A 72,089-nucleotide genomic window follows, 5' to 3' on the forward strand; every position below is an offset into this window, starting at 1 on the left:
TCTAAGACCAAATTTGATCTCAAGTTCTAAGACTGCTCCTGAGTAGACTTAAGACAAAATTTGTAGCACGAAAGATGGCGTAGGTTGTTCGCCTCATGCGTCGCCTAGGGGCTAAAAGGAAAAAATAGCAATTCATCGGACATTTCGAGACCGATTCAACCCTCTTGATCTGTACAACGAAGAAGAGTTCTTTGAGAGATATAGATTTCGTCGTCCTACCATTTTTTTCATCGTTGGTCTATCCGGTGATGAACTGGCATAGATTCTCCCCCCCCACCCCCTCCTCAGCGTTCCCAGAGTCTCCCACCTATCATTCAAGTTTTGATATTCCTTCAGTTTGTTGCCACTGGGGCAATGAAAGCAAAATAAATGATATTCCATCCTGTCTGGTGTCACATTATCTCCGGACCAATCATAACTATCACAGTCAGGGCACTTTATTCAGCGTTCGTTTTCACGACTCATTTATTTTGCTTCATTACATCTAGACAATTTGTATTGGTGACAAAGACCATTTGGCATTTGATTCTAAAATGTATGAGGAATTCAAGGATATAGGTATCGCAGCTGATTTTGAAAAAGATCTATACGTGATGGTATTTGCGTCTCATTACCGGTGTACGTATAACGTGAATTTGTAAACACTATCCAATATGGCTGACACAAAGCGACTGAGCAACTGAAGGTGAAAAGCCCCAGTGGCAACAAACTGAAGGAATATCAAAACTTGAATGATAGGTGGGAGACTGTGGGAACGCTGAGTGCGGTAGAATCTATGCCAGTTCATCACCGGATAGACCAACGATGAAAAAAAATGGTAGGACGACGAAATCTATATCTCTCAAAGAACTCTTCTTCGTTGTACAGATCAAGAGGGTTGAATCGGTCTCGAAATGTCCGATGAATTGCTATTTTGTCCTTTTTAGCCCCTAGGCAACGCATGAGGCGAACAACCTACGCCATCTTTCGTGCTACAAATTTTGTCTTAAGTCTACTCAGGGGCAGTCTTAGGACTCGAGATCAAATTTTGTCATAGATTGTTCTTCGTGATCCCCGATTTAGACAAAATTTGGTCTTAAGTCTAAATCTTAAGAGTTAAGACAAAATATGATCTAAGTTAGTTTCATGATCACGGCCCCAGAATTCACCAATTCAGTGAACACATTACAGTTTTCGTGAACATATTTCAGTTTTCGTGTACATATTTCAGTTTTTGACACTAACCAAGGAGTTAATCCCCTCCTAAAACAACACAACACACATCAAAGGCGTACCGGCGGTCGTCGTCCTGCGAATGGAAAAATTCGAGGGGTCGTCGTCATGCGAATCCCCCCCCCCCCCCTCATCTACCTCCCCAGCGTGTACTCCTCTGTGCTGTAATCACATCCTTTACTACAATGGGCATCTTGACCACCGTATTGCTTGTGTGACAATAGCCAGATCCGGGTCACCATACTACACCTACAATGTACGTAATTAATCCTCTCCTGCTAATCTAATTGTCTTCGGCATAATAATGTTATCTTTAAACATTAATCATTTCCCCTCGGCTTTGTCATTATGTTGTTATCTTTGTAAAATATATTTAATACTCTATGCACTTACTGAGCTTCAAGGCCTTAGGCGTATTCTTAATCAAAACGGAACTAATAAAACGCATCTAAAAACATAATAACCTACCAAATCAAAATCACATAAACAAACAAACATCCACCATACCCAGCTCCCTTAGTTCTCCTCCCCAACCCCATCGGCATCTATTCCAAATCTCAAAATTCCCAAATTATATATAAGCAACCCCTAAAGCCCCCTCTTAGGGTTGCACAGGCCACCTTCGCCCCTTTCGGAAACACATTAAATGGCCTGGCCTACGCATCAGTCGGAAAGCGCACGTTAAATCTCCAAAGTAAGTAAGTAAGTAAGTACTTACTGAGCATTCACCTGATGAAGGAGCAAGAAGTTGTTCTGAAACGTCGTACAAAGAATAACAGAAATTGCTATTATAAAAAGTGTCATGTATTCATGTTCTCCCTACTTCTAACTGCCAATCAAAGACTTTATTTGCTGACTGATCTTTATGATCCTCTGCTGACAACCAGTGTCGTTGAGGCAGACTGAAAGAAATTCCCACACGAAGTATTATTTCGCTCGCGGGAAGTATCGATTTTTTATAAATATATATATAATATTTCATCTCTAACTACATAATTAAAGGTCACATCCGATTTATGAATAATTATATAATATATTTAGTTGACAATACGAATGTGCTTCTTGTGGCAATGTTTAACTCGTTTCTTAATTGCACAACCACGAATATCTTCTGTGCCTTTAGCCCAAGAGACATTAGTTAAATAAACACGAATCTGTGGATTTGGACGAATGTGGCCTCCGTTGATTAGATATTTGTCAGCGACATTAGACTAGGACGACTTCTCTGTTCATTCAAATCCAACCTCAGCTCAATAACAACTAACAAACTATAAATAAAATTAATTACCCCCAGCAAAGACATATATGCATGTATATACGGCTTTGACCCCAGGAGATATGAAATATTGCTTTCGGTTGTGGTATGCAACATAGGCGATAGCTTTATTACGTCCCTTGATACGTTTCCATTTCCGTACCGTTTCGCCAATCTCCGTACGGTAGAAATGGCGTCGAACAAGAGAAAGCAAGATGAGAAACATCTCAAAATGTTACGGGAGATGGTGGCCCTACCCCACAATAAACAATGTTTCGACTGCCACCAGAGGGGCCCGACATATGTGGACATGACGATAGGATCGTTCGTTTGCACATCGTGCAGCGGAATCCTGTAAGTACCCTAGTTGCCGGGAATGACACCGACAGTCTCCGGTAATCGATGGCTTGTGTGGCACGATTCTTACCGAAATGTCGCATTATAATTTACGGTTTCAATTTTTAATTTGAAAGGAATAGTATATATCAGGTTTTGTATCCGGCATACACTTTTATTATCGCCCAGTTGTTTTACTTTACCTCTTTCTGAGCAGAAACCGGCTTCTTCGTGTAGACAGTTAAGTGGTTTGTGTCCGCAGGCGTGTACCGGATAACTGTCAAACAAGGAAATAGACTTAACTCGTTGTTCCATCTTACAAGCGTAAACAGTCACGAAATGATGTCTTGAAAATGCATTGACATTGAACAGATACAATGTGACTGCACTCTCACATGCCCATTTGATATAAGATTGATTCTGATGTTATTCAATGAATTCATTTCTTTTTTAGAGGTCTGCAAACAGTTTCTAAGTTCTGGGTTATTCATGCATTGAAAATACTTTGGGTTATGAAACATGAAACTTCATGTGAAGTAGTCAATATATAGGCCAATACACAAAACACTGCAGTTTACCAGGCGCAGCTTAGAACGCTAATTGGCTCCGGCTGTCAACTGTGGCTCTCACTTCAATGATCTCGCTGCCTTTTCAATTCCTAGTGTTAGTTGTGTAAGGGTAGTTTTCCCCTTACTCTATCCTCAGCCTTGGATCCCCATTACGATCATTAGGGCTAGATACTCCTTGCCGATAAAATACCCTTCACGATATTTAGGGTTGGACCCTCTTTGCCAATCAAACACCACTTTTAGACCATTTCGATCACTTACCTCTTTACCTTCCTTGGGAAAGTTGTGAGTTAGGGTTAGTTATCACACCTCTTTTGATGAATTAATCCTGTCTAATTTGCAGTAAACCCATACAATTATTTTTCAAGAACTGAATTTTGGCCTGTTTTGATGATTGAACAAGTAGAATTTTGCAGTTTTAGTCCTCATAATAATGTGTTGGTTGTCCAGGGACCATTAATAATAACCTAAATAACTGAACTCCATACATTCCTAACATTGCTGATGAGCTTGTACATGTTCACTTATCCATTCACAGATAGTGTCAGCCATGGCCACATGGCATGGGATGGGTTATCCTCTCTACCACAATGTTACAGACCCAGAGCACATCGTTACCATAGTTACTGAGGCAATCATCCCCATCCCACTCTCATCCCCTTCTCAGCTCTGGGTGAAAAAACTTGAGGATTCTTTTATTAAATTCTATTTGTATGACCGTATACATGGCTTTATTATATGTTAGTCTAGGTCTGCGTCTACTGGTAGGAATAGCCATTCTTGCCAACAGTTGATAAGTTTTCCAGACACGGGTTAAAATTGATCTTCAGCAAACCAAACTTGACAGGCTCATTGACTTGGTTGATGCATGTTGTCGTATCCCAATTGTGTAGATCAATGCTTATGATGTCAATCATTGGATTGTCGTGGTCCAGATTAGATTATTTACACGCTGCCGTCATAAAGCTGGAATATTGCTGAGTGCATGTAAAGTATTTCAGTTGAGTCCCATGCTCACATCTTGGCATGTTGATGTCATGTTGTTTGTATTGTTGAATTTCAGAATTGGGGGGTAAATACTTGCTGTATGCAACTTTATCACCTGACATTTGACTTCATCTTACCTTACACATGAATGTCAGGCTCTGATTGCCTGAGACGTACACATTCTATTATTTTCAATGTACCCCACTTACATGTAAAAGTACTGTTTATATTTGTTTATCATGTTTATCATGTTTATAGTAGTGTTGGCATTACATTTGCAACATACCAGCTGCAACTTTGTATCTCAAGTGACTGCCTCCGCGGTCTAGTGGTAGAGCGTCCGCTCGGATAGCGGTAGGTCTGGGGTTCGATCCCCGGCCGCGTCATACCAAAAGATGTTAAAAGATGGTACTTGTTGTTATCCTGTCTGGCGCTCGGGATTAAGGGGCTAAAACAAGGACTGGTCGGCTCGGAGTCAGTATACTGTGTTAAACTGCGGCATGGTATCTCAGTGAGCTAGCTATCAGTCCGGACTACAAGCAGACACACAAAAACACACACGTGCATGCACGTCGCTATATAAGTGGAATAATCTTGGGCGCGAAGTTAAACCCCATTTCACCTCACCTTGTATCTCAAGTTAAGGATGTAAGACCATATGACGGCAGTCTGTAAATAATCGAGTCTGGACCAGACAATCCAGTCATTGATATCATGAGCATCGATCCACGCAGTTGGGATCGATGACATGCTTCAACGGCTGAGTTTAGTTACGTGTGGGATAAGATAAATTTGTTGTCCACTGGTCCCATGGGTGAGATCCTTCTATGTCTGTTTATGTTGTCCTTCCAAACTCGAGGAACTTTAACTAGCATAGAGGTGATGTCAACCCATGTCGCCCAGGGACCAGTGGACAACTTATAATTTTATGATACGTTTGATAGTGTTAGGGATATTTTTATAAATCTATACTTAGATGGGAAGCCAGCTTGCTCTAACAGCTTGACATAACATACCACACAAGGTAGTTCAAGGTGCCCATGTGTGAGTATGTAATGCGATTTGGTTATGTGAACCAACATGTCTGCTAGTCATTTGGAACTATGTTATAAGTGGGGCATTTCTCTCCTGTATTGTATTCCTACGTGTTTCTGAAAGTACTTTAGTAAATGAAAATGTGCCTCGGACTTTGATTATTTTAAGTATGACATTATTACCCTCATGTGTTTCTGTATCGTAAGTATCATATATTTGGAATAAGAAGTATGTATTATGCTGGTCATAGCAGGATTCACTCTAGAAATCTTCTGACTTGGGCTCTTTATGTGAAAATTTCAAATATTCCAGAGGTACACCCACACTTGCCCCTACAGCACAATGTTAAAATGGTATTGAAAATGTGGGCCTTTTTTATATTTTGGGGCTAAAAGCACAAGGCCCTACCATAGAATTATCCCTGCCATAGGCTCCCACAATACACATGATACAATTTCATTGACACTCGGCTACTAATGACTGTTTGTTGGACACGGAAGCATGCATAAACTTGATAATTTACTCCAGGATAAATTATAGTCATGATGTTGGTGATGATGATACTTGTGGACAAGCTATATTCATGATGTTTTGAGATATAATACATTGAGAACCTGACACAGACTGGATTGAAACCAGATAAGGAAAAGAAATCACGTCCTACCACCCAGGGATAGAAATGTATTTGTTCCACTTCCAGGCATGTTACAAGACATTCTCATGGATATTTAGGTGTGCTAAACATGCTGAAGTGAAGGATACTTTTCTATGAAAAATAAGAAATATGATATTTGAAATTCTTATCATTAGTCATATTCATATGTTCGTCATCTTTAGGATATGTACCCCTGACTTCATGCTTGATTGAGAGCTACATGATAAGCCGCCCAAAATATTCAAAACCCAATTACTATAAATTAACTTGCGTACAGAAAAACATGCATTAAATGAAAAACTCAAATGTTTAAAAACAGCATGCGTAAATACCCAATGAAGCTTTTTCAGCATGCGTACAATGGAGCTGATTTCCGAAACAAAATTACGACCTAATTTACTTTCCAAGTCAAGTCTTTTGGTAGAGCCCTCTTATAATCTCAAAATGTTAGCTCATTTTGGGAAAAACCCAATAGAGTGATGAATAGATGGGTGAAAACATATTGGTTACCTAATGAAAAATGTAATAACCCAATTAAAATAGAAACCTTCGAGTGAAAACTCAATTGCTCAAAAAGCTATCCTGAGCTCTGCTTGATCATGTTGATTAAATACCAATTTATGACCATATGATCGGAGCATTTTATCTCCAATTTATTGATCTATTTGAGAAGACATACTTGTTGTATTTTATCATTCATGTGTATATATTATTATATTTATAATAAGCTAATCATGGTGAAAACACCCCACACCTTTAATCCACAGACGAATCAGTGTCATGGCAGCAACTACCTTAGGCTCTGAATATGCATCTTCCCGAGGCAAGTGAGTTAACTGACTATAAAAGTCCAGTTTCCACCCTTGCCGAACTAGGCTGGTATTATGGAGTTACATTTTGGCTGGACTAACAAGTCTATGCATAGTCCAATCAAAATCGCCCACCGAAATCGAATTCCGGTTCGTAAAGTGTCATGCAGATTTCGGTGGACTGTAGGATTTGCAAAGCATGTGCACCGCTAACTCGTCGTCAACAGATATTTTCTAAATCTTTTCATGCTTTTAATCAAGGTGCTCACGTGATTTGATGCGCTTTGCGATGTAAGACCCGTTTTATCACAATGTAGATCTTGATTATCAATCAGATCGTCTTGACTGGGCGCCACCGTTTTGTTTGAAGCAAATGCAAGTGATACGAGAGGTTGAATCTGATTGGTTAATAGGAGAGGCATAGAAAGGACATAACTCGTAATAGCCACTAGTGGCGCTACGATCGAGCCCAGGAATTCCAGCCTATTTCGGCAAGGGTGGAAACTAGACTTTTAAAGTCAGTTAACTCTCTTGTCTCGGGAAGATGCTGAATATGATACAGAATCTGAGTTACATATTCATTAGAAAGTTCTAGATGGCATTACCTTGTTAACAAGCTGGCTGTTAATTAGATGCATAAAATCACATATATGTATATCAATGTACATGTATCATTGTATGTGTAATAATCTAACATTTTATGTCAGTGTATATACATACTGGAGGATTCATTAACTGTGCTTCATATAAGGTGATGTGTGTTACGTTATTGGAAATAACATAATAGTTGGTCTTTTATCAATGTTTTGTCATAACAAATTCCTAACAAACCCAAACTGGGTAACAGCAGACAGAGCGACGCGCCATAAAAAAGAGATGGTGTAACAACTCAATTAACAATGGCAATATCGAGTGTGACCATCATTTGCGTTTATACAAGCGAGGCAGCTGCGATGCATTGAAGACACCAGATGACTGAAAACAGCCTAGGGTGGTTGTTCCAGATGTCAACAAAAAATTGGCTCAACTGAACTGAGTTAATGCTGGTTCTGGTCCTGTTGTAGGCATCGTTCCATCTCATCCCTGTCATGTTCTATGGGGAAGAGGTCTGAAGAAACAGCCGGCCATGGCAGTACGGCAATGGTATGCTGCCTTAAAATGTCTGTTACAACACATGCAACATGTGGGCGAGCTTTATCTTGATGCACATAATGCACTAACCGAATATTGTTGTCTTGTTGACATTACGTCAACGTGGACAACCGGCCCGTGGCAAGTCATGAGTGTTGCCCTGTTGTAGATAACGTCTCCACAGAGATGATATTGTGTATGATGAACATGGAAGTGTCTGGCAACTTTGTTTGTGCCATTCCTGTCTACATACCCCGCCATGTAGATGTTGATTTTCACCAAGCCGTTGCATTGCGTGAGGGTTATTTACAGATCAACAAAGGTGTTTTATGAGCACCTGATACCTAAACAATCTGGGGACACGGGTGTCCCAGTCGTCTAAGGTACTGTGATTCGCTGTGCAGAGTTGTGTCCCTTGGGCACGCCAGAAACCTATGATTGTGGGTTCAAATCCCGGTTCACTCCGATTATGTTTCTAGGTTTGTCAGCACCATACCCGTGCTCGTGGGTTTCACCGAAGTGGTAAACATCTGAGACCTGTATCACCTCGGGATTTCCTCCCACATTAAGCTGGCACGCCGCGATATAACTGGAATACTGTTAAAATCGGCATTAAACCCAACTCACTCGCTCATCTAAACAATCAGAGTGAGCTGTTCACATTCAAAAGGCATGTGAATGTGTATTATTCTCCCAACAAACACGCAAACATCCAAATTGTAGGCCGAGCATGAACATGCTCTTGAAAAGTCGAGAAGACATCTTGATGAATTTGTTTTGAAAGATGCATTATTTAATTTCAGAATAAATATATTTTTTATTGAACTTTATATGAAGCACAGTTGCTTTTTTCTGTTAATATATTACTAATTGATGATTCTAATAGGACTTGGCTGAAACCGTATATTTGGCTTCAGATAATTTAGTTATTAACAAGTACAGTCACTAAGTGGTGCTGTGATTGGACTAGAGACATACTCTTTCTAGTAGCTTTCAACTTAGACTTTGGGAGGCTATGATGGAATCAAGAGTATTTAGAGTATGTGTTTTGCTCTGAGCATGATCAGGGCATATAACGACATGTTTATTAATCTTGTATGACTTTCTCATGTTTATGGATTACATTTCTAGTTGCAGACTCCAGACATGCAAAAATGAATAATCTGGTCTTTGAAAGGCATTTGGAAGTGATACACATAAGGAAGAGAATATATGGACGTCAACTTCTTTATTATTAGATGTTTTACCTGTTTATGACAATATGTCAAGTATCCATGGCAACAGTTACATAGATTAATTATGTAGAAATGCCAACCATTATTATTTTGAAGGATTCATAGCAGGTTCTTGCACCAATTTATATACAGGTATTAAATTTTGTCAAAAAATATCTTCGGTAATTTTTACAGGATATTGATTTTTTTAATAATTATGTACTGATGTAATGTATATCTCACTCAGACAGAGTTGACCATGTTATTTACTTGTTTCAAGTTTATGGTGCCACGATTTGTTGGGCAGAGTTGTGGCCCTTAGGTGTGCCAGGATGCCATGGGTTTGTGTATCAAATTCACCCTGATTATGACCTTGGTTTGTCAGCTCCATACCCTGGTTTGTGAAAGTCTACAACACCCTTCACTTTGGGTTTCTTGTGTAAGTGAGAGTTTTCATATGCACAAGTAGAGGTATTCTGCTTTCTGAATCGATAAGGGGCGGTTGGGTAGCCTAGTGGTTTAAGCGTTCGCTCGGACACCTGGGTTCAATTCCCAACATGGGGACAATGTGTGAAGCCCATTTCTGGTGTCCTCCGCCGTGATATTGCTGGAATATTGCTAAAGCGGCATAAAACCAAACTCACTCACTCACACTCTGAAACAAAATGAGATAAATATGCTATGCATTGTCAGGTTGACCCTTATCATCATGTGACCCTTTGAATAAACTTCCAGTTGATTGTAATCTGACCTCAACAACTGCCTGTGTTAAAAGTAAATGGTTTGGCATGAATTATTATGTATGTAAGGCTATATGACACCTGTGGACAACATTGAGAAATGTGTAAATAACTAAATCGTTACCATAGTTACTATAAGTACATATTCAATGTGGCTGTAAGTTTATTTCTAGGAGTGAAATAAATAGAAGGTGAGATATTCGTCCCTACCAACTCATCCTTCAGAACACCATAGATATTGGCTGGCCTTCTTGTTGTGCAGAGTTGTGTCCCTTTAACACACCAGGATCATATGATAATGGGTTGGAGACCAAACTTGGCATTATTTTCAGTAGATTTTAGTGTTAGTACATAAACTATAATTACCTGAGCTTCCTGCATGCACAAGACACGAGAAAATATTGCTAGACTCGGGCTGCGGGGTAGTGGGTTGAGTCACAGCAGGTGCGGCTGGAGAGATGGCTTGGTCTGAATCAGAGCAAAGTACATAAACAATATGCCTCTCATCTTATAGAGTTCATAGATATTATTTGATGGATTGTGTTAATTTTGCCGAAGGCCAGTGGGACTGACCATTATATATTTGAAGGAGGAGTGGTCAGGGAGAGGGAATATTTAAAAAACAATATCGGTTCCGAAAATGTTTCCAAATTTGTTTGAAAATAATATTTTGTTTCAAACAAAATCACCCTATGATTTAATACTGTCGGATCTGTAAGTGTAGTTATTATTGGAGCTGATACACTTGACAGTCTGTGTCAGTAATATGATGGGGGTGCTGTCGGTAAGTCGACGCGTTGGATAGACAGCTGTGTATTACAGCAGACACTGCAAGGGGAGATAACTCCACACCATACTGTGTGTCAGCAGAGACACGTAGTGTTGAGTAATATATCACGCAATATGGTCCACTAGTGCCAATGTCAAATATACAGTATATATTAAATCTCGTACAATCTGATAAACTAGTTTCACAAATTGAACCACAAAGTTGATGACACTGATAGCGTTCAACAGTTTGCTGTTCTTGTAGACAGACGCACTTATCACGGTGTCACTCCTTTGATGGCAGATAAGGCCACTCCAATTAACAATCCTGTTTTGCGGGAGTAGGGATAAAAAGTTCAATTCTGTTTGATGAGGACATCCTTTTGTTGAATAACTTTTGTGAGTGTTTTTCTTGCGTCTATCTTTTTGAAAATGTACATCACCGACACCATTCATTTGTTTGGTTATTTAATTTTGCTAGTTGTAATGGTATTATACTTGTAGTAGATGGTTTTATACTTGTAGTAGATGGTTTTATACTTGTAGTAGATGGTTTTATACTTGTAGTAGATGGTATTATACTTGTAGTAGATGGTATTATGTAAGTAGTAGATGGTATTATCTGATTATGTAAGAAGTAGATGGTATTATTATTGTAGTAGATGGTGTTATTTTTGTAGCAGATGGTATTATTATTGTAGTAGATGGTATTATTATTGTAGTAGATGGTATTATTATTGTATTAGATGGTGTTATTATTGTAGTAGATGGTATTATTATTGTAGTAGATGGTATTATTATTGTAGTAGATGGATAATATGTAAGTAGTAGATGGTATTATTATTGTAGTAGATGGTGTTATTATTGTAGTAGATGGTATTATGTAAGTAGTAGATGGTATTATTGTAGTAGATGGTGTTATTATTGTATTAGATGGTATTATTATTGTAGTAGATGGTAGTATTATTGTAGTAGATGGTGTTATTATTGTATTAGATGGTGTTATTATTGTAGTAGATGGTATTATTATTGTAGTAGATGGTATTATGTAAGTAGTAGATGGTATTTTATCGTCCAAAACTGGCTCCCACAGGAGATATCACTTGGGTGAGATCAAGCGATGTCTACATTGTAGATATCACTGCAATAAAATTGCATCACAATGCTTTGCAGACCATTGTGACGTCTCAATCAAATGACATCACTGATGGCTCTGCTACTGAAGCTGTTAGCAGTACTTTTTACACTTAAGACACTGTTTATTACTATCTACAAACTGAAAAAGTTGGAAGAATGATGTTGGTTGATAAATAAAATCTCGCCCTCCTGTCGTTTGATCATGTTGATATAAACTACCGGGTATAAAAACATTTGTTGTTATATTTGATATCAAAAGACACTAGAGTGAGATTCTCGATATACTGGTAGTGATTGGTGTTATTACACTAGTAAAGGACACAGGGTTAGAAATTAACACTAGCCCGCTAGCCCGGGGCTAGTACAAATTCCTGTGGGCTAATACAAATTTCCCCATTGTTGTAACATTACAAGGGTATTTTATCCTTACTGGGGCTAGTAAAGCCTTTCAGTTTAGTTCTAACCCTGAGGGTAATATAGCATGGAGAGCTTGTCCCGAGTTTACACATGACTATGCACTTTTGATACGAGTATCATCCTGATCAGGTTACTGTATGTTCCCTGTATAAGTTGCTGTATAATGGATGAGGGATGAAGTGGTGTGATGCATGAATTATGCAGCTGATGGTGGGACCAGCAATAGCAGCAGCAGCAGCCCAGCTGTGGTTTGTGGACATCAATACGGCACACCCAACACCGAGCACGGTGAAACATGACAGGGCTGCAAGGGGACTGGGATAGTTATAAATGCAGCAGGGTTAGGAACTGGCACCAGCCCTGTAGTCCTTGCCAAGCTGCCCAATAGTTGAGGTGTCATAAGGACTAGTAGAAATTTTCCCTTTTTAGGGGTGTTGCTTTATGTTATCATTATAAGGACTAGAGGGTAGAATAAGTCTTCAGAAACCCATGCTTGCCGTAAAAGGCGACTATGCTTGTCTTAAGAGGCCACTAACGGGATCGGTAGGTCAGACTCACTGACTTGCCAAATGCATGGATCGATGCTCAAGATGTCAATCACTGGATTGTCTGGTCCAGACTCGATTATTAACAGACCGCTGCCATATTGCTGGAATATTGTTGAGTGTGGCGTTGAATAACAAACCAACTAGTGGGCTAAACTGTTAGTTTCTACTGATGTGCAGCCATGGTTGTCATGGCTACTGATCGTATTTTGATTCATTTTGGAATTAAGAATTGAGGTAGGCAAAGAATATTATGCAGGGGATAATATTTTGTATTTTGTAGTTTGTACATGGGAAATTTATTTTGTTACACATGGATGCAAGTTTTAGAGTGATTGTGCTGATTACTGGTTGTCAGGGGCAACTGAACTCATGGGGGAAATCTGGAAGGAGTGATGGGATTAATACATGACTATAGAGGGAGGGATTCATCTCATCCTGATATTTGGCCCTGAGTCAAATAATTGTCATAAAAGATTGCCAAATGGAATTGAAAAGTTGAATGTAAGTTGCAATTTAGATATTGTTAAAAGTGTGATTAAACCATTGCGGTTTTGTTGAGGTGACTTGTTTTCCACTGATAACAGAACCCAAATTATTGTATTGTATTATTTTTTTAAATATAACAAGAAATTTTAATATACCCAATTTTGTAAAGAACAAACCAAACAATTTTTGTCCCATACTTGCCTGCCTGACCACTTCTTTCGGAATCGGGGATAAATGTTGCGGTGTTCAAATGCTAAATTTGTAAACTTACAAGTTCTACGTGCTCAGCCTGATTTTCAACTTGCCCTGCTATATTTAGAGAAAAGAAGAAAGTTTAATTTTAGCAACAGTAGTTTATCAACCTGAAGAAACAGTTAATGGAAGATGTGCAGAATAGAAAAATGACTAGTCAGGTATGTCATCTGCAGTTGACAACCACACAATGAATCTTCTCAGTTTTGAAGTTAATACAGCCAGTTTTCATAGTTTCATACAACTAAGTTATATTTTCCCACTTGCCCGGCACTATATTTTCACGAGTCAGACAAGTCAGGCATATTTGAACACTCCTGAACTTATAAGATGATCTTGTGACCTAGTGTTTTCTAGTAAGTCATTGGGCGGTTGGGTAGTCTAGTGGTTAAAGCATTCGCTCGCCACGCCGAAGACCCAAGTTCGATTCCTGACATGGGTACAATGTGTGAAGCCCATTTCTGGTGTCCCCTGCCAAGATATTGCTGGAATATTGCTAAAAGCGGTATACCACCATACTCACTCACTCACTCACTCACTCACTCACTCACTCACTCACTCACTCACTCACTCACTCACTCACTCACTCACTCAATTGAGTGGTTGTGAGGTGGGTGGGCGGGGATGTAAATCTAAAAATTTATTTATTATGGCCTACGTGAGATAGGCATTGTCATCTGGCATTCAGATAGTGATGGTATCAGTAACCGATATGAGTGGACTGTATGGTATGCAGGCAATGTGTAGTCAATGACTTGCTACCATCCCTTGCTTGTCAACACAGTCAGTCCACATTCAAAAGAACTCAAGTCAACACCTATATTGTCTATTGTTTTTCCGGCTTAGATAGCATACAAACTAATTTCTACCGTTTTTTGTAGTAAATATAACATGTTGTGCTAAATAAATATTTCCTTTTCTTTTAACCTGTTTAAAAGTTGTTTACTTACTGAAATGAGCTGACAGACAGGTTTGCAGGATCGCGAAACTTCAAAAGCCAAGAAAGATTTTTATAATATACCTTTGCTTGTAAACATGGCTAAGATTCAGAACATATGAGCCAATGCATGAGTGGGTAAATATCGCTTTGACTCGCTTTGGAAATGAAGCATTTGTTGCCATGGCCCAATGAATGAAAAAACTTCAATGAAGTCAAAAATCTAAGTTAATTTTGATCTAACTTATGTTATGAGACTGAAGGTTATGGTTGAGGCATCCACCCAGTCAATGTAAACTAACAAAATATGGGATACAAGTGGTCCAAGGTGCTGCATAGTTTCCCTTAGCCTTCCCAGGATCTGTTTTCTGAATCCTAAATACAACTCACAACAGTAGGCGAAAATTGAGCATGAAAGTCAAAGAGGTCCTTGTCATAGGCCTAATGGTAAAATTTGAAGATTTTTGGGGTCCCTGGATTAAGACGATAGCAGCAAATTCCAGGATGCAGGACACCCTTTAATTTTGAACATTGCACGATATGATCCTTGTGTGAAGTGACCATACTCTTGCACATGGATTTCACAAAAGTCGTTAGCGACCTCTTTTAGCAATATCACTCACTCACACACTCACTCACTCACTCACTCACTCACTCACCTAGTTCACAACTCTGTCACCCACATGTCAGCTCCATGCTGCTTGTGATTGACAGCTTGACCCACATCTATGACACGTGTACATTGTCAGTGACCTAGAGCCTCACTATGTAACCTGGCCGCCTGATAACAGCTCATCAGTAAACAAGTCTATTGTGTTCGTTGTGTAACCGCGTTGGTGCACATTCCCTTCATCACTTGATCATGCCAGCTGCAGCATCTTTCGTCGGAGCTAACTTTAGCAATAAACAACCACCTACCAACCATTGCCATCATGCTTGGACATCTGTAGCGTAGGTGGGGAGGGGGGGCAGGCCCAAGTTGCCACACCTCGCTGTTCAGTCAGTCCCCTGGGGAGTGTGGGCGGGGAGTGGGGGTGGGCCCAAGTTGCCACACATCACTGTTCAGTCAGTCCCCTGGTGAGGGGGGGCGGGGAGGAGGGTGGGCCCAAGTTGCCACACATCACTGTTCAGTCAGTCCCCTGGGGAGGGGGGGCAGGGCGGGCCCAAGTTGCCACACCTCGCTGTTCAGTCAGTCCCCTAGGAGTGCCAGAAGCACGAGATCGTGTGTTGTCATCCCCTGATTATGTTCCTAGGTTTGTCAGCACCCTACTAAGGTGGTGTTGCGTCCCTTGGGCACGCCAGAAACCTATGATTGTGGGTTCGAATATCACTCACTCACTCACTCACTCACTAAGGTGGTAAACTTGCACGACCTGGATCACATCGGCTGACATGTCGTGATACAACTAAAATAATATTCAAAGCCTTGTTAAACCAAAGTTGGAAGAATGATGTTGGATGATAAATAATATCTCACCCGAGTGTCTTTTGATATAAAATATATCAAAATGAGTTGATAAAAGTGGAAAAACTCAGAGATATCATCTCACACAAGCGATATTTCCTGTGGGAGCCAGTTTTAGATGATAAATGACCCTAACAAATATCATTTTCATCCATTGGCTTATCCTGCTGAAAAACCTACCCATTATATGACAAAGATGTATATTTGTAAGACGTGAGACATGAATATTTATTTTTGTAATATATGAGACAGGTGCTTAATCATTGCTTCTTTGCTATGTGAGAGACAGGAGCATATATATTATATGAGAGACAGGTGCATATTTATTATAAGAGGCAGGTACTTTTTTAATATATGAGAAGCAGGTGCTTATGAGAGACTGTGCTTGTTTGTTATATAAGAGGCAGGTGCTTATGAGCATGATGAGAGACTCGGTGCTTGTTTGTTATATAAGAGGCAGGATCTGATGAGGCTCAGTGCTTTGAGGAAATACATTATACTGCCCTCTGCAACCATGATGACATTTGTCTGTGTTTCCAGACGAGGCCTGAACCCTCCTCACCGGGTCAAGTCCATCTCCATGGCCAGCTTCTCTGTGGACGAAATGGATTTCCTCAAGTGTCATGGGAATGAGGTGAGACAGCCATCTTGTGTGTCAGTGTGTGTCGGGGATTCCACGTAATAAGTGCCCCACTCTAATAAGTGCCCACTCTAATAAGTGCCCACTCTAATAAGTGCCCACTCTAATAAGCGCCCACTCTAATAAGTGCCCACTCTAATAAGCGCCCACTCTAATAAGCGCCCACTCTTATAAGCGCCCACTCTAATAAGGGCCCACAACGATATTTGCTAATTTATTGGCTACTGAACAATCCCGATTGTTCAATGTACACAAGACGTATTTATTCGCATATCATACACACTCGTGTGTTATATGCACCCTTAATTATGGGCAATTAAATTCTGGAAAAATATATCTGCCGTACGTAAACATATCAGGCTTTCAGCATATACCACGAAATTTATCTTTCAACTCTGTTTTTTTTCACCAAAATAATATTCTAATAAGAGCCCCCTATTTCTAATTTTGAGAGTACCCTGGGTGCTTATTACGTCGAATACGGTATATCATACAACACCAACACAACAACTATAGTGTGCTTGGGGTTGGTGTTCTGGTGTCCTACAGAATTTGAATCTGCAGTAGGTTTCAGATTGTTTCATTTTCTAGGACATTGACTGATTGTCATTCAAAATAGGATAGGTCCCCAGCAACCTATGCTGGTCATGAGAGGTCCCCCTGGGGATTCCGGGTGAGAATAGGTCCCCAGCAACCTATGCTGGTCATGAGAGGTCCCCCTGGGGATTCCGGGTGAGAATAGGTCCCCAGCAACCTATGCTGGTCATGAGAGGTCCCCCTGGTGATTCCGGGTGAGAATAGGTCCCCAGCAACCTATGCTGGTCATGAGAGGTCCCCCTGGTGATTCTGGGTGAGAATAGGTCCCCAGCAACCTATGCTGGTCATGAGAGGTCCCCCTGGTGATTCTGGGTGAGAATAGGTCCCCAGCAACCTATGCTGGTCATGAGATGTCCCCCTGGGGATTCTGGGTGAGAATAGGTCCCCAGCAACCTATGCTGGTCATGAGAGGTCCCCCTGGGGATTCCGGGTGAGAATAGGTCCCCAGCAACCTATGCTGGTCATGAGAGGTCCCCCTGGTGATTCCGGGTGAGAATAGGTCCCCAGCAACCTATGCTGGTCATGAGAGGTCCCCCTGGGGATTCCGGGTGAGAATAGGTCCCCAGCAACCTATGCTGGTCATGAGAGGTCCCCCTGGTGATTCCGGGTTAGAATAGGTCCCCAGCAACCTATGCTGGTCATGAGAGGTCCCCCTGGGGATTCTGGGTTAGAATAGGTCCCCAGCAACCTATGCCGCTCATGATAGGTGTCCGAATGAATTGGGGTATCAGGCTTGGTGACTTTGTTGATGTGTCAATACTGATGTACTCCTGTGTGTTGCGTGGGTGTCCATGGACTCTTCCAGAAGCTCTGCACACATGTGCTCTAGACCTGCACAGATGCATCAGCTCATGGGCTGGTATTGTTACCAGGCCGACTGTGCCGCACTCGTCCCAGTAGTGCGTGCAGTCAACAGGGTCATGGCCCATGTAAGTCTACTTGTTGTTTTCAAAACACGTGTGCTGGTGATAGCCTAGTTTGGATGACTGCGTAGAAGCTAGTCGGAAAACAGTGGATCTTGTTTACAAATACTTTGGTCCTAACAGGTTACACTGTTGTTTCTTGGTACACGTATACACATAACAATAACAATAAAAATGTATCAGGCTGCAACAAATTGATTATTTGTTATACTAGCTTCTCAACATTTTAATATCATTTTCCCACAACATGGTCTACCTCTCCCTAGCTACAACGGAGTAAACTTTAATTTTAAAAACCTTTGAGTGAAAAATACAGCCTTTTGTCTCAATATGGTTTTGTTAAAGAGAATTTACTCATATCATTGTTAAGAAAACAATGTATTTTATGATTTGTATTTTGATAACCTTGAAATGGCCACTGCAGCAGCTCATTTAAAGCTCATATTTGTTATAGTTTGACGATTCTATGTCAACACGTAGTTCGCTTGATCACGCGATCATACGATCATGTGCGTGGGTGCCTTGACTGGTCAGACTGGTTCCATGTGAAAAATAATAACCGGCTATAGCGATCAGCTGCTTCGCTTAGGGTTATTATTATTTTAAATATATTTGTAAGAGCTGCAACTAAATTAACAAGATATTGGAATATATTATTCCTGATAAAAAAATAGTTTCAGATACAATTTTTGCCGATTCTTGCATTAAAATCCTGCAAAGTTATATCATTGGGTGTGTCTTGACCGAATCACCGGTAGATTCCAAGAAAACATGTGTACAGCTGATTGCTGTTTCCGGCTTAGTTGACGAGTAAATACACAAGGTAATCTTAATCCCTGGATGGAAAACAATGCCTAGCAGAACAAAAAATACAATTTAAACGGTAAATCAACATGTCTTGTGATTTTTTTAATCTTAAATTTCGAATTTGTACTGACCAAGTTTCTCATCACCCATTCGTTTACCGGACTTCGCTGAAGGGGTAGATCTATGGTGTAATTTGTTTCTGTGCTTGATAAGCGAAAAAAAATTCTCTCCAAAATACTGAATCCGCTAGAGGGGGTTGCGCATTATACATGGGTGCGCACTATACTCAAGAAAATACGGTAGTGAAAAACATAGCCTTCAGACCAATCTATATTTTTATACATGTGAAAATATTAGAATCCATACTTATTTGTTAGTGTAAGATACACATTGTTTTCAAAGGTGTTCTCTACCATACCCAAACAGTTTTCTGAGCTTTTCCCAAAACCAATAATTTAATTAGACACAAACTATTCTTAATCTATTGACAGAGATTTTTTAAACATGGTTTGAAGGGAAGTGTGAGTACACAAGTACATTGATATTACAGAAAATCGGAACTGGATGTTGCGTCTACTTTGTAGTGCAATTGACAATGTAGAGGACACTGGAAGATGGCAATACAATATTGGACATGACGTCAATCACATTGAGTAAATGTTCACATTTATTTTAATTAATACATATATTGCATCCTTTTTGTTTGTTGCCACGGCAACAGGTGAAATTGCTTGCCTACACTATTTGTGATTATTATGTGTTGTGAAGTTTGGACTACTTTTGTGAATTCATGCCATTCAATTCATCCAACCTCGTAAAGATATTTTTGGTCTTCTGAGGCCAGATTGTTTTGGGGGTGGGGAGGGGTACTGATTTTTGGCCAATAAATTCATGTCGATAGGTGGGAGGAAAAAAAAAATTCAATTTCAAATATATTTTTGGATTTCCTCAATATCTTAAAAGTCCTTATGATACAAAAATTTGGGTCGGGAAATCTTTAGATATATTTTCAACAGGTTTCTATTAACATGATTAATTATAGTATTTTGAATAATTTATTTATATTCATAGAGACAGTAAATGAGTTTAACATTTTACGTGTTTCTGTTCAAAGGAATAAAAAAAAAAAAATGCTTTTCTTCTGTGTTTGTCACATTTCATTTTCGGTGGAAAGTCGGCAGATTTGGCCTAAGCACATAAGTGAAGACTCCGATCTAGGGACAGACACTGATAAACAATTTCTCACTCATGAACGCAAATGTTTCTGTCACAGGTTATATTTGGTATTCTACTTTGAATATTAAGAATATTATGATATTGGTTAAACAGACATTTCAAATTAAGATTTAAGAATTCTTTTTTAAGACCCCAAACTTGTCTGTTTCTAGCAATAACATCACTGATGCTCATCATGTCATCAGCTGGTCATAGCAGCAGGGGGTCTCTATAGTTGTCAGTAGGCTGTTGTAGGTACTGATTACTTCAACATGGTGAACATACGGTATTGTCAGTGTAGAGTTAGGCTATCAGGACATTTTATGGCTTTGTACTTGCATCTGACGTTGTCATGTGTTTGAGGGTATTGTCTTTTGGAAACATTGATGCAGTATTAAGACAAAGCTGCTTTATTTTTTGCATAAAGTTAACAAGTAAATCATCATAGCCCAATTAATTTTGAGTTGTTTGTGTAGAAATACGCCTGAAAAATTTAAAAATAAAAAATAGTACAAGACGTAATTACTCTTTTCGGCTTGTATACCTAGATATCTTTACAAATCGTTTTTTATGATTGTTTCCGGGCATCACCGGTACCATGAATGCTGCAGTGAATAATGCAAAAAAGAGCTGAATCGTGATTCTTATAACGGAGACATATATCACTGAGCAGCACGTAAACAGAAGGAAATGAGAAGTTAACTGAGACAGCATTGTAAGCCGAAATTATGTTTAAAAAAAAAAAAAAAATATTTTAAACTATATGCAACAGACTGGACCTAAGGGAATAAAGTATATTGACTACCCAGAGAAATCCATGAAATATGTAATGTGAATGATAACATGTGAAGTAATGTTGTGGTTGGCCTGAAAGAAGGACGTCAACACAATTAGTTATCACAGGGACCCTGACACCAATACTGAGTTGTGATCTGACTGGATGCTGATCACAGCGTGTGCACCGAGGAAGTGGGCTTCACGGATCTCAGTCAATGGGTCAGTGGATCGGAGCTTGTTGTGATGTGATGCTGCGATGATGATGATGATGATGATGATGATGACAGCGATGATGATGATAGTAACAACGGCGACAATGATGATGATGATGATGATGAGGAGGAGGATGATCTCAAAGACCTGAAAAGGCATTGAAAATGGATAATGGGTCTTGAAACATTTTGAAATTTGCCTAGCCAAACACAGTCTCAAATGAACTGGCCTAAAATAAATATATCTTTTCTAGTTTGAAAACAACAATCTGTTGAAATGTTTCAAACTGTTAGAAGAATACAACTTGTATGCGACCTTCGTGATCCCAGTTGTTATCATTTGGTTATGCCCCGCCCCTTTTTTTGAGTGGGGCATTCAAAAGGACTCTGTCAGTCCTTGTGTTCATGCGCCCATACATCTGTGTGACCCCTCGTTTCCAGAGCCGACCTTGGAAACCATACAGTATTTCTTCACCAGACTTGGCACATAGATTGGTCTAGTGGTGAAATGGTACTTTTTGATAGTTTGTGATTTTAAAAAAATTGTTTTTTCCATGTCAACAACTTTGACTCAGACTGAAAATGGCAGTAGTGCTCGTTCCTAGTGCAGATCTTGAAAACCATACAGTATGTTTTCACCAAACTTGGCACATAGATAGGTCTAGTGGTAAACTGGAGCCTTTTGATCGTTTGGTTGTTTTTTTTAAAATTAAATTTTCGAGTTTCCATTGCAACAACTTTGACTTGGGCTGAAAATGGGGGTAGTTGAAAACATGGCATTTTTTCTACACTGACTATTTCTCATTGACTTAGTCCTCTTGTTTATATGTTTATGTGTATAGAACCCATGTAAGACTATTCCAGCATGATTTTTTTGGTCATGTTTTGACATTAAATGAACAGACTATTTAAGTTTAGTAGTTTCACATGTGTAATTAAACTCCCATGTCAGACATGTGTTTCTGTGGTCAGCTTTCTACTGTGAAACACTGTGTTAAAATCATTTGAATGAGGTTTTGGTTTGGCATTCAGTCCCTGCTGTAGTCTGCGATTCTGCGGTTCGCAGAATATTTTGCTGACAGGTCCACTCGGTGCATAAATCTGCCTATCTTGCAGAAAATCATGTTGTGCAGAGCTCATGCAGAATTCATCAAATACTGGTACTCTGCAGAATTTTAACACGTGAGTCGAAAGCTGGTTTTAAACATGCAAATGGATAGTTATTTCATTTTGAAGTGGATCTTTTTTTAATTATTGCTAAGTGAGAGTGCATGTACTTCCTTATGTTCACACTAGTGATCTCCTGATTCACCTCAGTAGGCTATTCTAGCCATGGATATGTTTAGCATCAATGCTTGCCTCAAGTCAAACAGGTGCAAAACAACGAAATTAACTAAAACCAAGCTTAAAAGTTTTGCAGAATTGTGTGCAGAATTATCAAACTTGGTTGCAGAATTAAAACAAACTGACCGCAGAATTTTGAATTATTATTTTTTGGCCGAAGAATACAGTGGGGACTGATCAGTACTGGTTCAGGACAACATAGAGACACAGACAGCTCTAATAAGTAACATCAGCACTATGCAGTAAAATAGCACAGAGATCCAGATAACTTTTGGAGCAATTGTTTCTTATTTCTTTGTTGTTTAACGCTGCACTCAGCAATATTCCAGCTATATGACAGCAGTCTGTGGACCAGACAATCCAGTGATCGACAAAATGAGCATCGATCCACACAATTATAAGGATCAATGACATGCATCCACCAAGTCAGTGAGTCTGACAACCCGATCCCATTAGTCACCTCTTACCATAAGCATAGTCGCCTTTTACGGCAAGCATCGGTTGCTGAAGATCTATTCTACCCCGGATCTTCACGGGTCTTTGAGCAATTGAGTTTTTACTCAAAGGTTTCTATCTTATTTGGGTTATTACATTTTTCATTGGGTAACCAATATTTTTTCACTCATCTATTCATCTGGGTTTTTCCCCAAATATGTAAACATTTTGAGATTTAAAAAAAAATAAAAATAATGTTTTAGATGTATATAAGGGTTTTAACTATAAGGGTTCTATAGGCTTGACTCAGAAAGTAAATTAGCTCGTATTTGTGTTTAAGAAAATAGCTCCATTGTACGTATGGTGAAAAACTTCACTGGATATTTACATGTGGTGTTTTTTATACATTTGAGTTTTTCATTTAATGCATGCATTTCTGTATGCAAGTTAATTGAAAGTAATTAGGTTTTGAACATTTTTGGGGGGTGTTTTAAGCAAATACACAGCTTATTGATAGCTGTAAAGCATCAACAAATATTTGGTCTTTTTGATGATAAAGAATTTATTTATTTAGTTTGTTTTGTGCCTCACCACAAAAGTGTTTTGACCTACAACCCAGTGACAGTGGACAAGGTGCGAGTGGAATCAGGGACAAAGAATTTAGGCAGGTGAATTGAATATTGGGCAACTGCAAAATGAATTTATACTCGCCCTGTGGCCAGCTTGTGAAAGCAAGAAGAGGCGTGGATGTTGCACACTGTGATGTTGATGTGAGGCACGTGAGTGCATGTGCCTCAGACTATCTTCACTATCCCTGTCGTCGTAGTTCAGCATCACACTAGTCAGCTGACATACCAGGATCTGCAATGTCATGTTTCACATTTCCTCATTGTGGGGCACAGGTGGCCCATTTGTCTAAGGCACGGCAGCTCGCTGTTCAGAGTAATGTCCCTTAGGCATGCAAGAAAATATTATCAGGGTTAAATATCAAGCAGACGCTAATGGCCGATTAAAAGGACTGTGACCTTAGTCAGTCAATGTCAACTGAGGCTAGGCTGTTAAAACTGCATGTTAAATCAACATAGCGATACAAGGATTCATACCATGAGATCTGGCCATGTCATCATAATCCCTTAGGGGCGGTCGGGTAGCCTAGTGGTTAAAGCATTCGCTCGTCCGGGTTCGATTCCCGACATGGGTATAATGTTTGAAGCCCATTTCTTGTGTCCCCCGCCGTGATATTGCTGGAATATTGCTAAAAGCGGCGTAAAACCATATTCATTCACTCATAATGCTTTATGCCCTTTGGTACAGTTATTCGTTCACTGTAATGGCTCTGCCTGTTCACATGCTGGTAAAATTGATTCTGACAGATTCTTTGTGAACTACTGGTATAACAGGTGAGAGGTAAACAGAGCCCTGTTCCACAAAGCAATCGTAGTGCTACGACTGTCGTAAGTCTATGCTTAAGTCAGGGAGTTACGATCACCTTAGTGGTACGATCGCTTTGTAGTCTGCATACCCATCCTCGTGGGTTTCTTCCTAGTGGTCTGAGACCTGCATCACTTTGGTGATTATGAGAACGTTCTCCTTATCAGTGCTGCTGCAGGGTAGATCAGTGATTAAAGGCACCACAATTTGCCTTGGAGAGTTATCTCCCTTACTTGTGGTAGGATCCACTATTTGCCTAACTATGATCCTTTGACTGCCAGCCCAATATCTATGCCTTGGGTTTCTTCCAAAGTAGTAATTAAGTACAACCGACAATACTTTAAACAATTCTCTCAGATTAAGCTGGTATACTGTGATATAATGAAATATAATTGGCGTTAAAACGTTTCCAAGATTTCCGATTCAAGTTCCCTTAGTGCAAGTAAATCAGGTCGTAGTAGGCCTTGTAACATCTCCTACACACAAACGTGATGATAACTGATTGCCCAGTGTTTACCTGTCTGTAGCGTGCTTGTTTCCATGCTGATATGGAAGCTGTGCTGTGATTGGCTGCAGATATTGCAAGGCAGGAACTGTGATTGGGCGACGCTGTGAGAAAAAGTCTCTGATAATGGTTCTGCTTCATAGCTCTCACTGAACTGACTGGTACCTGCTGCAACAGTGATAAGTTGGCTGGACTTTGGACATATTATCCCAACAATCTGTAGGATTAGCCAATGTATACTGTATACCGTATTGGCCAGTGATGAGGCCCATGTAGAGAAGAAGTTGAACAGATGCTCCACCCAGAAACATGCTCCACCCAGAAACATGCTTCACCCAGAAACATGCTCCACCCAGAAACATGCTCCACCCAGAAACTGGCTCCACCCAGAAACATGCTCCACCCAGAAACATGCTCCACCAAGAAACTTGCTCCACCCAGAAACATGCTTCACCCAGAAACATGCTCCACCTAGAAACTTGCTCCACCCAGAAACATGCTCCACCCAGAAACTTGCTCCACCCAGAAACATGCTCCACCCAGAAACATGCTCCACCCAGAAACATGCTTCACCCAGAAACATGCTCCACCCAGAAACATGCTTCACCCAGAAACATGCTCCACCCAGAAACATGCTCCACCCAGAAACATGCTCCACCCAGAAACATGCTCCACCCAGAAACTGGCTCCACCCAGAAACTTGCTCCACCCAGAAACATGCTCCACCCAGAAACATGCTCCACCTAGAAACATGCTCCACCTAGAAACATGCTTCACCCAGAAACTTGCTCCACCCAGAAACTTGCTGTACCACCATCTTGGTGCTTCAGGTGGTTGTGCCATGCATGGCTGTATGCTACATGCGTTTGCGACCCGTGAAAATCTGGGGTAGAATACATCTTCAGCAACCTATGCCTTATGTAAAAAGCGACTATGCTTGTCGTAAGAGGCGACTTACGGGATGGGGTGGTCAGGCTCGCTGACTTGGTTGATGCATGTCAACGATCCCAATTGCGTTGATCGATGCTGATGATATCAATCACTGGAATGGATTATTTACCATCATATAGCCTGAATATTGCTGAGTGCAGCGTTAAACAACAAACAAGTATAGATTTGCTTTGTTTGTGTAGTTGTAACTTCCTTTGTGAAGATCCGGGGTAGAAAAGGTCTTCAGCAACCCATGCTTACCTCCCCTTGTGAAGATCTGGGGTAGAATAGGTCTTCAGCAACCAATGCTTACCTCCCCTTGTGAAGATCTGGGGTAGAATAGGTCTTCAGCAACCCATGCTTACCTCCCCCCGTGAAGATCCGGGGTAGAATAGGTCTTCAGCAACCCATGCTTGTCTCCCCCCGTGAAGATCCGGGGTAGAATAGGTCTTCAGCAACCCATGCTTGCCGTAAAAGGTGACTATGCTTGGGATTGGGTGGTCAGGCTCACTGACTTGGTTGATGAATGTCATTGTTTCCCAATTGCGTGGATCGATGCTCATGATATCAATCACTGAGTTGTCCGGTCTAGACTTGATTATTTACAGACCGCTGTCATACAGCTGGAATATTGCAGAATGCGATGTTAAAAAACAAACAAATCCTTCAAATCAATTCATAAAAGTTATTCTGGAAGTATTCCATGTATACTACTCAGAAGAACACACGATTGTCCACCAAAACACAGTACAACATCAATTTATTGTATAAAAGCCTGCAATATCTGTTGTATTAGCCTTCTTATTCTAGGACATGGAAATTAAGTTAATTTAACATCAAATGTAAGACTCAGATAGCAGACTGTTATATACACATTTTCTCCGTAATCTACTGTTGATTCAGTTAAAATATACCCAATATAATAACGGAGAAAAATTTTATAACAATGATCGGAAGAATTTATATCTGCAACTATTTATTGATATGAGCATCAACATTTTAGATAAATTTGGATAAATTTGGATTTAGATCACACAAGGTATGAAGAAAGGTTTTGTGGGGTTGTACGGTAGATCACACAAGGTATTGAGAAAGCTGTGAATTAAGATGATTAACAATGCAGTGTAAGGTGTACATGAGTATGAGCAAGCACTCCAACCCAGATGTAAGGTGATACGTGGACGTGATACGACCTGATATCACCTCGTTGTACCACAACGTCCCCTCTCTCTCACCAGTCAAAGGTTGATTGCATGTCACCTGATAAAAACACAGACTGGTACTATCTTCTGTACCACTGGGATCCTGAACCAGCCAGGCTGTACTGCTCCTTCATCCCTCCGCATCCTCCACTCACACAAGGTATATAAGAAAGCCATGTTTCCCTGTCCAGCAGAACCAATGTTACGATCGTCACTGCACACAACTCACAACGTGGAATACATTTAGCTTGTGGTCGTTGTTGTGGCATTGGTTTGAGAGTGTCTTGTTAGGTGTAAGTTGAACTTAGTGTATTTGTTGACGTTTGGATCTGATTATTGTTATTTTGTCACGATATGGCCGCTGTTGTTCCTGCGATCCCAGCTCCACCCAGACAGGTAATGACAGGATTTTAATGTTAGACATATTGTACATGATACTGGTGTGTGGGTTTCAGTGTTGGTTTGATCCAGCTTCTCAAATGCTGTGTTCTCATGGTGTTGAAGGGGGCTGTCGGGTAGCCTTGTGGTTTAAGCGTTCGCTCGTCACGCCAAGACCCGGGTTCGATTCCCGACATGGGTACAATGTGTGAAGCCCATTTCTGGTGTCCCCCGCCGTGATATTGCTGGAATATTGCTAAAAGCGGCGTAAAACCATACTCACTCACTTACTCATGGTGTTCAAATGATGTTGGGGCAGTTGTTAAAGCTTTCACTTGTCAACTGAAGTATGGTTAAAACCTGTGAGGTTCTGGGTTTGAAATTTCACTAGAACCAATGCTGGTTGTAAGAGGGGACTTAATGGATAGGGTGTCAGTGCACCTCGACAGCTTGATTGTTTCTCACAATATCAATCACTGGATTGTCCAGTCCAGTCTTGATTATTTTCAGATTGCCTTCATATGGCTGGAATATTTCTGAGTGAGGGTTAAAAAACAGCACTAGTTCATTTGAACCTGTTTTCTTCGCCTTTCCAGTAAGCTTAAATAGACAGCAGTCCCTTCGACTCCGATCTACTGAAGCTTGTGCCAGTAAGCTAAATAGACAGCTGTCCTTTCGACCCCGATCTACAGGCGAGTTCTGTACAGATTGTCCAAAAAAGTTGTCACACGTCTTGGATTTGAAGTTGTGTTAAGTCTTGATGTGGCAACTAAATGAAGGCACTAGTTAATCTTCAGGTCATACTTTTTTAGATCCATTTAGTTTTTATCTGTGATGAAAGGTTTTGATAGTTGCCAATAATCCACACGTTGACGCCATCGAACGAAGTATCGTCAAATTCAGTACTGCTTTTTCTGAGTTCTGTCTGGGAAGAACATTTATTTTGTTTCTCTGATGAAGTTCTAGCTTATGTGTTATTCTTTTTCAGCTTTGTCGGAAAGTATTTCTTGGTCTGTACGACAGCCGATCGTGGCCAGAACCGGACTCCAGAGACGAACAAAGGGTGCGAGATTTTATGGTTCAGAAGTATGAAAACAAACGTTGGTATGTAGCTCCAACCGAGTCCATGAAAGAGGAAGCGCGGCGCATGAACGAAGTATCAGCCAGTAAACAGCCTGCACAGAAACCACTACGATCTTTACTTGGCGAAAACGCCACAAAACTTGTTATCCACAACAATCAGGTGAGTTTTTTGTGAATTTGGATTTGATTTGTTATTGATAGATGGTTGCCATGGTTATGGTTCTTATTGCTGAACAATTGCTCACAATATCAATCTCTGGATTGTCTGGTCCAGACTCGAATATTTGCAAGCCACCGTCGTATAGCTGGAATAATGCTGAGTGAGGCGTTATGCAAGAAACACTTACGCAATCTTGCAGTCCAGTTACCTCAGTTAACGATAGTTGATATCAGTTGACTAGACTTGGATGTGTTTGTCACTGCAAGACAGCAACATTGTTTGTCTTGTTTAGTGACATGAATCATATATGTATTGAAGGCAGAATTCTTCACATAAAGCATGAATGAGACATACTTCAGATATTTGCCTAGGAGTCCAGACTAAGTGCCCTTGTGCCATTGTGCCATTGTGTCATTGTGCCATTGTGCCATTGTCATTGTGCCATTGTGTCATTGTGTCATTGTGCCATTGTGCCAGTGTGTCATTGTGCCCTTGTGTCATTGTGCCATTGTGCCCTTGTGTCATTGTGCCATTGTGTCCTTGTGCCCTTGTGTCATTGTGTCATTGTGCCCTTGTGTCATTGTTCCCTTGTGCCATCAGTAGGGAGAACATTGTTATTTTGTTCATAATTAGGATGTTTTTAAAGTCCTTATTTTCAGAGTATTTTACCATTGCCTTGTAACATTGCATTCAAGACAACGGTGTCGGTGGAATACAAGTTACCTCGACCAAACCATTACCATGGTTATGTCTATATTTACATGAAATAGAAATGTTTTCATTCCCATTTGGGAGTTACTGACAATTGCTGCAGACTTGGAGTGGAATATCTGCCTCTGAGCAGAAGACCCCTGGGGCCAGACATTTGGTGTATGACTTCCCGTAGGGCAAGGGAACGCATGTAGCGAGTTTCTTCCCCTGTAGGGCTTGTGGTCAGACAGAACAGTCATGTGAAGTGGGGGTCGGTACTGAAGCAGGCGGGGTCCACCTAATGATTTAAAATGATGCACTCAATCTTTTAATATGTTGGTTACAACATCTCCTTTCAAATATAATTCAATCTCGGAAAATGACTCATTTCCCAGCATTCATTTGAAATGATAACAGGTTTGTTATCAAGATTGTTTCATGTTCCTCTTTGTTATCTTTTAACCAAGGTTAGATTGCTTCATTAAACTCTGGATATTCACCATGCTGTTGTATTGAAGAGTGGGAAACCATCACTATACTAGCATTTGCGTGCTTCTACGTAGCAGATTGTTATAAGTACTTTGGACTTGCTGTTATTCTCAAGTCACATGACGCAGAGTGTCACATGTGAAGACAATGCTTGACATGCAAATGATGTCATTCTATCCGGGCACAGAAAATAAGCAATTTACATCTCAGGGTCAACAGGAATGTAGCATGGGTAATGTGATACTTGTCTGGAGTATGACATCCTATTAGAGTTGTCTCCCTTGAACCATAAGTGGGCAGTTTACATTCATTAGCTGAAGACTGCTGAGTGAGGTCAGCTTGGTAATCATTGTGCCAAGGGTGACACTTTGTATTAAGGAGTTTGACAGTTACATGTTTACAACACAGTCCTCAAGTCACATTTGAGTGTGTGAGTGCTGACTCAGCATTGAAACTTGACTTGCTTGTGTAGAATTCTGGCGATGCTAATGTAGGTATTTCTTTGTATGCAAACACTTGTGGCTTGGGTTGTTTTTTTGGGTTTGATTTGGTAAAATATCAGAAAATTGTAAAAGAACAATCAAATCATTGGGTTTGTTGTTTGTTCTCTTGCTATGCTGAGGGGCACGGGTGGCCAAGTCGTCTAAGGTGCTGCGATTCGCTGTGCAGAGTTGCGTCCCTTAGGCACGCCAGAAACCTATGATTGTGGGTTCAAATCCTGGCTCGCCCCAATTATGTTTCTAGGTTTGTCAGCACCATACCCGTGCTTGTGGGTTTCACCAAAGAGGTAAACGTCTGAGACCTGCATCATTTCGGGCTTTCTTCCCACATTAAGTTGACACGCTGTGATATAACTGGAATACTGTTAAAAGCGGCGTTAAACCAAACTCATTACTCACTCTTGCTCTGCTGTAATCCAGGTCACTCAGTACACTGCAGAGTCAGGGAGAGTTTCAAGTACAGGTGCTTGTTTAGGTGAAGGATGACATTTGTGTTCGGAAATCAGCAGAGTCGGCCACAGCATCCATCACACTGATCACGTTGTCTGTTTCTAGTCTCCCCAGATGAATCGCACAGCGCCTGCCAACCCCGGGGCTATCTCAGCGCCCCCTGGGGCACCACAGCCGGTCCAACCCCCACAGCCCACAGCAGTGGCCCAGCCCAAGCCACAGCCACAGCCACAACAAGGGTCAGGATTTGACCTGCTCGGGGACCTCGGAGGTGATCCATTTGCCAGCACCCCTCCAGCGTCGTCAGGAGGTGAGTGAATGATACATGCGTCACAGACATGCCTTGTTGGCGTAAAAAGAATTGTGGAGGTTTTTTTGTGAGTGTCGTTCTTCATGAAGCACATCAGGGCTTAGTTCAACAGAGGGATCTAACTTCTTAGCACAAAAAGAAAGCGATGGGGTAGCCCAGTGGTTTAAGCGTTCCCTCATCACGCCAAAGGCATGGGTTCGATTCACTACATGGGTACAATGTGTGAATGTGTGCCGATTTCTGGTGTCCCCGTGATATTGCTGGATTATTGCTTAAAGTGGCGTAAGACAACACTCACTCACACTCACTCTTAGCACTAAGACAAGTCTGACAATTGCACAGAGGATGTTATGGACGTCCAGACAAGTCAGTTGACTCTCAGTGTAGAAGTGTTGAAGTCATTACTAATCTGTATTACTTGCCCGTGAAGAGATCACCCGTTTAATAAACATACAGCTGTATTACACATTGTGTAATACCAAAGCGCGTGCTTATGTACTGGGGGAACACGTTTCATGAACAAATATTGAAAGCTCTCAACATCCCTAGCCTTATTCAACGACATTGCGTGTGGATTTGATAGATCACTGAGAGGAGCTTATGCACACTCGATGACCCCAGAAACCTTGTTGCTAGGCTGACGTCACATGGCATTGTTTCGCCGATGAATCTTGCAACAAAATTCCACAAATTACGTCATTGGGTATTGTGACGTTATTGTAAACTTTGAGGTACAAGGCCCGTTCCACAAGGCGACAGCGCAACGACAGTCGTTAGTCTAAGTTATACCGGTAGTATGTGAGTTGCGATAGTCTTAGCCCTATGATAATTTTGTGAATTCTAAAGTTGGACCATTGTATGGTATTAAATTCATACGTTTCAACTTTTGATGTGTTTGTAAGTTTTATTCTGTTAAACTCAATTGGACTATGCCGTGGATCGTGTAGGTGTCAGCCTATTCATACTCAACAGTATAATTAATAAACGTTATAAATGGCAAGTAATAAATAAAATACTAAACTCGCTCCCGTGTAAAACCAATTTTATGAAACTCGTGAATAATTGTGGTATTACACGGGAGCTCGTTTAGTATTCTATATATATCTGTTGGTGTTGTTATTGATGAAGTTGCTTCATGCTCCTGTTGTTACAACAACGTTACATTCTTTTCCCTGTTGACTTTCAGGCGGCGGCTTTGCAGATTTTTCCAATTTTGGTAGTCAGCCGACCCCTGCAACCCAGGCACCGCCCCCCTCAGCGTTCCCCATGTCTAGTGGTGAGCCTTATTCCTGACAGTTTGGTGTGGTTATTTGGTGTCCACAATGTCTGCCAGTGATGGAGGCCTTCCTTCTCACTGTCATGACAGCTTAGATTAGAACACAATTTCTACCGCAGCCTGTCATGGTTTGTTTGTTGTTTATGCTGCACTCAGCAACATTCTTGCTAATCACCACAGCCTAAGTCTGGACCAGGCAAACCAGTGCAATCTCTGTAAAAGGAGAGAGGAATATCGCATTGTTTGGATCGATGCTTATGCTATCACAGAGCTCCAGATAAGCTGCGTATCTGCGTAAAATACGCATCAGAAAAGCAGAAATACGCAGTAAAATATAATCCAAGCCTATCAAATACGCAACGAACATTACAGATACGCTACAAAAATAAAACTTGTGCGTATCATCAAAATATTGTGAAGTAACCCTGCGTATTCGATTAGGAAATGAGCAACTTATTTTGAAATTATAAACAGGCATTCCGTCAACCTTGCCAAACTCCGCGATGACAGTTACATCACAATCATTTGCTATCACACTTTCTTGTGGAAGTATCGTGGTATTTTTGAGTCCTATAGAGCTCTCGAACCCACACGACACCAGTTTGCAGGGACTAGATGAATAGTGTTTTTAAATATTTAACTTAAATACCCACATGTGTAAAAACTAGTGGGTAACAGAAATTTGAATACGCAGATAGAATTACTGATACCCAATGATTTTAAAATGCATGGGTAAAATACCCACAACACCAAAAACTTATCTGGAGCTCTGCTATCAACGACAGGACACCTGATTACAAGTTGTATTGTCACTGTTAGATATTGATACTAGTCCTGTAGCCCTTGCCAAACATGCCCAATAGTTAAGGTATCATAAGGACTAGTAGTTGTATGTGCCATGGTGTCGTTACAATGTCTAGTAGATTAAAAATGTAAGTTACTACCGCTGGTATTAAGATATAAGAAGTTTGAGATGTGCTACGACCACTTCATGATTATTTTGTTTTTTATGAAATTTGTTCCGATAATGTTCATCTGTATTGCAGCTCCTCTTCAGCCATTGGGCAGTTCCCCAGCAACAGCAACTGCACCGTCAGCTCCACCCTCACAGACACCCCCCAACACCGGCGGCGGCGGCGGGGGTGGTGGTGACAAGTATGCAGCCCTTGCCGATCTGGACAGCGTGTTTGGTACCGCCACGACCACAGCAGCCCCTGTCAACCCTCCTGCCGGGGGGAACATGGAGTGGGGAGGGACTACGGTCGCTGGGTCAGGGTCAGCCCTCAACTGGGGGGGTCAGGCAACCAGTGTAGGGGGTGGGAATATCAACTGGAACGGCACAACCAGTAGCACGAGTGGGAGTGCACCTGCAGCCTGGAACAGCCAACCTCAGCCAACGGCTGCGAATAGCACAAGCAGCATCTTCAGCAATACAAGTTCAACAACAGGTGAGGCCAATTATTCCTGAACTGATTTCTTTGGCATCAGTCTTTAGTACAATGGCCAGGCGCTCTCCGAGGTTCTGTATGCCTGAAGTATTGAAGTATACACTCCATTGGGGCATCTCACCATTAACTGGGTGAGACTGCCTCTCACACTTAAATTTGCACAGTCAAATGTCAACATGACCTAGTGAGTTGTTTCAAAGTGATATTAAGTTTATTGTTTGATAGGCATTTCTTAGATGTTTGACGGATGACAAAGTAGACACAATTTATGGATAACAACAGCAAAATAATGAAGTTGTTATCTATATATTGTGTCTACTTTGTGGTATTGAATTTGTTTGATATTGAGTACATTAGTGCAGATTTTTCACAATTCTGTGAAACACTTGCTTCTTCTTAAAATATTCATTTTTTGTTTTTCCTTTACTGCTGCTGAACAGGTAAAAATTATGCCATATTGTCGTTTTAATATTCTCTATCAACTTCACATTATTAATCTAGATGTTGATTCTTTAAACTCTTCATTGAGACTCTCTTTGTAATCTAAGTCGAATTGTTTAACAAGTTCTTAGAATGATTTTGTTTTTAGTTCTACTTTCCAGGCTTGTGTTTCTCATTTGTTCCTTGTTTACTATCAGATTGCCAGAAAAGCTTAAATCGATTAGGATTCCCAGGAAACCCCTTTGTCTCCCCTTCTGGTAACCGTGGTAACAATATAAGCATTGTGCATGCCAAGTTAGTTACAGTTTAACCCCTGTCTTACTCATTCTGTTGCTTGGCATTTACATTGAGTTCTTGCGTCCATCTTCTTCTGCTGTTTTTCGTGTTGAATCTTGTTTCAAGCTGGGATGAATTATGTGATCCAGAGTTACCTCCCTTGTATTTGAAACCTGCCTTGTGTCTTGATTGGACCTAGTGCAACATGACATGGATGATTTGCAGCGTTAAGTGAAGTGCATCAATGTTTCTCTTTTGTTAATTTGACTGAAACATGCAGAAAAAATCATATCTTCTTTAACACATTTCAATGGTAAAAAATAATTATGTATATAATTACTAATAACAGCATGTTTACATATATGGTATGAAGATGTAGAATAACACCTAGAGAAATATCCAATATCCTTATATCATAAGTTAGAAAATGACTAAGTCGAATTTTACTCTTTAATTTTATATAAAATGTCGACTCTAGAGAATAATCAGTCTTGATTATCTGCCAAAACAGATTCCAGAATTTTTATTTTTTTGCAAAAGACCAAATATTGTTGAAATCCTTTTTATGAGGGACGGGTGGCCCAGCTGTCGAAGTGCTCACTCAAGGCAACCATTAGCTTCCAGGATAAGGTGATCATGGGTTCTGATCTCTGATTTGTCTCCGGTTTGTCTGCACCATCATACCTTATGGAGTTGAAAGTTGTCACTGGTGTCACAACTTGTGTCACTCTACAGTGCTTGATATGAAGGGAGTCCTGGGAACCTGAGATCTTCTCCTATGGTATTAACATTGGGTTTGACAAGGACCCTTGACTTTCATAATTCATTTCCAACTTTAGGCTTTCCTGCCTCATTATCCTGATATGTCGTAAGAGAACTGAAATAACTTTGAAGTCAGTGATGGGTCAAGCTCATGATCTGTGCAGAGCATCAATATTTTATATATGTAGGGGTAGCTCACCTGCTCAAGTTCATGCTCATTATGGCAAATGCCTGGGTTCGATTCCCCCACATGAGTACATGGTGTGAAGGCCATTGCTGGTGTCCCATGCTGTGATATTGTTGGAATATTTCTAAAAGTAACACAACTCACTCATTTTTACCCATCCCCCTAAAGGAGTTAGATCCCCTCCAGCCTCCGTGGTAGAGCGTCCGCCCAGAGAGCGGAAGTTCTTGGGTTCGATCCCCGGCTGTGCCATACCAAAAGATGTTAAATATGTTACTTGTTGTTACCCTGTCTGGCGCTTGGCATTAAGGGGCTAAAACAAGGACTGGTCGGCTCGGAGTCAGTATACTGTGTCTGAGTGGGGTATTCATGTTAAACTGCGGCATGGTATCTCATTGGGCTAGCACTATGAATTAGTCCGGACTAGTACAAGCAGCCACACACACACACACACATGCATGCACGTCGCTATATATGTGCAATAATCTTGGACGCGACGTTAATTTCACCTCACCTACATCCCCTCCATGGACACAACATTTGCGGCCCCTCCGAAAATCCCCCGCCCCTCCGTAAGTCCCCCACCATGATATTGTTGGAATATTGCTTCAACCAGCTTAACACCCACCATACTCACTCACCCTCTCTCATGTATCGGATGTGCATAGAGGCTCGAGAGCTCTGTATCGGATGTGCATAGAGGCTCGAGAGCTCTGTATCGGATGTGCATAGAGGCTCGAGAGCTCTGTATCGGATGTGCATAGAGGCTCGAGAGCTCTGTATCGGATGTGCATAGAGGCTCGAGAGCTCCGTCTGGCCTGACACTGGAGTCTGCATGCTCTTACCCTGTAGTTCTGCAGCATCCTCAGCTTGTGGGGGATGCGGCCTGTAGGAATGTTAGCATCCTCTACCTCTAGCCTTGGTACCTCTCTACTCTAGGGGATGGCAACACAAGATTTGGGTTGGGTCATGTTTGGTAAAGTGTTTTACAAAATCAAGTGGGATGTTCCAAATTTGTTTGTGGATGAAATTCTGCATGCATTGGTTTGGTTGTTGTTGAATCCTTAGAGATTTAAGACAGGCTCAGAATTGAACATGTTTAAACATGGTGTACTGGTGAATGTGAATGTCAGTTGTGTCCTCAGGGCTCGAGCTTTTAGTTTGAGGATGATAGATCAATAAATAAACATTAAAAATCAGTATAAAATGTAAAGAATATTTTTCGTCTGCATGGTCTTGATTAGTAGTGACATGGAGACAGGGAAAATATCTACTTGGGCAGAGGTGGCCCTGTTGTTGAGTTACATCCCTTATTTAATAATAATAATAATAATAATAATAATAATAATAATAATTAATAATAATGATTTTAAAAATAAATTTGAAAATAATCCGCTTGTAAGCCACATGGTTCCAATGTATGCTTAAGACGCTGTATTGGTATTGCCCTGGTCAATGGATCGGTGTGCGCTGGGAAGGAGAAATAATTAATTTTTTGTAGCATAACATAGATTATGTCCCCTTGTGGCAACCAAGGTCATGGTTTAGCCATTGCTTTCTGAAGAAGTGTTTGCAATTCATGGAGGCCATTGAGATTTGCTCTAATGGCTGTTGAATATTGGCACCCCCTAAATCTTAATCTTAATATTTTTAATTACTAGATTTGACTTTCCATGACTTTCCAGGTGGTGGGGTATCCCAGTGGTTAAAGCATTCTCTCGTCTTGCAAAAGACTCAGGTTCAATTCCCTACATGGGTACAAGCCCATTTCTGGGGTCCCCGGACGTGATATTGTGGGAATATTGCTAAAAGCGGCGTAATACCACACTCCCTCACTCACTCCATGACTTTCATGCTTAAATTCAAACACTGCTCACTGAGTCATGTTTTGCGAGGATTGGGTGGTCAAAATGGCCGACATTTGGTCAGGATCCGGCTAGGTCATGATAAGCTTACAAAACGACTGGTGTATTCCACCCTGGCATGATATATCCATGGTACTGCTTGCTAGTGTCAAACCCTCACTCACTCAGTGTAGCTCCTAACTGGATAATCCTGATAGTGTTGCCATGGATACAGGATGTAGCGGGATGCAGGAGGACTGATTGTATGTGTCAGCTCATTAATGTCTTCATGCTGCAGTGTGTTGTTATGTGCTTTCATTTATTGTTGAAGCTATACATGATTCTGTTTTGTATGAAAACTTGGACAGGTCAATCCGATTTAATCTCAACATCGGCAGATCTTTAATATCCGTACATGTGTTTAAGTACTAATTGGACATAATGACATTATTGAAACATGTTTAACATTAATGTTGTTTTTTACATTATGATTAATATCTTGAAAACCTATGATCACAAAGTTAACGATCTTTCGTACTATTTGGACATGAGCTGACATTGATTTCTGATGTTAGTTGTATGACTGATTGTGAACTGTTGCCCTTGTTCCTCCAGCTGCGAACCCATTCGGAGGAAGCACAAGTACAACTCAAGCGGCCGCTCCGCCGGCCCCAGCACAGGCGAACCCCTTCGGGGGAGCAGGTCAGGGATTCCAGCAGCAGCCGGTTGGCTTCGGTCAGTTCGGGGGTCAGCCTACAACACAGCCCGCCAGTGCAGGGTTTGGACAATTTGGTATGCAGAACGGAAGCGGTGCTTTCGGAACGACGGCGGCAGGATTCCCTGGCTTCACCCAGTCAGCGCCGGCTGGAGCCAACCCAGGATTCGGGGCTCAACCTCAGACGGGATTCGCAGCGGCTCAGACGGGATTCCCCACCCAGCCCCAGGGATTCGCAGGAGGGTGGGGTCAACCAGTCCAACCTGCGGGAAACCCTTTCATGGTGAGCTCTTACCCCTCCATGCCAGCTCAGGGACACCACCCCATGGCAACTCAAATGCAGACCCCCCAATCAGGTCAAATGCAGACCCCCCAGTCAGGTCAAATGCAGACCCCCTACTCAGGTCAAATGCCGACCCCCTATTCAGGTCAAATGCCGACCCCCCATTTAGGTCAAATGCCAACACCCCATTCAAGTCAAATGCCGACACCCCATTCAGTTCAAATGCCGACCCCGCATTCAGGTCAAATGCCTGCTCAAATGCTGGACCCTAGGGGTCAGTTTTAGCCCCACTCTAACATGGGTTGTGAAGCTTGTACTAACTCACCGTTGTGTTGTGTCTGTATCCCACACCTGTGCCGTATAGATGATGGTGTGACACTCGTCAGGGATGATACGGGATGATGGTTGGTATGGAGACAGCTGGGATGAACATTTGGGACACAGCGATCCTGTCCCTTGTTGAACCTCCAGACTTCTGACTGTTTAAGCTTTGCATGTTTGGAACATGTCTGTGGCATCCATATTCACCTTCTGCATCCGTCCTCATCTCAAGAGGAACAGTGAAACATTTTCATTTCATTAATCCAATAAATAATTAGAAGGCTCTTTCTGAGATTCAGTATTGTTTAGAATATTTATTTTTGAAAATGTGTGCTGAAAATTTAGGGCAGTATTTTAATCTTACTACAACAATGCTTAGATCTTGTTAACACCGGTCCAGAAGCCAGTTCCATAGCAGGTCTCCTCAAATGACTGCATTATTGTTGATTACAGCATTCAGTGGGACAGTAGGACTTTCTGTTCTTCTGATTATGACTTTCTAACTAATGTCAGCCTATCTAATTCTGCCTGTACTAAGACCTCTCTGTACTGCTGGCGTCTTCTGCCTCTCTTGTAACTCTGTGGCTGTGAACAGCTGTAGCATTGCTGATACGGCATAAAGCAATATTTAGTCATTCTGTCTTCTGTGTGTTGTACTGTGGGTAGTACTGTTGTATCATGTGTTGTACTGCTTGTATCGTGTGATGTGTGTGTCACATGTGTGATGTTGTGTGTGTAACGTGTGATACTGTGTGAGGTGAGTGAGAATGTTGTTCAGCGTACCCATGACGTCGTGACCGAGCATGTTGCGGTTTCCTTCATAATGCGAGATGGTGCTGGTTCTTCGTCTCTAATATCTACCATGTTGTAACCAGTCATACATGATAATAAACCACCAACACCACCATGGACAACACTGCGTCTTGTCTGTCTTGATAGGAGGGGACTGTCAGATGTGACATGTCCAAACATGGACACTTAAGATCTCCTTTGGTAGAGAATCAACTGGGAACTACTGAACTAACACTCTGAGTAGCGTTAATCTGCATATCCGATATGAAGGGATGTTGAGACTGGCGACTGTCTTTAAGCCAGTGATGCATGTGTTTATGTGTTTTGTAAATAAATTGTTGTCTTTTGTGTTTTTGTTTTTGTTCCTGAGTGTGGTGGTATTTTTGTTTTTGTTTTTGTTTTTATGTTGTTGGAGATATTCACATTATGTTCATTTTCTATGTTAAAAGTAGAGTTTTAAATTGCAATAGCCAGTGTATTTTTAAAACACGTAATGTACTCCAGTGCATGGTGCTTCATCACGCCAATCTGATTTTTCCAATATCATTTGTTTTCTTCATAGCTTTAGGAACATATTATCCTGGCATGTACACTGAGTGTTATCATGTAGGTGAAAATCTCCTTGAAAACGTTTGTCAATAAAACAACACTCAAACCTTACGTTCAGGTGAATCTGATAAGACGTGAACTTTTCAAATTTACTAGCTGGGTACCCATTCCTCTGTTACCCGACCCTACCCGGGTACTCTCCACCCTATTACCCGACCCTACCCGGGTACCCTCCACCCTATTACCCGACCCTACCCGGGTACCCACCACCCTATTACCAGACCCAACCCGGGTACCCTCCACCCTATTACCCGACCCTACCCGGGTACCCTCCACCCTATTACCCGACCCTACCCGGGTACCCTCCACCCTATTACCCGACCCTACCCGGGTACCCACTGTAGGTCTCAAGAGATAGGTACAAATTGTCCAATTGGGAATAGTTCGACTGTAGCCCTGGCAGAATGTGTTTAGATACATGTATAAAACGATCTGGTTATGCATGCACTGACATTGACTAAAGTTTTATCTTTATTCAAACATATGAAAGCGTGCATAGTCAAAAAGAAATGCGAACATTAGTGACTTTTAATTTAACCACAGAGTTCTAGATATGTTTTGCCATCAAACAATATATCACGTGACTAACCACGGGTACTGGTAGTCCTGTGGGTATCCGGGTCCTACTCGTTACCCACCCTACCCGAGTTACCCGTCCCAGCTCTAATGAATACCACATACTGACTAATGCAAAATGCATCACATTACCCACAGTTGGTCCTCCTTTAAACACATCAGGTCATATTTCCCCTTGTCACCAATGCTGTTTCAAGATAGGCACTTAGAGGGATGTATGAACATTGCCACAGTGTCCAGCATTATATTGACTTATTATTGTGGTGAGTTTAATAGACCTGAGTTATCAGTATTCACCTGGATTAAACATTATATATGTATATCCATTTGAACAATAAATTTTACAGCTGCAACAAACATCTATCCTATCACTGTATACACATGCCTACAGGTCATATCACAGTCCCGATGAATACAAGCTCCGGACCGCTGTGACCCATCCTTCAAGGCTTGATAAATAGTTGTGTTATCACATGGGGTGAAACAGCAGTGTATCACATGAGGCCACAATACGTTAACGATTAGGTGTTCATCCATATATTGAGTGTGAGGAATTTATTTTTTATATTCTCTTTTATTTAACAAACTGGCCAAAGTATTTAGGTGTCGGTGGGGTAGCCTAGGGGTTAAAGGCGCTCGTCACGCCAAAGGTCTGGGTTTGATTCTCCACATGGGTAAAACGTGTGAAGCCCATTTCTGGTGTCCCCTGCCATGATATTGCTGGAATATTGCTAAAAGTGGCGTAAAACACTACTCACTCACTCAAAGCATTTATGTATGTAACTGTGAGGTGATGTCCTTCACATCAAGTCTGAATGTTTGCCAGGCCTGTCTATGTAACCAGTATTAAGGGATCACAGGCATCTTGGGAACTTGAGAACTTGGGAAGAATCAGATGACGTGAGCTGGTGTTTGTACAGAGGTGTGCAGGGATGAAAATATAATAATATATATTGACCTAGAAATAAAACTTTGAAGTGAATTTGAAACATATTGAATTTCAAAGAATCTATTTGAGTTAGCTTGAGTGTAATTTTATCTCAAGAATCACAAAATAAATATGGTGGAAGTTTCTGATGTTTGAGATTTACTGGTGTTATATATGTTTGGATATAACTTTGAGGATTATGGGCCTAGTTGCTCACACTTATCTCAGCAAGTGATTATTGTAAGTGTATCATGATCCACGTTAAAGGATCATGAGAGTCATACTGTCACACAGCCTTGTAGATCCCTGTCTACAGAGCATCTTTGGGTCATAGATTGAGATAGTGACTGATAACCTGGGATTAAGGTGAAGGGGTATAAGGAACAACCGGACACCCCTATTAACATAATGGGCATGGCCCTCATCCCCTGCGTCATAGTGGGAATAGCCGGTCCACATTCTTCATCAACAGATTAAGGCCTGAGATTATATATTAGTTGGTTTACAAATTGATGTCTTGCAGAATGTTTGATCAGTTGTAGAACTAAAAATTAACTAAAGACTTTAATATGTTAAATATGTCACTCAGTTACTCTCAGCTACTGGGGAATATTTTTTATTTCCTGTTTGGAATAAACTAAACTCATGCTAGACAACCTTTCAATAGGAGTCCATTTGGACATGGTTAAATAGCCTGGCTGCACATTTATACATTACCTGCGGTTAATCCGGTAGTAAAAGTCCAACCAACAAACACCCCCATACTCAAGTGGGAATGTCCAATACATCTTACACCCCTCATTGGCACAATAAAAGTGGCCCTCATAATCACCCCTATTGCTCTTAATGGGATGATCCAACTCCTGTTTATTGTACATATATGTATGTAAACATAAACATGGGTCAGTCCACTCTTGGGGTAGATTAAGGCCAAGACCTCAGATCAGTGGGACATACTATTCTATAAAATCTTACATACCGGTATATATAAGTTAGTAACCATTCACAAATCCTTTCCCATAAACACCTATTTTCTAACCCCACGCATTTATCATTCCGATTGATGCACATATTTCAATAACTTATATATATATATATATATATTTCATATCTACATGGCCTCGATATCAATATTGACATACACCAGTAAGATAACTCTGTGACAGTCTGTGATCTATTGTCTGTTATTCACCAGTAGATAACAAGCCTCAGGTCATCAGCTCGTAGATACATCATCATATTTATTTGGGACACTGTATAATTTCGGTTGATATGTGATAGAGAGAAATTCAGCGTATGATACATCACAACATCCTATCTCAGCCTACCCAGACTGATCTGTCAGTAAAACATTTGTAAACATTGAAAAAAACTGTATAGCCTTATGATGACTGATCTTCTCACACACAAGGTGCTAGTATCATCCTGTTCTTAGTCGGAACCAGTTGTTTGACATTAGGCCTGGGACTACCCGGACCCGTGGTTAGTCACGTGATATATTGTTTAATGACAAAACTTATCTAGAACTCTATGGTTACACTACAAGTCACTAATGTTCACATTTCTTTCTGACTATGCACCCATTCCTTCTGATTTTTCATATGGTTGAATAAAGATATAACTTAATTCAACTTCAGAGTATGAATGACCAGATTTTTTATTATATGTATCTAAATTCGATTTGCCAGGGCTGTGCTAAAAATGTTCCCAATCGCACATTTTGAGACATCTCCTGAGACCTACAGTGGGTACCCGGGTAGTAAATTTGAACTCGTCCCAGCCCTATTTGACATCACTTTTGTTGTCCTTGGAGTCAGGTCTATATTTTGTTGTACAAAAAAGCCTTCCCTACATTTTGCATACTCAGAGAGAAAGTCCTTTGCGTGTTTACATAACACCATTAGAAATTGTTATTAGTCCTCCAGTCCTTGCCAAACTGCCCAATAGTTAGGTATCATAAGGACCTGTAGAAATATGCCATTCATAAGTGTTTTGCAATATGTTATTATTGGGACTAGTGGACTAAAAATGTTAGTTTCTACCGCTAAATAAAAAATAGGATATTCATTTTTTAATGTTTTTAAATATTGTTTTTAATTCATGCTGTTGTGATTTTTAAGAGATATTTTAAGCATATTAGCCTGATTTCAACACGAACAATTTCCTAAGAACGTTTCCCCTCATGCTGAAAGTCTATGTCATAGTATGGGAGTTACGACTATCTTAGCGCTAAGACTGACGTAAGTCTATGTGATAGTATGGGAGTTACGATTATCTTAGCGCTAAGACTGACGTAAGTCTATGTGATAGTATGGGAGTTACGACTATCTTAGCGCTAAGACTGACGTAAGTCTATGTGATAGTATGGGAGTTACGATTATCTTAGCGCTAAGACTGACGTAAGTCTATGTGATAGTATGGGAGTTACGATTATCTTAGCGCTAAGACTGACGTAAGTCTATGTAATAGTATGGAAGTTACGACTATCTTAGCGCTAAGACTGACGTAAGTCTATGTAATAGTATGGGAGTTACGATTATCTTAGCGCTAAGACTGACGTAAGCCTATGTTAAGGTATGGGAGTTGACATCAACAGGATACGAGAATTCCAGGCAGATTGAATGGAAGACATGTATGAAAAGCTGCCTGCATCTGTATCTTTTCCTTGATTATGTTCGTCAGATGACATAAATTCCATGTATCAATATTTATTTCATGCATATGTTTAGCAGACTTTTATGACAAATGTACCAACAACTGTTGTTATTCTTTCAGAACGCGGCCTCCCAACAAGTTCCGCCAAGAGGAAACTCGACCAATCCTTTCTTGTGATGTGACACGGGACAGCTTCATTGTCGCCACGTTAAACAGATCCTGTATTCTTACATGCAACTCAGATACAGCATGTGCTGTTTCCATAGGGATGGTTGTCAAGGACGACGGTCATGTTACCAGTTCTGATAGTAACCATGGCAACAACAAACTGACAGCTGTAGATCCAGCACTTGGTTGTAACAATTTTGTTGTGTGTTACCATGGTAGCGGTTCCATTCCAAGGGGATATATTCAAGTATGATCTGTGACAATACGATTCTTGTGATATTGTCACCATGTTGTCATGGCGACAGTAGCAGATGACTTTGGTATCGGCCAATAGATGTGTGATCTCTTAATGGTGCGATTTTACCAAGTGACGATATTTTAGTTTCATTGTGTATCAGTCGTCCTAGATCACATGACTGAGGTACAGGAGTCATGTGACTTTCTCTAATGCACGTGCTTTAGCTTCCCAGCACAGCGAGATGCGTAGCGTCATCCGGCCATGCGTTGTGTTGACAGTTTGTCAAGATGGCTTGTCAAGGCCTGGAGCATCACCATCGAACTCTAATATCACTGTGGATATTCCATTTAAGCATATTACTGTATTTCACTACGTTGCTTGTACTCTGCTAGTTGCTGCCGATGTCGTCGTTATTGACTACAGGAGCAGCGGAACCCATGATGCACCATGTATGCACAGACTCAGTATTCCAGGCAATGGGTCGCCCACTCCGTACATTTATAAATATATTTGTGTTATCGAGGTCGGTGAAAGGTCAAGGTCAGTGAAAGGTCAAGGTTGACCGTACTGAAATGGTGACCTTGGATTAGAAAAGTGAATCTCCACTGCCATCTTTCTGAAGCAAGAGCATCCGCTAGCCTTTTTATCAAAATCTTGTTTCCACCCTTGCAACATCCTGCCCACTTTCCTGTGCTTAATATGATTGGACTATCTCACATATCGATAGTTCAATCAGAGAACGTTTCATAAAATCAACATCCATGACTGGTACGCCTTCGTATGAAAATGATTTACCACTGCCTGTCCTTGTTGACACATCTTTTTCATCTTTTAACCCCCCAACGATTGCGTATGTTTTTGTTTCAGGGATGAAATAACAAATGTTTTCATTATCTGATTGACTAGGTTGTCGCCTTTGGTAGTCGGCATGGTGAAGCTATATGAGATAAGAACAGTTGCCTGATTGGAAATCACGTTTTCATTACAAGGGGCAAAACTCGTGACATAAGCGAGGTGGCGCCAGGGTCGAGCCAGGAAAAGTGGCCTTGATGTGGCAAGGGTAGAAACTAGACTTTGATACAGGCTAGTGGACACGCTTGCCTCGGGAAGATGCTCCACTACATGTATATAATTGTCTGCATACAGGAAGTTGATGAGTTATTACTGGAAGAGGAACAGGAATATGTCATTTATTGTCGATCCTCGTTTTAGCCAATAGGAGGATATATAAACCATATTTTCTATCCAATATTTGTTATGACATCTCGGCCATGACACCTGGATGTCATTCACTCACTATTACATGGATTCTCTTAGCGCTAAGGTCCCTGTGTGGAATAAGGTCATTAGCACATGGAGCTCTACATCAGAAACCATCACGCCATGCCAACAAGTGTGTATTCAAATCGAGTTGAAGGCTGTTCCCACTCTGAGAAGGTAGATACTGTTCAAGACGAATATGTTTCATGTTTGGATAAATAGTCACATTAGAAAGACGTTGGTAGGCAAAACGATGTTCTATCTGCTGTATTCAGAGAATTTTGGCGGAATTAAATACGCTATCTCGTGAACGTTCTTGAGTTGATGACTAGATCTATGTAAATAAATATATGCTTGTCATGTTTCCTTTCGGTAAGGATGTCCGCTGTGTATCAGGTTAGCTTTACGATAGATGTCAACATCTCTGATGATAATCGTAGACTTGATATAAGGCAATAAATATCAAACAAAATATGAATTCATTCCCATATGGCAGTAGCGCCGCAACGTCCTCCAAACATCGCGGCATTGTAACCTCGGTCTGTGACCGCAGTGTCTGATGCATCCAATGTCGCGTGTTAGACATTGAGAGAAATAGCTCACTGATGTTGTAATGTTTTCTTTGCGATAAACATTTGATCAGTATTTGGTTAAATTCTTTAATGAAGTTAAATACACTGTTAAGTATGCTTTTATGCGAAACTGTTAATACAATGAATAATTTCCCTGCATGTCAAAGTGTGAATTTGTGAAGAAAATGCACACTAACCCTTCTTTTATTTATACAAATTGATTAGGTCATAAAGATTTTGGAAATATCAAGAAGGGCTACAGAGCTCTTGATGAGGCTAGTGGGTATCCGTACGGTGAACCTGTTTGTGGGCTGATTCATTGTTAGAGACAGCAGCATGAGAAGCAGTTGTGTGGTCAGCGTTACCCCTGTGCTGACTGTCTCCAGACAGGAGTATGTGTTGTTGATGTTATACCCCTGTTTGACATGGTACAGCCAGTCTGTGTGATGTTGTTGCCATGAGTAGCTATACAGATGTAGCACTATATATGCTGTGGAATGTAACTAATATGTCAGTGAGGCTGGCTAACTGGCTCTAAACAAACTATGGGGGAATCGTGACCAAAACATCTCTTGCACAGAGTTGCATCCCTTTGTAGTTCCAGGATCCGGTAATCATGGGTTTGAATCCAGGCTTCATCCTGGCTATGAACCTAGGTTTGTCAGCCAAGCCAATTTACCAACTTGTGTTTTCACACAAGAATGATGTGTTCTTTTACTTCGTTCCTCTCCACATCTCTCAAGAGACTAAAATGAAGGCCAAGATATCGGTGAGAATAGAGACCGATGCTATTTCTCTCCAACAATTTGTCAAACTTCACAAACTGTTTTCACAATGTACACACAACACAAACTTATGTTTGAAAGCATTTATTTTGGCGAACTTTAGTTTGTTGTGGCCGACTGCGTGACAGCTTGGATCGTGACTCGTGGTTTCCGTGGTCCAGACTATATAGCAGGAATGTTGCTGGTGTTGCGTTTTTAGACATCATTCCCTCACTCACTCAGTAAATCAATGATGAGACCCGTCTAGCCACACTCCCTTCACTTTACTTGCTGTGATCGCCATTGAAAACCTGCTGCACATAACCAGGAAGTCAGTATACCGAAGTTAGACCAAAATTTGTTTAAGCTTGGTATACAAATCCTCCGACTCACAAAAATTGAAAAGTGAATCTTATGTTTTTATAAATTAAAAGCGGTGGGTTTTTTCTTCCTTTGAAATAAGTCATTTGTTTCAAAAGATCCACCACATTTGCTGTCGCTATCAATATCAATAAGTTATTATAATAGTATAGTTAAAACATTTATCTGTGAAAATATCTCACACAATTGCCTTGCTGTGTTTGAAATTAAGCCTGAAAGTCCAGGGGTCGTCATCATCGCCCCAGGGTCACAGGCTGCAGATGTAGGGGGTCCCTAGGGTCATACACAGTAATGGTCAAGGACATCAGGACCACCCCCCTACCACCACCCCCCACACACACCCATACCCCCCTAATGTCGAACACTGCGGCTTGACCCTGACAACGATTCTTGCCGGTGATCATGGATTCTTCGAAGGGCACAGAGGGGGGCGGTGGGGTAGCCTTGTGCCTGGGTTGGATTCCCGACAGGGGTACAATGTGTGAAGCCCAATTCTGGTGTCCCCTGCCGTGATATTGCTGGAATATTGCTAAAAGCGGAGTAAAACCAAACTCACTCACTCACTCACTCATATTAGGTTCTCCACCACTTTAAGCTGTCATGCCGGGATATTCCCCAAATACTGTTAAACATGGTGCAGCGTTCAACTTAAGCTTGTTCAAGTATTCTGTCTTCCTGGGACAAGTTTCGCTTCCAACTCTGCCTTCCCCCATGTTAGTTCAGTGTAGAGTTTACGCTGCGATATAACTGGAATACTGTTAAAAGCGGCGTCAAACCCAACTCACTCAGTGTAGATTTTGGGCAAAGTTATGTCATACAAACACCTTGCATGATTCATTCATAATCTACTTTTATGTAATTACTTTCAGTATTTTGTATAAAAAGAGCACGTTATATGTGCAGATTATTCACTGTGAAAAATCCTTGATACTTTATATGCTACTCAACTTTTGATGAGGATTTTTTTTGTCTTTCTGTGGTCCACAAAACTGTGTATGTTGTGTATATTTAAATAGAATGTCAATATGATTGTTCCTTTCAAAAGTTGAGTTATATGTTTAGAAAAACGGAAGCAGTGATTCTAAAGAAGCAAATTCTCAATCAATAATGGCGTAGCTGCCTCAGTGACCTCGTAATCACCAAGTCCCTAACACAGTGGTAGAAGTAGAATACCTGATGGTAGCTTCATGCAGTAGTCCTTGTGATGGTCGGGTGGTCAGACTCGCTGACTTGGTTGATGCATGTCATCGTATCTCAATTGCGTGGAGGGGCGGTCGGGTAGCCTAGTGATTGAAGCGTTCGCTCGTCTCGTCGAAGACCCGGGTTCGATTCCCGACATGGGTACAACGTGTGAAGCCCATTTCTGGTGTCCCCCGCCGTGATATTGCTGGAATATTGCTTAATGCGGCGTAAAACCAAACTCACTCACTCACTCAATTGCGTGGATCAATGCTCATGATGTCAATCACTGGATTGTCTGGTCCATACGTGATTATTTACTGTCTGTCGTCATGTAGCCGGATTATTGCTGAGTGTGGCGTTAAACAACAAATAACAAACAAACAAATCCTTGTGATGGTATTCATTCATCTAGGCTGGGATATGCCAGGACCTCCTCGCACTCTCATCCCAAGAATGCAGTTAATGTACAAATCCCTGAAGTAGAAATAAAAATTGGCCAAATCATGTGATCTTGTCATCAAGTAACATCTTGATGGCTTTTGGCAACTTGTATTTCACCGATAACAGGACCAAAAAAACAGGAAGGGGGACACTCACTCACTCACTCCAGTGAAAGAGTGAATGAGTATTGTTTTATGCTGCTTTTAGCAATATAACAGCATTATCACTACCGTGGACACCTGACACCTCTGGGCTTCACGAGCTGTACCCATGGGGGAACAAACCTGGGTCTTTGGCATGAGTAGCGAAGGCTTTAACCACTAGGCTACCCGACCACCCCTCTAGTGAAGGACTTGTGAGGAAGGAGTTGGAGTACCTTGCTTATGGGATACATCATCGCCATGTTATAAGTTACGAATGTTTTCTGTGTTGTCATTGTCAATACTTCCCGGGTTTGTATTCACTGTGTTCCACCAACACCGTGAATGCATTCAGCCATTGTGCCATGTCATAGTGACAAGTCTCCATTAACTCATGTCTGGTCCAGACTCGATTATTTACAGACAGCCGTCATTTAGCTGGAATATTGCTGAGTGTGGCGTTAAATAACAAACAAACAAACATGCTTGCACGCGTGTGTGTATGTGGCTGATTGTACTAGTCCGGACTGATGCCGATTTATAATGCCAGCCCACTGAGATACCATGCCGCAGTTAACATGAATACCCCACTCAGACACAGTATACTGACTCCTAGCCGACCAGTGATTGGTTTAGCCCCTTCATCTCAAGCGCCAGACAGGGTAACAACAAGTACTATCTTTTAACGTCGTTTTGTATGACGCGTTCGGTGATCGAACCCTGATTTTCAGCTCTCCGGGCGGACACTCTACTACCAGACCAGGAGGCGGTCTGCAAAATTATAAGTACAAACAATCAAAAAATGAAATATGGCAGTGTATTACAGCCCAAATCCGTTAGTAAAACCGTGAACTTTACCTGTGCAATGTGTAGAGTAGACGGCCTCAAGGGTGGGGCAGCAATAGCTCGAGAAACATTGCAGTGTGTGCGATTGATCCAAGCACTCATTGGTCAGGACATCCGCTAGTTTTCCTCTCACAGCAGCCAGGCCCCGGTGGCTTGTTGGTTAAATATGAGGACTACACTGCAGACCGCTGTATGTATACTCAGCAACTAAAGAAATGCGAATACCACAAATGAACATAAAGGTGTGTTGTGTGAACCGACGCTCACGAACAAATCACGTGATGTCATAGACCCATGACTCGAGATGCACCATTTGCCTCTTGCAAGATTAGCGTGTAAAGTTTGGAAATCATGTGCAGCATATCTTGATAAGAATAAAGACAGTGTCGTAACACTTGACCGATTGTTAGTTTTGTCAACTGGTACACACTGGAAACATCTCTTTTTAACATACATACTTCTCTACGTGTTGCTATGGTTCGCGTTTCTTTTGGAGGTGAGTATATTTACAGGTGATTAAGAACACAGGTACACTAACTCTGGAAGTATTGACGATGCTGTGTCGTGAAGGCCGTCATTGTGAGCATGGCACCACACCTTCCTTCTCAGGCTTTGTGTCTCAGTTACGCTGACATATTTATGTTTTTATGCCAACTGCATGTGCATGATATTTTATTTGACACGGTAATAGTTTTTGACGTATTGGGTGCGAGTGATTGGGGAGGATGGAAGGATGGTTGGTTGAACACTTCTGCTGCTAGATTCTTGTCCACCATGTTTGTTTGATGCTACTAGTATGGTGCCCGCGACATCGGGACTTGCTATAACAGTTAGGGTATCAAGCTCGAAATACGAAAAAATGATTCTTTCATTTGTATGGGTTATTGTGACTTTTGCACAAACTGAATGTCAAAGCATTTCATGGACTTAAAACAATTTCTAGAAAATAGAAATTCCAAAATGGCGGACGACAACCTCATCAGTGACATCCATGGAGGCTACATTTCAACAACTTAAAATTTTACTTTTTAAATCATTTCTTGCAGGCTGTTGTTGGGAACACGCCCCCCAATCCCCACTTGTTTTAGCGAGGTGTGAAGAATGGCAGCTAAAAAATGTAAAGCATGTTTCTAAGGAAGGCACTTACGCACATCCCTTACCACAGAGGTGAAGATGAGGTAGAGGAGATGCCTTCTCCAAGCACTTCATATGAAAGTAGAAAAAACTGCAGGATGGGAGTCTCTGTTACCTTATTATGATGCTTGTTTTCAGAAGCTATGAGCACATTTAGATTTAATACATAATGTCTAAGGCTGGAATTGCTGGGCTCGATCGAAGCGCCACCAGTGGCTATTACAAGTTATTTCCCTTCTATGTCTCCTCGACGCAGATTCCACCTCTTGTATCACTTGCATTCGCTTCAAACAAAATGGCAGCGTCCAGTCAAGACGATCTGATCGATAATCAAGACCTATATTATGATAAGACGAGTCTTACATCGCAAGGTGCATCAAGTCACGTGAAGACCTTGATTAAAAAATGTAAAGGTTATCTGTTGACACCGAGTTGGCGGTGCACATGCTTTGCAAATCCTGCAATCGACTGAAATCTGCATTACAGTTTACGAACCGTATTTTGATTTCGTTGTGCGATTTTGATTGGACGATGCATAGACTCGTTAGTCCAGCCAAAATGTAACCCCATAATACCAGCCTAATTCGGCAAGGGTGGAAACTGGACTTTTAAAGTCAGTTAACGCCCTTGCCTCAGGAAGATGCCCCTGAGGTACGAGATAGACATTCATCATGTTTGCTGACGTCAGCGGGTGAACAGACTGAAGGTCAGGGACAGGAGGCAGCGATCCTTGCAAGTCTCCCAGAACTGTTAGCAATTTAAACTCTGTTGTACTGCTGCCAGCTGCCAGACTGTCGGGTATACGACTCGAGACTATTTGAGGACAACCCGATTCCTTCACGTCCTGACAGGTTAACTGTAGTCACAGGAACGAATCAGGTGTCCTTCAACTTCTTTTTAAAACTTTTTTTTAAAACTTTTTTTTTTGAGGTGGCATTTCAAGACAGTTGGGACATGGAAACTTGATATCTTATGAAATGAACCATAAAATTAAATTTAAGGTACCCTGCTTACTCATAGTGCAATCTCTTGTTGTTGACCGAAACGTCATCCCAACCAGGATGTGTTGCCCTGAGAACTCACTTCCTGTGACAAATCTCCCAAACACTTAAAGACTTTAAGATGGAGTTTTAGGTATATTTTGTTGAGAATGTTGTTGATGCCTGTCTTATGATGGAATCCAAAGTGTTTTACTATACTACTCAAAACAAGTTAAGGACCACCCAATTCTTTCATATCACCATGGTTAATGTCATGGCATGGTCAATGACAGTGTACTTATAGTAATAGGAATGAGTCGGCTGGTCCTTATATACATTTTTTTCATTTGTCTATAATAAGGCCGGATAAGTGTATTTGTTTGTTTTACAGATGAGCCTATTTTATATTTTGCAAAACTGATTTTTTTAGGATGTTTTTGGTTAAATATTTTTGTTCCAATCTTAATAAAATCACATCTTTGTTCTCGCTGCCGCTAAACAAAGATGTGAGGACATCGCATTACAGGCCACGTCAAAGCGACCTGTCATCCGACTAATCAGATCATCGCTTACCAGATCAGGAAAGTAACGGTCAGAATGTGTTTTGCTGATCATACAACCTCAAAAAGGTTAACACTGGGTATTCAGATCGACAGTTATGGGCTTTATGACAATCTGTCAAAATGATCGTCTATCTCTTCCTTCAATGATATAAACATTGGAGCAGAGGACACTTGCTCATGTGAAGTACTACCATACAATCTAGGTCATCTGTTAGACATTCCAGAATGTTCTTTTGGTCAGTTTTCAAATTTTTAATTGAGAATTTGTCAAAATATTTTTCAAAGTGTAGTAGCCAGTTTGAAACTAGCGTTGTATAGCTTGAGATATCTGCTTTCTGATTGGCTAATGTCACCTTGTTAGTCATTTCATTGGTCGGTTCACGAAGTTGTTCTGGCGTGACCTGTAGAGGGATGCCCTCAGACATTTGTTTTGTGGTAGCAAGAACTAACATCTGATTTTCATGAGATTGATTTTTTTTTGTTTATTTACCTCATGCCTGTTGGCAAATTGACCAAAACAATTTGTAAAACAAACATTAAATTGTCCTGGCCTTACAGAAACTGTATTTTATTTGCAATGTTTGTCTTATTTTGGGGAGGACGGTTGGCCTTGGCATGTGGCGTTACACCGGACCAGACCTTAGAGTCCACTGGCCATTATGGGGATACTGACGTCATCTATGAGCAGACATGTAAGTTCTGCATTTGGCTTAGAAACAATGTGCCGTTGCTTGTCTTCTGTTTTGTATAATTCTGTTCAGCTGTACAGTACATAAATATGAATAATATATAGTCACATGTTTGTTGTTTGTGCTGGTACACAGACACCCATATTGGATGCGTAATGTTTGTTTCGACATTACATGGGTTAACAATTCCACTGGCTCACAATTCAAGTCCACATTGAGATTGCCTCCGTGGATAGAGTGTCTGCCCAGAGAATGGAAGGTCGGGTTGAATCCCTGGCCACGTGAAACCAAAAGAAGTTCAATGATGGTACTTTTTGTTACCCTGCCTGGTGCTCAGCATCAAGGACTGGTTGGTGCGCAATGTGTGAGCGGGGTATCAATGTTAAACTGTGGAATGGTATGTTAGCTGCACACACAAACTGGAACGTCTCCTCATGAGCGCAAAAATTTTGAATGTGATGTTAAACCTATTTCAACTCACCTGACGATGAACTGACAAATAATAATCCACTTTAATATGAAATTTAGTATATACAAGTTAATAGAGGTCTTGTGGGACTAAACATTTTTGCAATAAAATGAACTATTGTTTTGACCTTGACATAAACTCTCTCAAAATGCAAACTACGTTCTGCAAACATCTGAAACAACACTGGACCAAAGAAGCTGAAACTTAAGAGTGTTCCACTGATGATGACTCTAGTGTTTAAGAGGTTCCAATGTGATTTTCAAAATGGCCACCGGTTTCAGAAAGCATATGTTCATGGTGTGAATGAGCATGACAAAGTTCAAGTTCAGTACGCGGAAGATGCTCACTCCAGTGTGTGATTACAGTTCTTCAAAATGGTACTGATGATACTTATCACCAAACCTGGTATATAGGTCTCTACATCAACCCCTGCATTGATTTCCAACCAGATCCATATTTTGTCAGTATGTTTTTGTTTGTTGTTTAACTCAGCACTCGGCAATATTCCCGCTGTATAACAGCGGTCGGTAACTAATCGGGAGTCTGGTAGTTGCCAGAGAAATTCATGCATGCACGCACTCATGGCGCACTAAACTTCCAGCTGACACTGCTCAAAAGTGAGATTCTGATGAAACACAATCATCACTGTCACTGAAACCTCATCAGAAACCCAAGTTTATTTGTTTGTTGTTTAACGCCGCACTCAGCAATATTCCAGGTATATGACGGCAATCTGTAAATATTCGAGTCTGGACCAGACAATCCAGTGATTGACATCACGCAGTTGGGATCGATGACATGCATCAACCAAGTCAGCGAGTCTGACGACCCGATTCTGTTCGTCTCCTCTAAGGTCAAGCAAAGTCACCTTTCACAGCAAGCATGGGTTGCTTGAAGACCTATTCTTCCCCGGATCTTCACGTGCGAGGGCTTGTCCGACACTGGCATGTATCATGCTTTCAAAGATTGCCTTCAATGTGATATATGCCAGTGTTCGGTTGAGACTAAAGTACACAATTAGTGCTGTGATCCGATATGAAGAGGGAGATTGTTCCAGTGGTGGGGGTCCTGGTCTTCTGAAAGACCGATCACCACATGTTTTTGTGCATGTAGACTTGCAGTAAGTGCTGATCACAGGACCTCAACACATGGACATAGAATCAGCTGCTATTCCCTGTACCCCCACGTGACACAAGTATTACCTGTACCACTGGTACCACCACGTGACAAGTATTCACCAACGACAACTAAAAGTAGAGTGAGTGAGTTGGGTTTAACGCCGCTTTTAACAGTATTCCAGTTATATCACGGCTTGTCAGCTTAATGTGGGAGGAAAGCCCAAAGTAATGCAGGTCTCAGACGTTTACTACGCCGGTGAAACCCACGAGCACGGGTATGGTGCTGACAAACCTAGAAACATAATTGGGGTGAACCGGGATTCAAACCCACAATCTTTGGTTTCTGGCGTGCCCAAGGGACACAACTCTGCACAGCGAATCGTGCCCCCACTAAAAGCAGAAGGGAAATAAGCAACAACACTGCAAGTTGTATTTTAACATTTGTATTTTAAGATAAAATATTAATTTGATATATATATATATAGATATATTTACATCATATTTTAAGTATCAAAAATTAATTCTACTTGCTTACACCCCGTGCTCAGTTTGACAGCCATGTATTCAATCACCAACAGGCAAAAGCTGCTGGCTCACAACCAGTGACATGGAAAACAGCAGTTCTCTCCCTTTGTTACAAATCCGCAAGACACTTGAGTTTTGCCCAGCAAAAACAAGTGTTGCCTATGAACTCTAAACTTGTGGATTTCTGGCCTGCACAATGTCATTGAATAACATGCTTATTCAAAATTTGATGTATGCATCATAGTTAATACAATATTACTTCTAAGGATAAGATGAAGGGAGAGAACTCTATGCAACAACGACCTGGAAACATGATAAATACAATAGTGCTGTATAACTCAAAGCTAGTTTCACATAAAAAAATCATGGATGCAATCTGTCACATATAAAAGGCAAAGAATTCAATGTAATGAATGAAAAGAACTACATGTTATTTGAAGTCAGTAAGTTAATCTTGGGTACACGTGTATCAAACAATTATTTCGCCTCATTCCTTGTAATATACAACTCAAAAGACATTAAACATCCGATTTGTTTCACATGACTTTAGATAATCTGTCATGGCTGGTGCGTATTGCAACACATAGCCTTCCAACTGCTTGTGTAACTTGTCTCAAGAAGTACACATAGAAGTCACAGATCGAGAAAACCCCAAATGCAAGGCATATCCAAGTATCTTGCATCATTACTGACATCAGTACTTGCCTATCCCAACAAAGTACAAGTTCCCTTAGTTAAACAAGTGATCAGTCAGGTGAGTAGCCTGTGCATGGCTCGTGACTGTCAGAGTTGATTGCAATAGGGAAGAAGAGAGTGCAAAGTGATCAGAAAGCTATCTCCTTTTGGATATTAACTTCTAGCTGTGATTTAAGCGACTAATACATAATTACAGTAACACCAATACTGTTATTTAATACAATCACTATATACACTAGACAGGGATTATAGGGAATGAGGGGTGGAGCTTAACTCCCTTTAACCAGTACTTTAGTTGTATCACACTTTAGGAGAAGACGTAGAGGCTGCCATCTTAAGTGTTGGAAGAAGTCCGACAGTGACGCAGGGATCCTGACCACTTTGTTAGATCACCTGACCATGGACAAAGTGCCATGAGAGTGAAGGTCATGGTCAAGCTGAATCTATACCCAGTGGATCCTGGTTTAACAAGGGCTGCAACTCTGTACAGCCAACCACCAATGCTTTCTGAACTTACAATGATTTCACCTCTGAAAAAACAATCTAACCACCCAGAGGCATAAAATGTTCTCTGTCATCTTACATCTAAGACGTGACATTATGATAACATGACTTGTTGAAGCCTGGTCTCCTCCCCAGGGAGCTGAGATTGTACATTTATCAGCTGACTGTGAGGTGATATGTCCTGGACAGTGTCGCACTAATTCAGCTACCTCCGCCTGACTTCCACAGTGCTGCTCCCTACCTCAGTCAAATGCTTGTAGATTCGTTTCAGTTGGGGATCTCTACACCTTGCAACCAATAGCCTCTGAGCATCCGCAATCTTACGTCACTTGTGGTTACAGTATTAAATTGTTCACATTTCTCTGGGACCCCTATTTTGTGGCTTTGGACCCCCATTTGTTGTTCTGGGCCCCATTTGTTATCCTGGGACCCCACTTGTTATCCTGGGACCCCACTTGTTATCCTCGGACACCAATTTGTTATCAAAGGACCAATATGTAACCAACTGTACTATTTCTACAGTTCAGACACCCCCCCCCCCCCCCCCCACCCACCCAAAGGACAGAGAATTACATATGTAGGGCCTGCTGATGCTGGAAATCACAGAATGCATCCTGTACATAACCATGGTAGTCATGATTAATCATTGTCCATAATTTCTTAAAAAACAGTTGCCATGGAAACACTTCATATTTTACATAAACAATGAAAGTGGAAACGAGTATGGCTTTTGACAAGAAGACCGAAACATCACGTGCGACTACTTCTGTAACCATGGAAACAGTGAGTTCAAATCAAACATTGGATGTCATCTGAACAGTTTTGAAGCCACCAGAAACTGTGGATGATCACAAGCAAACCAGCCTACATATTGCCCACATTGGATAAAAATAAATCAGATCTAGCAAGCAGGATTAACTCAATACTGTCATCTTAGAAGATGTAGCATCAATAAAGAAAGAGCTAAGCAGCATCTGTACCAAAGCATCACATTGAAAGAAGTAAGGACATTGAAATCCATGTCAGTTCTGTCTTCGTGACTATCTCAGTCTGTTGCAATGCACTGCAGAGCATTTCAATATGTGATCACATAAACAGTCAATTTAACACAAATGATAAAAGGTGCTTGGATCTTTGTGACAGATGGATGGCTATAGTTGCAGATCCTCCATCAGGGCCAGAGAGTCTGGAGGCTGGGCCAGGAATGAGGATGATGTATCGAGACAGGTTCTAGTAGCACTCCTGTCGTACCGTCTTCATGATCACGTTGGTTTGGTATATCAGGTAGTTCGCACTGATGAAGACATTTTGATTCCTGAAAACATAATTATTAATAATACAGAATTATTCATGAGATAGTGTGGATGACAACATGGATGGAGATAGCAGTGCATGTCATGGAGAAATCACAGTGCATGTCATGGAGAAATGAGTGCATGTCTTGGAGAAATCACAGTGCATGTCATGGAGAAATCACAGTGCATGTCATGGAGAAATCACAGTGCATGTCATGGAGGAAATCAGTGCATGTCATGGAGAAACCACAGTGCATGTCATGGAGAAATCACAGTGCATGTCATGGAGAAATCACAGTGCATGTCATGGAGAAATCACAGGGCATGTCATGGAGAAATAACAGTGCATGTCATGGAGAAACCACAGTGCATGTCATTGAGAAATCTCAGTGCATGTCATGGAGAAATCACAGTGCATGTCATGGAGAAATCACAGTGCATGTCATGGAGAAATCACAGTGCATGTCATGGAGAAATAACAGTGCATGTCATGGAGAAACCACAGTGCATGTCATTGAGAAATCACAGTGCATGTCATGGAGAAATCACAGTGCATGTCATGGAGAAATCACAGTGCATGTCATGGAGAAATCACAGTGCATGTCATGGAGAAATCAAAGTGCATGTCATGGAGGAAATCAGTGCATGTCATGGAGAAACCACAGTGCATGTCATGGAGAAATCACAGTGCATGTCATGGAGAAATCACAGTGCATGTCATGGAGAAACCAAAGTGCATGTCATGGAGGAAATCAGTGCATGTCATGGAGAAACCACAGTGCATGTCATGGAGAAACCACAGTGCATGTCATGGAGAAATCACAGTGCATGTCATGGAGAAATCACAGTGCATGTCATGGAGAAATCATGACAATGAGGGCGGGCTAAAAAGATCAATTATCAGAATTCTCGTCGATGGGAAGAAATATTAGCTATAATCCATGTGAAATTGTTGCCACTGATATTATCTTAAATAAACTATTGTGATGAAATGAAGATTAGATTTACCGAAACAGACTTGTTATTGTCATAATATTAATCATTGAAGATGGAAAGCAACTGTTTTTGTTATATCTCAAATGTCCACAAAGTAACCCATGTGTAGGTCTGTCACCTCTAACCAGTCAAGGCTGTAGTTAACGTTGTTTTCTTGAAAAGGGGGGGGGGGGGGGGGGCAAATATTTGTACAAGTATCACTTGTCCCCAGCTTATATTTTCATTATTCAAATAAAACTGTTTTCTATAAAAACTCCAGGTGGGGCAACTGCCCCTCCTGCCTCCCCCCGGCTGGCTACGGCACTGCCAGTGATGTGAAATATGTTGATATTTTTCTGGTCTTTCTTGCACATTTGCTTAAAGTTACTTCTCCGATATTTATTGATAATTAATTGATATTTAGATAGCGATTATCAATCTCCATAATCAATATTGATACCCAGCCCTCATGAGAATCAACCTGATTCTACTTCTGGAATCAATACTTTGACTGACTTTTGTGACATAAACCATGTTATGGTTGAAAACAATTTTCTCCATAATTTTGTATAATGATGTAGAGTTGTGTCAGGTTAAAAATGCATGTTTAGAATCAACAGCAAGGTTGGTTGGTTGGTTTGTTGTTTAATGCTGCACTCAGCAATATTCCTGCTATGTGACGGTGGTCTGTAAATAATCGAGTCTGGACCAGACAATCCAGTGATTGATATCATGAGCGTCGACCCACATAATTGGGATCGATGACATGCATGAACCAAGTCAGCGAGCCTGACCACCCGATCCCGTTAGTCGCCTCTTACGACAAGCATAGTCGCCTTTTCCGGCAAGCATGGGTTGCTGAAGACCTATTCTACCCCGGATCTTCACAGGTCTCAACAGCAAGGACAATAGCCCAGACGTCATAATAATGGTTGGGAAATCAGAAATGATGGCTGTAACCATGGCAACACGTACTGGTTGGTATCCCTGAAATAGTCCTTCAGTGTGTTGCTGAACTTCTTGGAATATCGAACAAAGTCCTTCTTTCTGTCTTCAAGAATCTGAAACAATCAAGAGTGAATGAGTGAGTGAGTATGGTTTTACGCCGCTTTTAGCAATATTCCAGCAATATCACTTCGGGGGACACCAGAAATGGGCTTCACACATTGTACCCATGAAACAAACAAGAGAACATTTTAGGGCACCCATGTGTCAGAGAACCAGTAATTACCATTCTGCCTGAGAATGGCAGAACTACATCAGTTTCAATCAATAAGAACAACAAGGGAATCCTGTACCACACTACACCATGACTCTGTCACAATGGCACCACACAAAGCTCCATCTGACCTTGACCTGATGAACAGTCACTTAACTGTAGGTACAACAACTGTCATATAATCTGGGTTACCATGGCTACAGAAGGAGCTGGCCATCCAATGGCCAAAACTGCCTATCTAAGAGTGGTAGCTTAATTAGGAGAAATATGAAACGTGAAGCTGGTTTTTTTTACTTGTTACCATGGTTCCCTCTTCAGGTATAGTGAAATCTGGCCAGTGTTCATAAATGGAAAGAGTCGATGAAGCACAAAATCAACTAGCTGTACCAACTCACATCACTGGGTCATCGTCAACCATCAACTAGCTGTACCACCTCACACAACTGGGTCATCGTCAACCATCAACTAGCTGTACCACCTCACATCACTGGGTCATCGTCAACCATCAACTAGTTGTACCACCTCACACCACTGGGTCATCGTCAACCATCAACTAGCTGTACCACCTCACACAACTGGGTCATAGTCAACCCTAGACCAGCTGTACCACCTCACACCACTGGGTCATCGTCAACCATAGACTAGCTGTACCACCTGACACCACTGGGTCATCGTCAACCATCAACTAGCTGTACCACCTCACACCACAGGGTCATCGTCAACCATCAACTAGCTGTACCACCTCACACCACTGGGTCATCGTCAACCATCAACTAGCTGTACCACCTCACACCACTGGGTCATCGTCAACCATCAACTAGCTGTACCACCTCACCTCACTGGGTCATCGTCAACCATCAACTAGCTGTACCACCTCACACCACTGGGTCATCGTCAACCATAGACTAGCTGTACCACCTCACCTCACTGGGTCATCGTCAACCATCAACTAGCTGTACCACCTCACACCACTGGGTCATCGTCAACTACAGACTAGCTGTACCACCTCACACCACTGGGTCATCGTCAACCACAGAGTAGCTGTACCACCTCACACAACTGGGTCATCGTCAACCACAGACTAGCTGTACCACCTCACACCACTGGGTCATCGTCAACCATAGACTAGCTGTACCACCTCACACCACTGGGTCATCGTCAACCATCAACTAGCTGTACCACCTCACCTCACTGGGTCATCGTCAACCATAGACTAGCTGTACCACCTCACACCACTGGGTCATCGTCAACCATAGACTAGCTGTACCACCTCACACCACTGGGTCATCGTCAACCATAGACTAGCTGTACCACCTCACACAACTGGGTCATCGTCAACCATAGACTAGCTGTACCACCTCACACCACTGGGTCATCGTCAACCATAGACTAGCTACACCACCTGACACCACTGGGTCATCGTCAACCATAGACTAGCTACACCACCTCACACCACTGGGTCATCGTCAACCATAGACTAGCTACACCACCTGACACCACTGGGTCATCGTCAACCATAGACCAGTTGTAACCATCTCACACCACTGGGTCATAGTCAACCATAGAGTACTGGTTGTATCGATGGATAGCCATTTGCACACATCACCATGTATACTAATGGAGTTTCCACACAACACCATGATTACTAATGGAGTTTCCACACAACACCATGTGAACTGATGGAGTTTCCACACAAAACCATGGGTACTGATGGAGTTTCCACACAGCACCATGTGTACTAATGGAGTTTCCACACAGCACCATGTGTACTAATGGAGTTTCCACACAGCACCATGTGTAGTAATGGAGTTTCCACACAGCACCATGTGTAGTAATGGAGTTTCCACACAACACCATGTGTACTAATGGAGTTTCCACATAACACCATGTGTACTAATGGAGTTTCCACACAACACCATGTGTAGTAATGGAGTTTCCACACAACACCATGTGAACTGATGGAGTTTCCACACAACACCATGTGAACTGATGGAGTTTCCACACAACACCATGTGTACTAATGGAGTTTCCACACAACACCATGTGTACTAATGGAGTTTCCACACAACACCGTGTGTACTAATGGAGTTTCCACACAACACCATGTGAACTGATGGAGTTTCCACACAACACCATGTGTACTAATCGAGTTTCCACACAACACCATGTGAACTGATGGAGTTTCCACACAACACCATGTGAACTGATGGAGTTTCCACACAACACCATGTGTACTAATGGAGTTTCCACACAACACTGTGTGTACTAATGGAGTTTCCACACAACACCGTGTGTACTAATAGAGTTTCCACACAACACCATGTGAACTGATGGAGTTTCCACACATCACCATGTGTACTGATGGAGTTTCCACACAACACTGTGTGTACTAATGGAGTTTCCACACAACACCATGTGTACTAATGGAGTTTTCACACAACACTGTGTGAACTGATGGAGTTTCCACACAACACCATGTGTACTAATGGAGTTTCCACACAACACCATGTGTACTAATGGAGTTTCCACACAACACCGTGTGAACTGATGGAGTTTCCACACAACACCATGTGAACTGATGGAGTTTCCACACAACACCATGTGTACTAATCGAGTTTCCACACAACACCATGTGAACTGATGGAGTTTCCACACAACACCATGTGAACTGATGGAGTTTCCACACAACACCATGTGTACTAATGGAGTTTCCACACAACACTGTGTGTACTAATGGAGTTTCCACACAACACCGTGTGTACTAATAGAGTTTCCACACAACACCATGTGAACTGATGGAGTTTCCACACATCACCATGTGTACTGATGGAGTTTCCACACAACACTGTGTGTACTAATGGAGTTTCCACACAACACCATGTGTACTAATGGAGTTTTCACACAACACTGTGTGAACTGATGGAGTTTCCACACAACACCATGTGAACTGATGGAGTTTCCACACAACACCATGTGTACTAATTGAGTTTCCACACAACACCGTGTGAACTGATGGAGTTTCCACACAACACCATGTGAACTGATGGAGTTTCCACACAACACCATGTGTACTAATGGAGTTTCCACACAACACCGTGTGTACTAATGGAGTTTCCACACAACACCGTGTGTACTAATGGAGTTTCCACACAACACCATGTGAACTGATGGAGTTTCCACACATCACCATGTGTACTGATGGAGTTTCCACACAACACCGTGTGTACTAATGGAGTTTCCACACAACACCATGTGTACTAATGGAGTTTCCACACAACACCGTGTGTACTAATGGAGTTTCCACACAACACCATGTGTACTAATGGAGTTTCCACATAACACCATGTGTACTAATGGAGTTTCCACACAACACCATGTGTACTAATGGAGTTTCCACATAACACCATGTGTACTAATGGAGTTTCCACACAACACCATGTGAACTAATGGAGTTTCCACACAACACCATGTGTACTAATGGAGTTTCCACACAACACCATGTGTACTAATGGAGTTTCCACATAACACCATGTGTACTAATGGAGTTTCCACACAACACTGTGAGTACTAATGGAGTTTCCACACAACACCGTGTGTACTAATGGAGTTTCCACACAACACCGTGTGTACTGATGGAGTTTCCACATAACACCATGTGTACTAATGGAGTTTCCACACAACACCATGTGAACTAATGGAGTTTCCACACAACACCATGTGTACTAATGGAGTTTCCACACAACACCATGTGTACTAATGGAGTTTCCACATAACACCATGTGTACTAATGGAGTTTCCACACAACACCGTGTGTACTAAGGGAGTTTCCACACAACACCGTGTGTACTAATGGAGTTTCCACACAACACCGTGTGTACTAATGGAGTTTCCACACAACATCGAGTGTACTAATGGAGTTTCCACACAACACAGTGTGTACTAATGGAGTTTCCACACAACACCGTGTGTACTAATGGAGTTTCCACACAACACCGTGTGTACTAATGGAGTTTCCACACAACACCGTGTGTACTAATGGAGTTTCCACACAACACCGAGTGTACTAATGGAGTTTCCACATAACACCGAGTGTACTAATGGAGTTTCCACACAACACCGAGTGTACTAATGGAGTTTCCACACAACACCGAGTGTACTAATGGAGTTTCCACACAACACCGAGTGTACTAATGGAGTTTCCACACAACACCATGTGTACTAATGGAGTTTCCACACAACACCGAGTGTTCTAATGGAGTTTCCACACAACACCGAGTGTACTAATGGAGTTTCCACACAACACCGAGTGTACTAATGGAGTTTCCACACAACACCGTGTGTACTAATGGATTTTCCACACAACACCATGTATACTAATCGAGTTTCCACACATCACCTTGTGTACTAATGGAGTTTCCACACATCACCTTGTGTACTAATGGAGTTTCCACACAACACCGAGTGTACTAATGGAGTTTCCACACAACACCGAGTGTACTAATGGAGTTTCCACACAACACCGTGTGTACTAATGGAGTTTCCACACAACACCGTGTGTACTAATGGAGTTTCCACACAACACCATGTGTACTAATGGAGTTTCCACACAACACCATGTGTACTAATGGAGTTTCCACACAACACCATGTGTACTAATGGAGTTTCCACACAACACCGTGTGTACTAATGGAGTTTCCACACAACACCATGTGTACTAATGGAGTTTCCACACATCACCTTGTGTACTTATGGAGTTTCCACACATCACCTTGTGTACTAATGGAGTTTCCACACAACACCATGTGTACTAATGGAGTTTCCACACATCACCTTGTGTACTAATGGAGTTTCCACACATCACCTTGTGTACTAATGGAGTTTCCACACATCACCGTGTGTACTAATGGAGTTTCCACACATCACCGTGTGTACTAATGGAGTTTCCACATAACACCATGTGTACTAATGGAGTTTCCACACAACACTATGTGAACTGATGGAGTTTCCACACATCACCGTGTGTACTAATGGAGTTTCCACATACCTGTTTGCTGCCATTCTCGGAGGGAGCCATCTCCCCTATCACCCGATTCACTGCATCGAGGAGGGTCTTGATGGAGTTAGCAATCTCCCTGAAACAGCCAGTTTACATGGTGTAAGTGCAGGCAGATATTTTATTCCTATTCTTAAGAACAAAGGAACATTAAGATAATACCTCTCTTAATGAATTACTGCATCCACAAATACTTCAATTCATAATATAAATGAAGTTCTTGGGGAGTACTTTCTGTATGTATTTGTGTAATAGAAGAATAGACAGTCTCACCCGAGTGTCTTGTGATATCAAATATATCAACGCAATTCTACAAAAGCATAATACCCCAGGGCTTTAGATGTATTGATGATATCAAGACAGGAGAGTGAGATTCTATTTCTCATCCAAAATCACTTCCTCTATATCTCCAGGGCCAGCCTTTCGGTAAACCGACACTATCCCCGGGACCATCTCCATGGTTCTTGCACTCTCAAGTGACCATCCCTTGATTTTCATTTAAATTTTACCGACCAATCAAACGTTGAGGAAAAAGAAAATGGGTAAGGGAGGTAACTCGGATTGTCTAGAGACAAAAGCCACTGGCAGTTCTAATAGACACAAAGACATCCTTTCCATGAAAAAGATTTTTGTGGGCTTTTGTTTGTGTGTCAGTCAGTTTTTCAATGTTGAATTTCTCGCAAACACTATCGTAACCAGTGGGACTGGCCACTTTGTTGTTGATATCGCCAACCCAACATTGAGGATGGTTTGTAACTGCCATTCTCATTGGTATTTTAGACTTAGTGGAGTAGCCAATCAAATTGGCAAAAGGAAATCAAGGGCGGGTAATTTTAGATTGCGAGAAGCATGGGGATTGGTCCAGGGATTAGCATGGTTAGTGTAGGTTTAGCGAAATGCTAGCCCTGGTGATATATCAGATTCCTAAATCATTCTTCCAATTAACTAAGTTTGTAATCACGCAGACGAAGAGAAAGAATGTTCCAAATCGGGGATTGTCTCTTCTCATTCATGAATTTTCGGCACTGTTCAAACCAATGATCATTCTTAAACATGTTGAAATGTGAAATGCTACAAACATGTCTGAGGCTGGGTTTAACATGTCAGGCCCTGTGTCACAAAGGTCATACACTTGGATGAAACATGAGTGAGTGAGTTATTCCAGTTACATCACAGCGTGTCAACTTAATGTGGGAGGAAAGCCCGAAGTGATGCAGGTCTCAGACGTTTACCACTTCGGTGAAACCCACAAACACGGGTATTGTGCTGACAAACCTAGAAATATTATTGGGGCGAGCCGGGATTCGAACCCAGAATCATAGGTTTCTGGCGTACCCAAGAGACGCGAATCCTTAGACGACTGGGCCCCCCGTGCCCCCTGGATGAAACATAAGCACATATATCATGTGTACATAGTGCTGACAAACCCGGGGATCATAATCAAGATGTTCAATGTTGAACCTACAAGCACATGCTGACAGGCAAGGGAGACAACTCTACATGAACAGTTGTCCTGCCTCAGACATACAAGACTACTCGTGTCCCAGGGCAGAACTCACTGATGAGGATGTCAGTGTTCAGGGCAGTTCCTTGAAGTTTTCTCCCATAGTAGTTGAACAATAGGATCCCCCAAACAATACATATAAAAATAATGCTGTGGCTGCAACGAATACACGATGAGGCAATTACGATACATATCACGAATGTAGGGTAGCAAAATCAAATATTTATTCACGAAAACAAGTCAGCAGTTGATATTTTATCTATTATATTCAAGGAAAAATACAGTGATCGCTCGCTACAACACTACCTTCGTAGTCCAAATACAGCTGTTAAACAGCCATTTAACCGAGGTGGAGTAGTAGATTACCCACACAACAGACTTGGCTTGCATTTTGCATATCCTGCTTTGATACATAACCGACAACTTCAAGAAATAAAAACCTCTTTCATTTTTTGGGGTAAGTATTCGATTCTAGTAATGGCCATAAATAGATGATTAAATATGGCTGCCATGGTGGCCATATTGAAAATTGAGTTCGAATTTGAACCCTTGTTTGAATCCAGATGTCATCATTCTGGAAACAAGCATGTCAAGGTTCAGCTTCATTGGTACAGCAGTTTCCGAGGTGAAGACGTTTAAGACGCATAACGGATACAACGCATAACGGACAAACAGGCCACAGCACAAGCTGACTTGACTTTCAGCCAGGTGACATGACAATTATGCCTATGACATGTAGGAGACTCCTAGAGTGAGTGAGTATGGTTTTACGCCGCTTTTAGCAATATTCCAGCAATATCACGGCAGGGGACACCAGAAATGGGCTTCACACATTGTACCCATGTCGGCAACAACCCAGCGTGACGAGCGAATGCTTTAAGCACCAGGCTACCCGACCACACCTAGGAGACTCCTAGAAGTGCATGCTTCATTTCAAATCTAATGCTGCTGGATGTGTATTTACTTGATTGTCTCCAAAAACTGTTTCCTGTCGTAGATCTGTTCTGGAATGCGACTGAGTATCCGCTTGAGGTCCCCGGCACAGTGGTTCAACTCCTGGTAGATCGGCTCGGAGCGTGGAATTCGAAGCTCTGGAACAAATGCCATGATATTACTGTGTATTCCATCCTCCATTCTTCAGTCTAGAGTACACACTACATCCTCGAAATGTCCAAGCATAATGACAAATCCACAACAAAAGGTTTCTGGCATGCCCAAGGAATGCAAATCTGCACAGCGAATCGCGGCGCCTTAGACGACTGGGCCCCCCGTGCCCCCAGTACATTTATTAGCCTTGTCCCATGCCTCTAGCTACTTTAATAATTAAGTTGTAAGCACTTCCAGTTTAATGGTTGCTTTTTTGCTGTTTAACGTCAGTCAACACTATTCCATCTATGTGGCGATGGTCTGTACAAAATCAAGTCCGGACCAGATAATCCAGTGATTGACATCATGAGCATCAATTGCCTCAGTTGGATACGATGACATGCTATCGCGTTGTCACCGCGTCTGACCACCTGATCAATTTAGTCGCCTCTTACAAGAAGCAAAGTTGCTGGGGACCTGTATGCGGTCTGCTCAATGCACAGGTGATTGTGGGGAAACATTCTGGGGATTTGCAAACTGAAAAGGGTATGATCAATCACAGTGACAAGGAAGAGAGCAAACTTTCTAAATTACGACTGCTTATTATCTAGATCATAGTGAAATGACATTCACTAAGTAAAGAGTGAGTTGGAAGATGGATCAAAAGTATTCTTGTTGGAGCACAGAAATCGTATATGACTCCCTTGAAATATAGACATTTCTATGACTGGTGTTAGAAATTTACAACATTTGTGGAAAACTTGGAATATGGTACAGACAAACCATGGGCCATAATTGACACGTATCCTGCATTCAAACTTAGGGGTCCCCTGGGCTCAACTGAACCATTCTATTTATAGACAGCAAAGGTCTCCAAACATAACACTGCGAAAACATACATGAAATGGCTTAAACAATACAAAACATGGTGTCATTATAACAATACCCTTGTACCTTAGACATGAAATACATCCAGAGCTACTGATATTATTAGCTGCGTATTTACGTAAAATACCCCCAAAACTATTCAAAACCCAATTACTTTCAATTAACTTGCATACAGAAACGCTTGCATTAAATGAAAAACTCAAATGTATAAAAACAGCACGCGTTAATACACAAATGTAGCTTTTTCAGCATGCGTACAACGGAGCTAATTCCCGAAACACAATTATGAGCTAATTTACCTTTCAAGTCAAGCCTATATTTAGTACCGTTATATACATCTAGGACATCTTTCATTTTTTTTAAATCTCAAAATGTTTACTCTTTTTGGGAAAAAACCAATAGATGAATAGATGAGTGAAAGAATATTGCATGGTCACCCGATGAAAAATGTAATAACCCATAAAAAACTCATTTGCCCAAAATGTTATGTGGAGCTCTGACACTGCAATAGAACATGTACAACGATGAAAACCCTACCGTCTGTTTCTGTAGCTCCCCCGAGTCGGAGGAGTGTTTCACATAGATCCACCTTCTCACTGATCTCCGCCTTCCGCAACAACACCCGCACGAAGTCGAACGCCAGCCCCGGCAGAGATGTGTCGGCCTGGCAACAAGAGGAACGCAGGGGGTGATGACCTTCATCATGACCAGGCCACACTACATACATGGCAAGAGATTCACTCACCAAGCAGTTCTCTGTGTGTTTCCATCATGCCCTCCAAAAAGTCCAGCCCACTTATCGACTACTGTTTCCTGATTGGCTGACAATTGAATGTGAGGGTCTTGTGTTGCATCGTGGTGCTGAACGATATTGCTGATGATGTTTTCTACAGTTGTCTTTTGTCAATGATTAATTAAGCAGTCTGTAAAGTTATTTGTGTTGACATATCAATTTATAAGAATTCTATGATGTCTTAAACACAACAACTGGTGTGCACACTTTGAGCAAATCTGCTATGTGGATTTACACAGAGTGTACACCATTGTTTTTAAAAAAAAAAAATTTCTCCATAAACATTGACAAACACAAAAAACATTGAAGTCAGTTGTTAAACATGTACTTGCAGTTACCTGGTCTGCCATAACCGCCCTGAAGGGGTTGTTTAATAAACCCTGTGTTATGGCTGACATGGTCCAAACGGAGCAAACGTAAAGCTGTCACATTAGCAGCGTTAGCACAATAAGCTTACCCATTCATCTTCCTGTAAACCCTGTAATACAACAGCCATTAACACATCATAACCGGGTGAGTTGGTTTTTATGCTGTTTAGCAATATTCCAGTAATATCATGCCAGGGACACCACAAATGGGCTTCACATATTTTACCCATGTGGGGAATCGAACCTGGGTCTTCAGCATAACGAGCGAACACTTTACCCACAATGCCCCAAAGGCTACGCCACAACCCCTCACCGGTACCCCGGTACTTAGAAGTTGATGGATAACAAGGTAGACACAATTTTATGGATAACTTCTTAATACTGTAAAAAGTGAGGTTTCGGTATAGATCCTTGCTTGACAACTGTATAAGGATCTATACTGAAACGTCGCTTTTTAGAGTTTTAAGAAGTTGTTATCCATAAAATTGTGTCTAACTTGTCATCCGTCAACTTCTACGTAATGCCTATCAAACAATTTACCCTTGCTGGATAAACTAAGCATTGATAATCATGTCATAACACAGAAAACTGTCACTGTGTACCATGTTACCATGGTTACTCAGAGACTAAATTTGAAAACAGAGTTAGCATGGCCGGTCACATACCTTTCCTATTGCAGCCCTGAGAGTTTGAGCAGCTGATATATCCTTCCCCTCCAACTGCACAGAGAGACAAACATGTAAGCATGGACGGAAGGTTTATGTTTAAGCAATGAGCAGACAATGCTAGACATAGCTCTTAATACAAATGGCATCTGTTCATTTTCTGTCAAAACATTTATAAGCAAGATGAAGTGATCTGTGCATTATTCATGTTATTCTCTGCACTAGAAATTGTAGAATTCATGTAAGCAGCGTTACTTCAGCGTAAGTCTAGTTAAATTCTGTTTGGTCAAGTAAACTCAGTTAATCTTAGTCCACATATTACCCACAGATAGCACCAAAATCTATTAAATGTTGCGAAGATCTTGGGCTGGTAGACCTGAAGTTCTGGCACAGACTGTATGTGTGCATCTTCCTGAGGCAAGGGAGTTAACTGACTGTAAAAGTCCAGTTTCCACCCTTACCGATCTAGGCTGCAAATATGGAGTTATATTTTGGCAGGACTAACAAGTCTATGCATAAAAGGAACACAATTCATAATAGCCATTGGTAGCGCTGCGATCGAGGCCAGAAATTCAAGCCTAGTTCAGTGAACATTTAGAGTCAGTGAATTCCCCTGCCTCGGGTTCGTTGGTTGGTTGGTTTGTTGTTTTACGCCGCATTCAGCAACATTCCAGCTATATGATGGCGGTGTGTAAGTCTGGACCAGACAATCCAGTGATTAATATCATGAGCATCGATCCACGCAATTGGGATCGATGCCCCTGACTGGGAAGATGGTGTGTGTGATGCCTGCATTCAAACAACAAATAAAGATATTAGGAAATATAACTACACAGCCCCACAAGGCAACATTCAGTAACCAACTATACAGTGTCATGAGGTCACGATACATAGGTCTCCAAAAGTTATGTTTCACCTCAAAAACAGTGTTGTTAAACTATTCATACTATTCATGCATAGTAGTCTTATATTTTCAACTCGAGTTGACATGAATTGGATAATAGTGAATGCATATTCATATGTTATCCATTATGCCGCTCATCTGGAGCTCTGTGTCTACTATTCATAACATTTGTAATGATATATGGCTGAAAAAAATAATAGTCTTGGTTCTCAGGCACTGCCCATGTCATCATAAAGTTCATTGCACGTTTCGTTTTTGTTTCCATTTTCAATTTTTTGTGTGCATTGTGTTAAAGGCTTAGGATGTTTATATTTTTTTTGAAAATAGAAATAAAAACAAAACGTGCGGCAGACTTTATGATGATGTGGGTGGTGCCTGAGAACCAAGACTATAATACAGTAATAAACAGTATTAGCAATACTGAGGAACTGTACCCTTTCTAGAACAGGTCCAATGACAACGTCAACTGTGAGTTTGGCATAGAGAGACTTATGGTTGTCCCCCATGATGGATCGATGATGTTCTGCT

At 41.3% G+C, this 72,089-nt stretch overlaps 2 protein-coding genes across 5 annotated transcripts in view; one reads left to right on the plus strand and one right to left on the minus strand.

Annotated features, from left to right (window-relative positions):
- Positions 1-2,648: 2,648 nt before the first annotated feature.
- On the plus strand, positions 2,649-46,118 carry LOC139447086 (arf-GAP domain and FG repeat-containing protein 1-like). Of its 4 annotated transcripts, XM_071228243.1 has the most exons (9): positions 2,657-2,821; positions 16,494-16,587; positions 28,338-28,592; positions 30,827-31,031; positions 32,218-32,307; positions 33,354-33,755; positions 34,394-34,453; positions 37,878-38,260; positions 44,262-46,118. In XM_071228243.1, exons 1-9 carry the CDS (start codon positions 2,658-2,660, stop codon positions 44,316-44,318), a joined length of 1,710 nt encoding a protein of 569 aa, XP_071084344.1. In that variant the 5' UTR covers position 2,657; the 3' UTR covers positions 44,319-46,118. The 4 variants fall into 4 exon arrangements, with proteins under 4 accessions (XP_071084345.1, XP_071084344.1, XP_071084341.1 ...); XM_071228244.1 differs by lacking the exon at positions 44,262-46,118 and having other exon boundaries at positions 2,649-2,821; positions 37,878-39,275; XM_071228240.1 differs by lacking the exons at positions 34,394-34,453; positions 44,262-46,118 and having other exon boundaries at positions 37,878-39,275.
- Positions 46,119-57,366: 11,248 nt separating this feature from the next.
- The window catches only part of LOC139448011 (programmed cell death protein 10-like), a 16,094-nt gene continuing 1,371 nt past the window's right edge, over positions 57,367-72,089 (minus strand). The window contains exons 2-8 of the mRNA XM_071229511.1: positions 71,996-72,089; positions 70,658-70,711; positions 69,369-69,495; positions 67,822-67,948; positions 65,345-65,432; positions 60,057-60,142; positions 57,367-58,126 (exon numbers count right to left, since the gene is read on the minus strand). The exon at positions 71,996-72,089 is cut by the window's right edge and continues 6 nt beyond it. Of these exons, the coding sequence (XP_071085612.1) occupies positions 58,042-58,126; positions 60,057-60,142; positions 65,345-65,432; positions 67,822-67,948; positions 69,369-69,495; positions 70,658-70,711; positions 71,996-72,067 (639 nt within the window). The 5' untranslated portion in view covers positions 72,068-72,089 and the 3' untranslated portion in view covers positions 57,367-58,041. The remainder of the gene's footprint in view (positions 58,127-60,056; positions 60,143-65,344; positions 65,433-67,821; positions 67,949-69,368; positions 69,496-70,657; positions 70,712-71,995) is intronic.

Source organism: Haliotis cracherodii, unplaced genomic scaffold (assembly GCF_022045235.1).
Source record: "Haliotis cracherodii isolate W230 unplaced genomic scaffold, xgHalCrac1.p SCAF_7, whole genome shotgun sequence".
Lineage (NCBI taxonomy): Eukaryota > Metazoa > Mollusca > Gastropoda > Lepetellida > Haliotidae > Haliotis > Haliotis cracherodii.

Excerpts from the sequence above, each read along its gene's own strand:
- LOC139447086 (XM_071228244.1), top strand. The coding sequence starts at position 2,658 with ATGGCGTCGAACAAGAGAAAGCAAGATGAGAAACATCTCAAAATGTTA. Across the intron at positions 31,032-32,217 it reads CCCTCCAGCGTCGTCAGGAG|GCGGCGGCTTTGCAGATTTT; the intron begins GTGAGTGAATGA and ends GTTGACTTTCAG. Across the intron at positions 33,756-34,393 it reads CAATACAAGTTCAACAACAG|ATTGCCAGAAAAGCTTAAAT; the intron begins GTGAGGCCAATT and ends GTTTACTATCAG.